Source organism: Ipomoea nil, unplaced genomic scaffold (genome assembly GCF_001879475.1).
Source record: "Ipomoea nil cultivar Tokyo-kokei standard unplaced genomic scaffold, Asagao_1.1 scaffold1339, whole genome shotgun sequence".
Classification (NCBI taxonomy): Eukaryota; Viridiplantae; Streptophyta; class Magnoliopsida; order Solanales; family Convolvulaceae; genus Ipomoea; species Ipomoea nil.
In genome coordinates this window covers 965,973-1,038,061 of record NW_017617767.1, presented here as the reverse complement: position 1 = coordinate 1,038,061, position 72,089 = coordinate 965,973, and the positions used below count along the sequence as shown (strand labels likewise).

Genomic DNA, 72,089 nt, shown 5'->3' with positions numbered 1-72,089 from the left:
AATGAATATGATTATCCGTTAACTTTTTCGTTAAATATTATTTTTTCCGTTAATTTCGGTTAGTTCACCGTTAACTTACTCATTGATCTGTTACTTTCGGTTAGTTCACCGTTAACTTACTCATTGATTTCAATAAGAAAGGTCTTAGGCTCGAACCCCATCCCAATCAAAATTGGAATAATTAGACTCTATTTTACTCTTATTAAATTAAATACTAATTTACTAGCCACAACAACAAAAAAATACATATGCATTTCTTTAATTTAGAATTATGTGTCTACAATGTCTTTATTCAGAAAAATATTATTCATTATCAATAAATTAAATAAAAGAAATAATTTATATTGTCTTTTTCTTATCCAATATAAAAATTCTTTACATTCAAATTCAACAATTGATTATATTCGCTACATTGTCCCTACAATGTCTTTATTAAAAAATATTATTAATGATCAATAAATTAATTAAGAGAAATAATTTTGTTAGTTATATTGTCTTTATATTTCTCCAATGTAAAAATTCGGTACATTCAAATTCATCAATTGATTATATTCATTACATTGTCTATTATCTTTTTTGTGCACTATTTTATAATTAAATATCGAAGTTATACTACAATGTAATAGAGTCAGTAGCATTCAAATTTTTTTTATCAAAGTTATAATACAAAATATTGATAAATGTTTATTTACCAAGTATTTTATTAATACCGTGACAAAATTTAAAAATATATATATATATAATTAATAAAGTCAATTATATTAACTACTTGAGAGATTTATTGACAAAGAGAGTATTCAAATCACAGAAAAAATTGAAGTAAGAACTACCTTGCAATGCCCTTGTTTGACAACGAGCAGTTAGCGGTTAGCGTTAGCGGATTTGACCAGCGAATTATATCAACGGTTGGTAAAAAGGTATTTGTAAAAATTAGCTGTTTAGATTAACATGTAAAATGACTTCAGGGTATACATAATAATAATAATAATAATAATAATAATAATAATAATAATAATAATAATAATAATAATAATCTAACTCTATAATAAAGCAAGAAGTTTTGGCAATTCGTTTTCCCGCCCAATTGATACTACGCCGTTTTGCTTTATTGATATTTAGCCATCGAAGAGGTTATTTGTTCTACGCGTGTTATGTGATTACGCATTGGTATTATGCACAGCCGTTTTCAAAAGGCAACTATTCGTATTAACTTAGCATACAATCCTTGGTTCCCAAGGAGTTCAATTAATGTAGAACTCTTGGAAGTGTAAACAAAATGATTAATATCAAAGCATAAGGAAGGCATCAGGCCTACAATTTTGGAGATGCATGCAGATAAATAACAAGAGAATATTATATATATTACACGGAATATGCAGAGTTGCAATCTGCAAATACACATTCAATGAGATGTGCGAATTCCAAAACATTGGTTGCTGGTTATCTTTTGGTAAATTTGAATTATCAACCTGTATAAATACCCGGCTTCTTCATGCCAAAAACCCTTCACGAATTCAGTTCACTTTACTACCTTTTCGAATTAGTCCTGGTCTTTCAAGATGCCTTCCATGTTCAAGGCTGTGAAAGAACATAAAGCCGGAACACCAGCTCAGGGCAATCAGGGTGAGAGCAGTACGGGTCTATGAAGTGCCTGAGAAAAGGGGAGAGGGGTAGGCCAGTAAGAGCATGGAAGTATTGTTCCATGATAAAGAGGCAGTGTTCTTTATTTGCAAAAAATCATATTCATGCTATTTACTAATCTAATGGTCTTTCAATGTGTATAAATGTTTTTTTTTTCTTTTTTTTTTTCTTTTTTGCCGGGAAGACTACATTCATGACATGCTATCTACTAATCTAATGGTCTTTGGCTGTGTATAATTTTTTATCTATTTTATTCGCAGGGAGACTACATTCATGCCAGTATTATTAAAAAGGACATTGGAAAGTATAGAGATATAATCAAAGAAGGGAAAATCTTTGAAATCAAGAACTTCATGGCTTCTACAAACTACTATGTCTACAAGATTACAGAACATGACTTCCTAATCAAATTCAACTATAGAACACAAGTGAAGGAGATACATTCTAATGGCTTTCCTTGCAAAATGTTTCGGCTAAAGAGTTTTTTGGCTTTGAAAGATCCTGCCGATGTGAATGACAAGGAATTGATTGGTACTATCTTTACTTTTTTAACTACTAATATCTTCCTTAGTCTATTTTTAGTACTGTTTTCTAATATTTTGTTAATTTGGCAGATGTGATTGGAAGGGTGATTGAGATTTACAATCCTGTGGACAAGATTATAGGGGGAAAGGCAACCAAACTCATCGACTTTCAAATTGAAGACAATGCGTAAGTTTTTTAAAATAAAATTTGATTATATTAGACACTAATGATGTGGTTTTTTTCTGTAATACTTTTATTCTTTTTTTTTCTGTTTGGAATCCAGTGACAATACACTGACGTGTACACTTTGGAATGAGCATGTATCTGCCCTTATGCCTTATTACAATAATGATTCGAAAGAACCACTAATTGTAGTCATCCAATGTTGTAGGGCTAAAGTTGTTAATGGTGAGTTTCTCTATAGTTTTCTGCATATAGAGTTAGATTATTCATTCCAGCTTTTTGCTTTTAGTATGGATTGATTAAACACATTATCCTCTATAAATATATACACAGTATCTATAAACAACACTATATTTATTTGTATACATTTTTTTTTAAGGTGAGGTCAGAATAACCAGTTCATATGATGCTATGAAGCTTTGGTTCAATGAGGATTTTGAGGAATTTCAAGAGTTTAAGTCAAAGTAAGTTCATCTTTTTTATTTGTCCTATTTGTTACATTCATCTGTATTATTGTATGGTCTATTGCCTTTCAACTTATGTTAGAAAAACAAAATCTCTATTCCCCCTACATGTTGTCTACTGTGATCTAGAAAACAAAACATAGCATTGTGTACACACTATGTCTTTTTTCAATTTTAGCAAACTGCTAATAAAGAAATAAGATAGCTATTTATTTTGGTCTACTGTATTCTAGATAGGTTATTTAAAAACATGTTTTTTGCTTTTAGTCAACTACCACAATGTCCATCCAGCTACTATTAATCTTTCTAATATTTATGAAGGTTGAAAGCTCAGAGTACTCCAATGAGAAGTCTTAGTACTGGCACCCTACATTCAAACTCTACAGGCATTAGTGAGTTTAAGAATGCTTCTGTTATTGTAACAAGCTGCCATGAACTTAAGAAGGTTAAAGAGGTAATCCACACACTCAACTACCTATTTTTACTTTTATTTTATTTTAGTTGGTTTATTGCTATATCTTCTTATAAAATGATGTGTATAATAGGATGGGGAATACTATGTGGCTGCTGAGATTTTGGGGTTAGATTTTGAGGATGGTTGGTACTACTTATCATGTCTGACACCTGGGTGTAACAAGAAATTAAAAGAACAGGAAGGATCACTGCTTTGCACTAAGTGTAACAAGCCTTGTATGATGGGTACAGTGAGATATAAAGTTGTTGTAATTGCTCTTGATAAATCTGGAGATGCTCCAATGTTGCTTTGGGATAGAGAGGTGGCAGAACTTGTGGGTATTCATGCTTCTATATTGTATGCAAAATACAAAGAGGTAAATTCTTCTAATTGGCTATATCTGAATTTTTTCTATACTTTTATTCTGTGTTTGTACTTAGGTTATTTATCACCTACCTAAACATGTTGATGTTGAAGTGCCACCTGAGTTGGATGCTATAGTTGGAATGAAGATGTTGTTTAAGATCAATTTTAAACTGGCTCTTAAGAGGGGTCCCAATTACCCATTCAATGTTGTCAGGGATGAACACTTGCTTAAAACCTATAGTGACAGGTTTGTGGAGCATCAAGACCAGGACTTAATATCTAGGATGCTTGAGGAGGAAACAAACAGTGATGCAATCTCTGAAGTAAGCCATTCATAGCCTTATTGCTCTAGAATGTGTTTTTTTTTTTTTATGATGGTGCCTAATTTGGTTTACTGATTTTGTTAATAATAGGAAGGCTCTATTGGAGTGGAAGGTAATAGTCCTGCCTCTATTCAAGCCTCACAAAAGGAAGGAGATGACAGTGCTGACAACTCTGGAGATATTAAAAGGTCACTTTTGGATGAGTTTTCATCATCCAAAAGTAGGAAGAAGTTGAAGGAAGCAGAAATTAAAAAGGAAAAAATGTAATTGTGAAGTTGGTTGAAACTTATTGTTGTGAACCTGCCCTATCCAGACTTAAAGACTGTTTTTATTTGTTCTAATTCTAATCCTGTTGATCCCTAAACATTAAAGTTTATTTTTGAGATATTTTCTAATTATGGTTTAATGTGTTGCTGAGATTGCCTAACTGTTTATTACCATATATTGGTGCCTCTCTACTGCTACTATTAGAACCTGTTTTGCAGATTTTCTAACTTCCATTTCAGGTGATTGGGAAGGATGATCAAGGTTCAAGGTTTTAAAATGGAGACACAAGAGACAAAACTTGGCAAGGAACTTAGAATTTGTAGATGTAGTTTTGTATAAGTTCCATTAGATATTAAACTTCTCCTATAAAACTGTTTAAAGTTACTAAGAACATTGAATGGCAAGAAATTTTTGCAACTTTCTAATACAAGTATAACCTCTTAGAACTAAATAACTTATGCCTAAAATATAAAGATAGGTTTACTCGCCTGTTTGCAAAATCTTCTTTTACTCTGTTTGCAACTCTCCAATCCACTTTTTGTCCATGCTGGTGTCCACCAAAAATTGCTAGCACATATGAAAAGGAATTAATACACATGGAATAAATGAAATCTTTGTAATATAAAATTAACTAATTATTAAGAGTTACTAAAATGTTTCTTTTCCTGTGATATACAATAAAAGTGTTCAAGTTTTGATAATGTGTGAAATTTTATTCAGAATCTAAGTACTAATCTTAGGTTAAGCTTCCAAAGAATCCATATTGAGAAACAAACTACTAATCATAGGGGTAGTGCCTGATTCTTAATCTACCAAACCTATTGGTTCCAATAAAGCACAGTAGCATATGTACACTCAATCTGTTAGAATATCCTTAAATTAGAAGAAATACTTTGATCCTACACCAAACTTTAATCTGCTGTGATATAGAATAAAGAAATGCACCTAAGTAAAAAAAAAATTATGAAAACAGTACAAACTTTTGAAATTTTGTAAATGTGGTACAATTTAAATCATAAAGTAGGTACTGCTCTTAGGTTAAGCTTCGGGAAATATTTATCTATCTAAATAGTTTAATTACTCTACCAAAGCCCTTAATTGTTCTATAGAATGACTTATATAGAACAATTAAATACACTAACTAATGCAAATTGGATTAAGTAAACGAAATTGCATCCAACAAAAGTTACTACTGTTACTTATAATAGTTTGAAAATCTTAATGGATACTTTAAGTTACTAGAAGACTGATACCTGAAACAAAGAATTCCAAAAACTATTGGATTAATTGTATATTCATCCAACAATCAAAGAAAGGGCCAATTTAAAGTATATGAACTGGGTCTAAAATTGAGGACAATTTGTTAAAAAAATTCTGTTTAATTAAAAGTGTCTATTGCCTTACAAAGTAAAATGAACAAACTTACAAACTATGCAAGTATATGCATACAAACTAATCTAAAGTCAGGAAAATAAATATAAAATCTTAACCTATTTGCATAGATCACCATGCTGCTTTTAGTTTCTTTGATTGATGTCTTATTTTCTGCTTGCTTCTCTTCAATGTATCCAGAGCTTGGGTTATTCCATCCTCAACAGAATAAGAAAAAAAAAAAAACAGGTTAGAAATTGTGTTCCCAATATTAAAGAACAACACCAAAAGGAAAAGGATACACTGGCAGAAAAAAGATTTTTAGAGAATTAGAAGCAAAGAATCAATGTGTTCAATATTCTAAAAACTTATATACAAAAATTGAGTAAAATGGAATTATTGGGTTGTGAAGTAAAAACTAATCATTCTTAGGGAAAGAAAAACATTCTTTAGATATTAAATATAATTGATGGCCAGCTATCATTACTATTAAGAGAAAACCCTTCAGTTCCACTTCGAATCTCAAAATCATTGAAAAAATATAAATTTGCTACAATGAACCCATCTACTGATAGCTGCCCCATCTAACTACAAAAACAGTTTTCCAGTTTGAGACCTCAGCCAGAGAGACAATTGACATTAGCAGTTGCAAGTACACACAATAATAAGTGTAATGAAGAAGATTACTACGTCAACAATTATAGGCATCAAAAGGAAACCAAGTGAGCAAAATAAAGGTAAGTTCGAAACTTATCTTTTTTCATACTTTAAATGAAGCTGCATTTTGTTATCCCTCTTGCTTTCCGATTCTGTTTATGCTCTCCATCTCCTCAAATAACTCCAGTATGTCCATAAAAAAAAAATTAAAAAGTAGATTAGAGGTTAGGGTTTGTGTGAATAATAATATATCTATAGCATTTAGCACATGAAATTTACACAGTTAACCGTAATTTCATTTTGGTGTTTTTAGAGCAACACTAAAAAGAACACGATTGAGAACCCTAATTGCTATGAATCATACAAATCTGAAATTAAGAGATTTTATCTATGAGAATCGATCTGCATGCTTAACTATTGTTACCAAACTAAAAAGATTACAGTATGAAAAATAGATCAATTTCAGATTGGACAACAGTCATGCATAAGAAACCCTAAATGAATTGACTGAAAATTGAAAGCATACTAACCTTAGTAGTTGAAAATTAGCTTCACTTCATTGCGATTTCCTCCATTAACTCTTATTGAAGCCTCCGATCTTTCCCAGAAATGAAAGATTGCTATTGTGTACTGAGAGATTGAGTGTACGGATCTAGACCCGATTAGAAATTCTGCGGAAACAATGTTCAATAACAAGAGTTGATTGCGAGATAACGATTGGTGTAGGATTGAGGTTTAGGCTGGACAGAGAGAGATCACATGACTGTTTTGAGCAGGGAAAAAACGAGATCTGTTCAGACATACGAAGGAGAAGGGTGAATCCCTTCTTCCTCATCTCACGCGAATAGGACCGAACTCAACATAATAAGTAATATATATATATATATATATATATATATATATATATATATATATATATATATATATATATATAAAGTCACATAATTTTATATTCTGAAATAAATAGAGATATTATTATAGAATAATACCTCTATTTATTTCAGAATATAAAATTATGTGACTTTATATATATATATATATATATATATATATATATATATATATATATATATATATATAAAATTTATATATAGTCTTCATGTTATTGAATTTTGAATATCGATTTCTAATTTCTACTTTACAATAGTTAAACTTCTTATGTTATGTGTAATTAATTTGATATATACTTTTTAATTCTAATGGTATTTATTTTGCACAATTTTTTGTGGACCATGGTATACCTAATAATTGGTCCAATAAAATGTAATCTTTATTTATAGCAATTAAAATTTCATGTCCTAGGCTAGCATAAGTAGTAGAATAATACCTCTATTTATTTCAGAATATAAAATTATGTGACTTTATATATATATATATATATATATATATATATATATATATATAATTTATATATAGTCTTCATGTTATTGAATTTTGAATATCGATTTCTAATTTCTACTTTACAATAGTTAAACTTCTTATGTTATGTGTAATTAATTTGATATATACTTTTTAATTCTAATGGTATTTATTTTGCACAATTTTTTGTGGACCATGGTATACCTAATAATTGGTCCAATAAAATGTAATCTTTATTTATAGCAATTAAAATTTCATGTCCTAGGCTAACATAAGTAGTAGTGTTAGATTTGATTAATTTATAATATTTTGACTGCTATAATTAATTTTTTTATTACACTATTCTTCATAGTTAACAAGTTGAAAAGCTACATGTCACAATAACATTGTTTCTTTTCTAATGTTAGCCAAATTTTTAGCAATTACAAATTAATGATGTACAATTGACAAATTAATTATGAAGTGTGTACTTACTTTTTACGATTGTTAATTATTTTAGTTAATTCTTATTTTAATGTTATATTTTATATCACAGAAAATTGTTTCGGCAACTCATCATCAACGAATAATGCTGCTCAAGGTAAAAAGCAACCTACGACAACTAATCAGCAACAAATTCCTTTTGGAGGATGTTTGACTCCAAATATCACACCTTTGAGTAACATCACTAACGGTAAATTCCCTAAGATGAATTTATATACATTCATTGTGAATTTAAATATCCTTATATTTTTAATTCTTAACAAATATTTGTCAAATTAAATGTTATAATTATAATGTAATTCATGGTCCATACAACTCTGCGTGGACCATGGTACCACAAATAATTTCTCTTCATATGATTTACTAATTAATATCAATTTATAATTGTTGCTTTACAATAGTTGTATTCCTTTTGTTATGTGTAATTATTTGATAAATGATATATGCTTTTTAATTCTAATGTTATTTAGTGTGCACAAAGTTTAGTGGACCATGGTCTACCTAATAATTTGTCCACTAAAATGTAATGCTTATAAAGTGAAAGGGCAATTTGATCTTCTAGGCTAGCATAAGTAATAATGTTTGTCATGTACTTAATTTATAATATTTTAACTTATGTAATTTATTTTAGTATTATAATGTTCTTCATAGTAAACAAGTTGAAAAGCTACATGTGATACCAACTACTTTTTTTTATAACATTAGCCAAATTTATAGCAATTACAAATTAGTGTTGTACAATTGACAACATAATTTTGTTATGTGTACTTAATTTTTACGATTGTACATTATTTGAATTCATTTTTAATTTAATTCAATATTTTATGTCACAGAAAATTATTTCGGCAACTCATCATCAAGGAATAATGCTGCTAGAGATAAAGAGTAACCTACGGCAACTAATCCTTCCCTAATTCCTTTTGGAGGATGTTTGACTCAAAATATCACACGTTTGAGTAACATCACTAACGGTAAATCCCCTAAGATGAATTTATATACATTCATTGTTAATTTAATTATCCTTATATTTTTAATTCTTAAAAAATGTTTGTCAAATTAAATGTTATAATTATAATGTAATTCATGGTCCATACAACTCTGCGTGGAATTGTAGAACAAATAATTTGTCTTCATATGATTTACTTTTTAATATCAATTTAAAATTTTTGCTTTAAAATAGTGGTATTTCTCATGTACTTAATTTATAATATTTTAACTTAAGTAATTTATTTTAGTATTATAATGTTCTTCATAGTAAACAAGTTGAAAAGCTACATGTGATACCAACTACTTTTTTTTTTTTTTTTTTTTTTTTTTTTTATAATATTAGCCAAATTTATAGCAATTACAAATTAATGTTGTACAATTGACAAAATAATTTTGTTATGTGTACTTAATTTTTACGATTGTACATTATTCGAATTAATTTTTAATTTAATTCAATATTTTATGTCACAGAAAATTATTTCGGCAACTCATCATCAAGGAATAATGCTGCTAGAGATAAAGAACAACCTACGACAACTAATCCTTCCCGAATTCCTTTTGGAGGATGTTTGACTCAAAATATCACACCTTTGAGTAACATCACTAACGGTAAATCCCCTAAGATGAATTTATATACATTCATTGTGAATTTAATTATCCTTATATTTTTAATTCTTAAAAAATGTTTGTCAAATTAAATGTTATAATTATAATGTAATTCATGGTCCATACAACTCTGCGTGAAATTGTAGAACAAATAATTTGTCTTCATATGATTTACTTTTTAATATCAATTTAAAATTTTTGCTTTAAAATAGTGGTATTTCTCATGTACTTAATTTATAATATTTTAACTTAAGTAATTTATTTTAGTATTATAATGTTCTTCATAGTAAACAAGTTGAAAAGCTACATGTGATACCAACTACTTTTTTTTTTTTTTTTTTTTTTTTTTTTTTTTTTTTTTAATATTAGCCAAATTTATAGCAATTACAAATTAATGTTGTACAATTGACAAAATAATTTTGTTATGTGTACTTAATTTTTACGATTGTACATTATTCGAATTAATTTTTAATTTAATTCAATATTTTATGTCACAGAAAATTATTTCGGCAACTCATCATCAAGGAATAATGCTGCTAGAGATAAAGAGCAACCTATGACAACTAATCCTTCCCGAATTCCTTTTGGAGGATGTTTGACTCAAAATATCACACCTTTGAGTAACATCACTAACGGTAAATCCCCTAAGATGAATTTATATACATTCATTGTGAATTTAATTATCCTTATATTTTTAATTCTTAAAAAATGTTTGTCAAATTAAATGTTATAATTATAATGTAATTCATGGTCCATACAACTCTGCGTGGAATTGTAGAACAAATAATTTGTCTTCATATGATTTACTTTTTAATATCAATTTAAAAATTTTGCTTTAAAATAGTTGTATTTCTTTTGTTATGTGTAATTATTTGATTAGTCTAATATTAATGATATATACTTTTTAATTCTAATGTTATTTAGTGTGCACAAAGTTTAGTGGACCATGGTCTACCTAATGATTTGTCCACTAAAATGTAATGCTTATAAAGTGAAATTACAATTTGATCTTCTAGGCTAGCATAAGTAATAATGTTACTTAGGTACTTAATTCATAATATTTTAACTTCTGTAATTTATTTTGTTATTATAATGTTCTTCATAGTTAACAAGTTGAAAAGCGACATGTGATACGAAATACTTTTTTTTTTGGTTCCCCTAAAATGTAGGTATTTACATTAATTGTCACTTAAAATATCGTTATACTTTAAATTCGTCTAATATTATGTATGTGTACAGTAGGTTCGTCCAAGACCCAAATATGCTCAACCAATTGCCAGCGATTTGTTTTTGGAGGTTTCCCAAAACCTATATCAACCATAACACAAGATAAATTTCCAATTCCTAAACCATTACATAAGTTTGCAGTGGAAGAAGACCATGTAACAAAAAGAGACTTGCTATCTGCCTTTGAAGATGAATCTAACCCTTTAATGATCGAAGCACCAAATCAGTACATACCAGGTAATAATAGTAGTCGATGCTTTTTTAAACAACTATAAGCAAAGTAAAATTGAAAACCTATAACTATTAAAATTGATTTATAAATGTATTTGTAATTTCAGATGTTGATATATCGATTGACAATGTAAGGCAAATCTCGGATATTGGGTCATCCTCTGGTCAACAACATGGTATGTATCTTTGGTTTATAACTTCAAAAAATATAAATCGGTATATAATTTACCATATATCGGTTTGCAGGTCAATACTGCGATTTTGGTGATGCAGCAAATCAATGCGTCCACTGTGGTGCTTTGTTTTTGTTTGAAGAAAGGAAGAAGAATTTGTCAACAAAAGCAGCGCCACTGCTTATGTTGTGCTACAACAATGGGAAGATCAAGTTGCCGGACCATAAGTTGCCACCAAAAGGTATATTTGATCTCTTTTTCGACAATGACGAATTATCAAAAGAATTTTTACACAACATCAGGACCTACAACAACATGTTCTGCTTCACATCCATGGGAGGAAAAATTGACAAGACCGTGAACAAGGGAGGTGCACCTCCGATTTTCCGATTAAGTGGACAAAACTATCACCTAATGGGCAGTCTACTTCCAGAAGAAGGCAAAGAACCTCATTTTGCTCAGTTATACATATACGACACGGCAAATGAAAAGAACAACAGTATAAAAGCTGTGAGGTAAACAAGTTTGCATAATTACACATCACATAATATTTTTTATCTAAATAAATATCAATGCAAAGTTTGTGTTGTTGTAGGGGTAGTGGTGAGCAAGATGACATTCATGTAGAAATAGTGAATGTCATTCAGAAAGACCTCGATGAAAATAATGTTTTGGTTAAGTCGTTTCGGATGGTTACGTCTAAGCTGGATATTAACCCATGTGCCGAAGTCCAAATAAAGTTGTTGGGAAAACGAACTAAAGATGCGAGGACATATAATCTGCCGCAAGTGTCTGAAGTAATAGCTTTAATTGTGGGAGATCTGGATACCAGTATTGGCGAGCGTGATATTATTGTTCAATCGAAGGGTGGCCACCTACAGCGGATAAGTGAATTAAATCCGTCATACTTACCACTACAATACCCTCTGTTGTTTCCATATGGAGAAGACGGTTATCGCGAAGACGAGTTTTTTCCCATTTTGGTCCCTTGACTATGGCTCATTCTCAATTTTGCATTCCGACTTATAATTGCACCCAATGTGGTCCCTTGACTTTTGAAAATTACCCCAAATTCGTCCTCCGTTACATTTTCCATCCTTTGGGCGTTAAATAGGAGGGCATTTTGGTCCTTTCATTGCCACCGCGCCTTCCCCAACTGTCGATTCCCTCCTAAAATTCACAGATTATGCCCCTTTTATGCAATTAGCAAAAACCTCAAACCCTAGAATCTAAAATTCACAAAATTGACGAAGGAGAAGGAGACTACAATGACTCGCCGAAGGTCTGGATGGGGCACCGGAGGTCTGGGAGTGCTACATTGCCAATATATGGTACGCAAACTTTTATTTATGGGTGCAGTATTGCGTTTTGAAATATTCCATGTGTTTTGCAAAGTTTACAGTAGTATTCCACCTTTACTTTGTACTTTCAGTAGTGGAAACACTTTCTTACTTTGTGTATATGTGGTTACATTGTCTGAGTGTGAATGTGAGGCGTATATATGGTTGATTAACGATGGGTTGTGGAGGGGACCATCAGACAAAATATATAGAAATGTGTGTTTGCCTTTTTTGTTGGGTAACTGTGTAAATGTTTGCATAATAGGGTGCTGGGGGGACCACTGGAGAGCAGTGTTTGGTCTCTGTTTGTAAAATATAGTGTGTGGGGACCATTGTGTTGATTTTTTGTTGTTGTATATTGAAGTGCAAGTCTTATCTATTGTATATGTGTTTTATAATCCATGTTTATAGTTTCTGTGTGTAAAAATAAAATTTGTTTTTGTAATCATTCAGATGACATTGATGAAAATAGATTTACACTTAAGCTCAAGCATGGTGGTAAAATATTAATGACTGAGCCAGTAACATATGTCGGAGGTCATGTAGATTATTTTGACTACATGGATGTTGATGAATGGGGGTTTATGGCTTTACAAGACAAAGTCATAGAGTTAGGCTACACAATGAGTGAATGTAAGGTATATACTGTTGTGGGTGAAGGTTTAATTGAGGTCATTTCAGATAGTGAAGCCTGGGATTTAATTGATTTTAGTGATAAGGAAAGGGAAGTAGAAGTGTGGATCAACATTGGAGGGTTAAATAATGAAGCTGAGACTGATGTTGAAGTGGGAGAAGATTCTGATTATGAAGCTGAAACTGAGGTTGAAGTGGGAGAAGATTCTGATTATGAAGCTCAGGGTGAGGTTGAAGTGGAAGAAGATCCTGACTATGAAGATGATGGTGAAGAAGAATTGCGTAGTCTAGGTGAGGATGATATTCATTTTGAAAAAGCAGTAGATCCCAATGTAGAATACCATGGGATAGGACCAACCACTACTCTGCCAAATGTGGAATCTGAAAATGATAAAATGAATGTCCAAGTGAACTATTCTGATGATGAGACACCTCATGGAAGTGATGAGGAAGTAGAGGATGACATTTGGCCAAAGTTTAGAAGTTGTGACATGGAGAACCCCACTTTCACTGTTGGAATGACATTTGCAGAAAAAAAAAGATTTTAAGGATGCCATAGTGAGTTATGCATTCAAAGAGGGGAAAGATATAAAGTTTGAAAAGAATGACAAGGTAAGATGTATTGTGAAGTGCAAGAAAATTGGTTGTCCATGGTCAATAACTCTGAGATGGATTAAGGATGTGAACTGCTGGAGGGTTACTTCATTCAATGACACTCATGATGGCTGCTCTTGGATGTGGGAGAATTCATGTGTAAGGTCCAGCAGACTAGCTAAGAGGTGGAAAAAAAACATAGGCAGTAATTCAACCTGGAGAGTCAGTGAGTTCAGGGAGAGAGTGGCTACTGATGACCACTTCCATATCACCTCTAAGGTTGCTTATAAGGCAATGACAATGGCTAGAGCTGTTATTAATGGTGAGCTTGAAGATTATTTCAAAAAGTTTTGGAGTTATTACTTGGAGATTGAAAGATCAAATCCAAGATCTCGTTCAATTGTGAAGATGAGTGAGACTGTAGAAGCAGGAGGAAAATCAAGATTTCTAAGATGGTATATATGTTGGGAGGCTTGTATGAAGGGTTTCCTACATTGCAGAAAGATTATAGGGGTTGATGGTTGCCATTTGAGATCAAAGTATGGTGGTTATTTGTTGATTGCAACTGCCATGGATCCCAATGATGGAATCTTCCCACTTGCCTATGCAATAGTTGATGGTGAAAACAAGGAATCATGGACTTGGTTCTTAGCACTACTTAAGTTTGATTTGGGAATTGATGAGGCATCTGAATATGAATACACCTTCATTTCAGACAAGCAGAAGGGGTTGCTGCCTGCTTTTAGCTCACAACTAAAAAATGTGGTGCATAGGTTCTGTGTAAGACATTTATATGCTAACATGAAGGTTGCTGGTTTTCATGGTAATGCACTGAAGAATGCACTATGGTCAGCAGCAAGAGCCACCACAGTAAACTCTTTTAAAGACTCAATGAGGAAGATCAAAGACCTTGATATTGATGCTTTTGCTTGGTTGGGAGACAAACATCCTTCTGAATGGTCCAGGTCACACTTTACTGGTTTTGCACTCTGTGATATGTTAGTAAACAATGTAAGTGAGTGCTTCAATGCAATGATAGTTAAGGCTAGGGAAATGCCATTGATAAGCTGCCTTGAGATGCTTAGGACTATACTGATGACAAGATTATTTAAAAATAAAGAAGTGGCATATGGGTGGACTTCAGTGATTTGTCCTAACATTGTTAAAAAGATTGCAGAAGAAGAGAAATATGCAGGAGGATATATACCATTACAGTGTGGGTTGAATCTATTTGAAGTGAAAAGACCACATACAGGTGAGCAACACACTGTAGATTTGGCCAGAAGAACATGCTCATGCAGAAAATGGGATTTGACTGGACTCCCTTGCAGACATGGCATTTGTGCAATCTGGATGAAGAGACACAATGTGTTAGACTATGTACATAACTGCTACAGTGTGGAAACATACTTGAAGGTGTATGAATTAGGCATTAATCCAATGGCTGGACCAAATGAGTGGCCTCATTCTCTTTTAGAAGCACCCTTGCCACCTGAATACAAATCAAAACCTGGGAGGCCAAAGAGACTGAGGTTGAGAGGAGCTGATGAAGCCAAGGACAAAAAGAAAATCACAAAGGATGGCGTCCATATGTCTAGAAGTCATGTGGTATTACATTGCACATTCTGTAAACAAAGAGGCCACAATAGTAGGAGATGCCCACTGAAACCTGTAAGTATTACATTACATTCTAGTTTTAGTTATAATTTTTTGCATGTATTACATTAACTTGTAAGTTGTTACTCTTGTAGAGAAACCCTCAGGCACAAAGAAACCCTCAGGCACAAAGAAACCCTCAGGCACAAGATTCAAGAGCAGAAGTATACCATTACATTCTAGTTTTAGTTACAATTTTTCCATGTATTACATTTACTTAATGTGTTTTATGTTTGTAGAGAAACCCTCAGCCACAAAGAAACCCTCAACCACAAAGAAACCAGCCACAAAGCAGCACAACAAATCAAGATGCAAGAGCAGATGAGGTTGATGTACCAGCAGCCATGTTTGATGTAAGTTTTAACTTAGTAACATACCTTTCATACAAAATGCTTGTTTTACCTAACATGATTACTTTCATACAGATTCTATTCAAGATGCAAGCTCAGAATTAGTTCAACATGATTACCAAGTAGAGATTGAGGTTGAAGCACATGAAGAGATGACATTACCTACTGTTCAAGAGGAAGTTACTGCTGTTCAAGAGGAAGTTACTGCTGTTCAAGATCAAGTTGTTACTGTTGTACAAGAGCAAGTTAGTACTGCACCTCCACCTGCCCCTCTCAGAAGGCAAAAGACCCTTGGTTTAACAAAGAAAAAACAAAAAGTTGCTCAGCCACAAGGGAGGAAGTATAAAACAAGGTCTTCGTCTTCTTTGACTACGAAATTCAAGAACACAGCCTCCGAACCAATCGAGATTGAATAAGGCCTTCAATTTATGTGAAAACTGATTGTAGTTGTTTTGGATTGTTCTAATTCTACTTGATTTGGATAATGCAAACTGATTGTGGGTAATACTCCCTTTAGCATTGTCTTTTGGTGATTGTGGGTAAACTGATTGTAAAGCTTCTGTTTTTTGAATAGTCTACCATCAATGAAGTTTATCATTTTGCTAAGTTCCAGTTCCAGTTCCAGTTCATTTGTTTACAGTTGCATATTGTTTACATTTTCCAGTTTCATTTCCAGTGCCTTTTCATTTGCTAAGTTCCAGTTCATTTCCTAAGTTCCTGTTCCAGTTCACTTGTTTACAGTTGCTTATTGATAAGTTCCAGTTCCAATTTCATTTGCATTCTAAAAACTAAACACAATTCCAGCAAAGTAAACTTCCATTCATAAACAAGTGCCACAACAAACAAAGTACACATCATGTTATAGGGAGTCTACAACTATTACTCCCAGTTTCAACAGCTTTGTGGTACAAGTAAACCATACTAAATGCTACAACAATTACTACAAACGATTTAATCCTAAATCTAAAGCCTCCTTTTTTGCCACAATTACAATTACAATTACTTCCACGACCAACAGAGGGCACTGCCATTGCTTTTAACCTCTCAATCTCCTCATCTTTTCTATTCATGCTTCTTAATAAGCCGGGAATAATCTTCTTCGCACGTGAACACATGGGAGGATCGAACCATTCCTTGAATCCACATCCGACACCATCCTATCAACAAATTCAAAAATTCTTACAACAAGTAATAATTGAGAAATTTGTAACAAAAAATTGAACCTGAAATGCTCCTTACACAAACCCAAAACCTCCGCCCGGGATTTTCGCTACTCCAAGAGGTTTGAATGCTCCATTCGCTGCCACAATTGCATATACGCGTAGGGATTGCATCGCCGTAGTGGTACCTCTGTCTTGGCGAAGATGATGACGATGAATAAGAAACCTTGGTGTTTTGCCTCCACTGTGTTGACATCGTACGCAAGAGAGGAAGAAGAAATCAAAGTAATCTAGGGTTCTTGGTGTTTTTTTTGCTCAGGCGTGAAGAAGAAACGAATATGTGAAGGGGATGGCAGTTGGGGAAGGCGCGGTGGCAATGAAAGGACCAAAATGCCTTCCTATTTAACGCCCAAAGGATGGAAAATGTAACGGAGGACGAATTTGGGGTAATTTTCAAAAGTCAAGGGACCACATTGGGTGCAATTATAAGTCGGAATGCAAAATTGAGAATGAGCCATAGTCAAGAGACCAAAATGGGAAAAAACTCTCGCGAAGACATTGCATTTGCGAACGTAGTAGGCAAGCGTTCTTCGAGTGGTAGGCAGAGGATTAGTCCCAGGGAGTTTTTTTGCTACCGCATACAGTCTAGAAAGTCAGTTCCGAGTACCATACTATTTGCACGGCGGTTGTTCCAACAGTTTGTGGTAGATGGATACAGAATGGTTGAGTCTGGAAGACTAATTTATATAAGGACACACCAAAAAAGCCTAAGGTGTGAGAGTTACAGTGGATTGACTGATGCTTTAACAAGGGGTGAACTAAACCCCGCAGCACAAGGTCGCAGAATAATACTACCGTCAAGTTTTACTGGTGGTGCTAGATACATGATACAAAACTACCAAGATGCAATGGCAATATGTAGATGGATTGGATACCCTGATTTATTTATAACCTTTACATGCAATCCAAAGTGGCCTGAGGTGCAACGCTTTTTAAAAGATCAACGGTTGAAGGCAGAAGACCGGCCGAACATAATTTACCGCTTATTCAAGACGAAGTTGGATGCCTTGATAGCTGATTGTCGAAAGAATAAAATATTTGGCCCTGTGGCAGGAGGTAATATTTGTTATTATATTTTAAATCAAGGGTCCGTTTGGAAAGCAGGAAAATGACTTCTGGAAAATGTTTTCTGGAAAATGAGTCATTTTCTGGAAAACATTTTCCTTTCCGGTGTTTGGTTGCATTCTGGAAAACTGTTTTTGTGTGTTTGGTTCATTTTCTGGAAAATGAGTAGAATTGTATAATTAAACATTTTAATTATTTTATTTAGAATATTACAACATGTATAATAATATAATAATAATTTTAAATATAATAAAAAAATAACTAATAATATATCAAAAATATTATGGTGGTGGTGGTGGTGGTGTAGTGGTAGTGGTGTTATTTGTTATATAATAATAATAATAATAATAATAATAATAATAACTGGTGGTGGTATGACGGTGGTGGTGGTGGTGGTGGCGGTGGTATGGTGGTGGTGGTGGTGGCGGCGACGGTGGCGGCGGTGGTTGCGGTGGTATGGTCGTGGTGGTGGCGGCGATGGTGGTGGTGGTGGTGGTAGTTGCGGTGGTATGACGGTGGTGGTGGCGGCGGCGGTGGTATGGTGGTGGTGGTGGCGGCGGTGATGGTTGCGGTGGTATGGTGGTGGCGGCGGCGGTGGTGGTAGTGGTGGTGGTGTGATGGTGGTGGTGGCGGCGGCGGTGGTTGCGGTGGTATGGTGGTGGCGGCGGTGGTGGTAGTGGTGGTGGTGTGATGGTGGTGGTATGGTGGTGGTGGTGGTGGTGGCGACGATGGTTGCGGTGGTGGTGGTGGTGGTGGTGGTAGTGGTTGCGGTGGTATGGTGTTGGTGGTGGTGTGATGGTGGTGGTGTGGTGGCGGTAGTTGCGGCGGTAATAGTGGTGGTGGCGGTGGTGGTGGTGGTGATGGTGGTGGTATGGTGTTGATAATGTTGGTGGTGGCGGTGGTGGTGGTGGTGATGGTGGTAGTGAGGTGGTGGTGGTATGGTGTTGATAATGTTGGTGGTAGTGTGATGTTGGTGTAAAAGTTGGAAAATGACTTCCCCCAAAAAAAAAAGGGGAAGTCATTTTCCTCCAAAACAAGCCTATTTTCCAAAGTCAACGGAAAATGATTTCCGTTGACTTGATTTTCCAGGCACATCCAAACAATGAAAACTTGGAAAATGATTTCCAGAACTCATTTTCCAGGTTTCCAAACACACCCCAAGTTTGTTACAATCTTATTTAATTACTTAAGCTTATGATGTTTATGTCTATGTTGTTGCAGTCATATATACAATTGAGTTCCAAAAGCGAGGTCTTTCGCATGCTCATATATTGCTTTTTTTGGAGAAAAGTAAAGAAGTTAGGCAAGTTGTTACTCTAGACAACATGATCTGCGCAGAGATCCCAGATGAAAAGAAAGATGCAGAGTATTACCAAGCGGTAGAGGAATTTATGATGCATGGTCCATGTGGAAAAGCGAGGACCAATTCTCCATGTATGGTAAATGCGCGATGCTCTAAGCATTTTCCTAAGATATTTGTTGAGAGTTCTACATTTGATGACGATGGTTACCCGGTATATAGAAGGAGAGACAATGGAATTATAGTTACAAAGAACGGGATCGCCTTGGACAATAGGTATGTCGTACCGCACAATAGATATTTGTTGCTTAAGTATAAGGCTCATATCAATGTCGAGTGGTGCAACCAGTCACACTCAATCAAGTACCTGTTCAAGTATGTTAACAAGGGTCATGATCGGGTTACAGCAGAATTTTACAAAACAAGCAATGATGACGAGAATGGGAAAGCAATAGATGAGATTAATATGTACTATGACTGTAGGTACATATCCCCATGTGAAGCGGTTTGGCGTCTGTTTGGTTTTGATATACAGCTTAGGGTGTCTTCAGTGGAAAGGTTAAGCTTTCACCTTCCTAATCAACAGAGTGTGATATTTGCAGATGATGATGCTGTTGATAACATTGTTAATAGACCTACTATAGCACAGAGCATGTTTCTGGAATGGTTTGAAGCAAATAAAACATACCCCGATGCAAGAGAACTTACCTATGTTGAGATGCCAACATGATTCGTTTGGAAGAAAGACCTTAGAAAATGACAGCCACGGAAAAAAGGGTTCTCAATCGGACGTATATTCTATGTCCCGCCAGCTACTGGAGAAATCTTCTATTTGAGGTGTTTGCTGAATAAAATCCGTGGCCCTAAAAGTTATGAAGATATTAGGACTGTAAATGGCGTCCAGTATGACTCATTCCGAGATGCGTGTTATGCAAGGGGTTTAGTCGATGATGATAACGAATATGTCGATGCAATAGATGAAACCAGTAATTGGGCGTCAGCAGATCAACTGAGGAGATTGTTTGTGACATTGCTAATGAGCAGTTGCATGGGTAAACCATAAATAGTTTGGAATGATGTGTGGCAACATTTATCAGATGATGCACAATTCAACGTCCGTAGACAACTGCAGAATAGAGGTAATCATATATTTTTAAATTATTTTATGAATACCGATAACACAATATTAAGTCAAATTGTTGTAGGTGTGTTATAACACCAAATTTTTATATATACTTATGCAGAATTTGTGTTGTCCGATTCGCACAAGATGAACTTTGCCTTAGTAGAGATTGAGAAGCTATTATCTACTCATGGTAAGAGTTTGAAGGACTATCCTGAAATGCCAATGGCAAACTTTGGGGCCTTAAACGTTATTGCAAATAGATTTATTCAAGAAGAATTAGCATACGATTGTGGCGAACAGGAGAAAGAGAATCAGGAATTGGTAAGGCAATTAACAGAAGAACAAAAGGTCATATACAATGAAGTGTTAACCGATATTGATCGCCAAGATGGGGGGTTATTCTTCGTTTATGGTTATGGAGGGACCGGTAAGACTTTCTTGTGGCGAGCACTTTCTTCCGCATTAAGGTCTAAGAGTGAAATAGTGTTAAATGTTGCGTCAAGCGGCATAGCTTCGCTTTTATTACGTGGTGGCAGGACTGCACATTCTCGGTTTGCTATACCGATAGCTGTTAATGAAGATTCCACATGCAACATCCGTCACGATAGTCAATTGGCAGAGCTACTTGTGCAAACCAAGTTGATAATATGGGATGAAGCCCCAATGATGCACAAATTCTATTTTGAAGCCCTAGACCGAACTATGCGGGATCTGTTGCGCTTCATAAATCCAAGGAGTTCTGAAATGACATTTGGTGGTAAAACAGTTGTTTTTTGTGGCGATTTCAGACAAATTTTACCAGTCATTCCAAAGGGTACAAGACAGGATATAGTTCGAGCGAGCATTAGCTCATCGTATCTCTGGAAATCATGTAAAGTTTTTAGGCTTACTAAGAATCTGCGCTTGAGAAGTGTTCAATCAGAAAACGAGGGTAAGGAGATCGAGCAATTTGCAAAATGGATAGCTAATATAGATGACGGAACAATTGGTAGTCCAGTTGATGGTGAGTACGAAATTACTGTTCCAGAACATTTGTTGTTGAAGTGCGAGGATGACCCTATTGCTACAATTGTTGATAGCACATTCCCTAATTTTAGACTGGGAATTGGTGATTTGTCATAGCTTAATGATAGTGCAATTTTAGCTCCAACATTGGACGTGGTAGATGCTGTTAACCAATACATGAATGATCATAATCTGACTGAGGGTAAGACATACCTGAGTAGTGATTCTGTTTGTAAGTCAGATTCAAATGTTGACATGTTAGCGGATTTGCACACTCCTGAATTCTTGAATGCCTTGAGATGTTCTGGAGTACCAAATCATGTTTTGACTTTGAAAGTTGGATCACCTGTTATGCTATTGCGAAATATTGATCACACACTAGGATTATGCAACGGTACAAGGTTGATTGTTACAAGGTTAGCTGACCACGTGCTGGAAGGACAGATCATCTGCGGTACAAAAGCAGGAACCAGAGTATTGATTCCTAGAATGTCACTTACACCGTCAGATCTAAGATTGCCTTTCAAATTTCAACGAAAGCAATTCCCTTTGATGCTATCCTATGCCATGACAATCAACAAAAGTCAAGGACAAACGCTTGCTAAAGTGGGGTTGTTGTTGAAAAAATCTGTCTTTAACCATGGACAATTGTATGTAGCTGTTTCAAGAGTTAGTAACCCTAAGAGTTTGAAAATTTTTATTTACGGGGCAAATGTACCATGTCTTAGTACGACTAAAAATGTTGTGTACAACGAAGTCTTCAATAATGAATAATAACATTCCACAATTTATTATTTAAAATTTTGTATTTTTTTTAAATACTATGTTTCTTATTCTTATTATATTATACGTAATATTATATGTTATATATAGGTAGTCATGCATCACATTGTTTGAACGATGAAGTCTCCAACAATGTCTAATAAAATTACTAAATTCATCCATGTGTAATAAAATTACAAGGAATTCATTTCAAATTTTTTCTAGTTCAAATATTCTATTTTCTATACTGTATATATATCATACTATATATATAGTCGCGCATCGCGCGGGTGCACCTACTAGTAATAATAATAATAATAATAATAATAATAATAATAATAATAATAATAATAATAATAATAATAATAATAATAATAATAATAATAATAATAATAATAATAATAATAAGTTTTTTTAAAAAAATTAAAAAAGATTAAAAATATAATTAAGCCAATTATATTAACATCTTGGGGTATTTATTGACAAAAAGAATATTCAAACCACACACCAAATTGAAGTGAGAAACGACTCGCAATATGCTTGTTTGGCAATCAGCAGTTAGCTCTTCAATATTAGTATATATTTAATATTTTATGCACTAATTTTTATTTGCTCTCCCTTATGTCCCGTATTTGGTTGCAACCACACCAATACAATTATTTTATTGACAATTATAATCAATCTTGAGTATAGTATCTTGCATTTGTAAACTTAGAATTACCTATTTAAATACGCAAATTTAACATGCAATTATCTATGCATGAAAAATTCCATTATAATCTTTCCTTGATATACTTTAAAGTACTTATTAAAAAAAAAAAACATTGGGCATTATCCCAATCGCGCAATGCGCGTAAAAAACTAGTTAGAATATGAATTTTAACCTAGAATTATACTACAAATAGAAAAACATAAAACAATATATTTTATTAGAAAGAGAGATTTTTTAGGAATTATGCGGAAAGTTAAAGTTCAGGATTTTGATTTTATATATAGTATAGTAAGAATAGGAATTATATCACACTATTTTATAATATTAGAATATTAATTTTAACCTAGAATTATACTGCAAATAGGAAAACATAAAACAATATATTTTATTAGAAAGAGATATTTTTTTAGGAATTGGGCGTGAAGTGAAAGTTCAGAATTTTGTTTTTATATATAGTATAGATTAGATTAGAATAGAATTGAATTACACTATTTTATAATATAAGAATAAGAATTTTAGACTAGAATTATACTACGAGTCAGAAAGTAGAAAACAATATATTTTTATCTGAAAGAGAGATGTTTTACGAATTGGGCGGAAAGTTAAAGTTCAGGATTTTGTTTTTATATATAGTATAGATTAGAATAGGAATTGTATTGCACTATTTTATAATATTATAATATTATAATATGAATTTTAACATGCTCTGTCGGGTCGGAGTGTGGGGGCCCTTAGGGTTGGGGATTCAGCCTTTTGGGGTAAGAATATGAATTTTAACCTACAATTATAGTACGAATAAGAAAGTAGAAAACAATGTATTTTTATTGGAAAGAGAGATTTTTTAGGAATTGGGCGGGAAGTTAAAGTTCAGGATTTTTTTAAATATATATAGAATAGAATATATAATAGATTAGAATAGAAATTATACTACGAATAGGAAAATAGAAAAAATATATTTTATTAGAAATAGATATTTGAAAACGAGATTTTTTAGGAATTTGGGCGGGAAGTTAAAGTTCAGGATTTTGTTTTTATATATAGAATAGAATATAGAATAGATTAGAATATAAATTATATTACACTATTTCATAATATTCGAATATGAATTTTAACCTAGAATTATACTACGAATAGGAAAATAGAAAACAATATATTTTATAAGAAATAGATATTTTTTACGAATTGCGCGGGAAGTTAAAGTTCAGGATTTTGTTTTTATATATAGTATAGATTAGAAAAGGAATTGTGTTACACTATTTTATAATATATATGAATTTTAACCTAGAATTATAGTACGAATAAGAAATTAGAAAACAATGTATTTTTATCGGAAAGAGAGATTTTTTAGGAATTGAGCGGGAAGTTAAAGTTCAAGATTTTGTTTTTATATATAGTATAGATATAGATTAGAATAGGAATTATATTACACTATTTTATAATATTAGAATATGAATTTTAACCTAGAATTATACTACTAATAGGAAAACAGAAAATAATATATTTTATTAGAAAGAGAGATTTTTTAGGAATTGGCCGGGAAGTTAAAGTTCAGGATTTTGTTTTTATATATAGTATAGATAGATATAGATTAGAATATGAATTATATTACACTATTTTATAATATTATAATATGAATTTTAACCTAGAATTATACGACTAATAGGAAAACAGAAAATAATATATTTTATTAGAAAGAAATATTATTTAGGAATTGGATGGGAAGTTAAAGTTCAGGATTTTGTTTTTATATATAGTATAGATATAGATTAGAATATGAATTATATTACACTATTTTATACTATTAGAATATAAATTTTAACCTAGAATTATACTACTAATAGGAAAACTGAAAATATTATATTTTATTAAAAAGAGAGATTTTTTTTAGGAATTGGCCGGGAAGTTCTAGATTTTGTTTTATATATAGTATAGATAGATAGATATAGATTAGAATATGAATTATATTACACTATTTTATAATATTAGTATATAAATTTTATAATAATAGTATAATACTACTAATAGGAAGACAGCAAATAATATATTTTATTAGAAAGAGAGAGATTTTTTTAGGAATTGGCTGGGAAGTTAAAATTCAAGATTTTGTTTTTATATATAGTATAGATAGATATAGATTAGAATATGAATTATATTACAGTATTTTATAATATTAGAATACGAATTTTAACCTAGAATTATACTACTAATAGCAAAACAGAAAATAATATATTTTTTTCGAATGAAATATTTTTTAGGAATTGGTCGGGAAGTTAAAGTTCTTGTTTTTTATATATAGTATAGATTGTATAGATAGATATAGATTAGAATATGAATTATATTACAGTATTTTATAATATTAGAATATGAATATTAATCTAGAATTATACTACTAATAGCAAAACAGAAAATAATATATTTTATTAGAAAGAAATATTTTTTAGGAATTGACCGGGAAGTTAAAAAGTTCTGGATTTTGTTTTTATATATAGTATAGATAGATTAGAATAGAATTGTATTACACTATTTTATAATATTAGATCAGGAATTTTAACCTATAATTATAGTACGAATAGGAAGGTAAAAAACAATATATTTTTATTTGGAAGAGAGATTTTTTAGGAATTGGGCGGCAAGTTAAAGTTTATGATTTTTTTTTTTATATATAGTATAAAGTATAGATAATACAAGAAAATATATGGTGGATGCATGTGCATGGTAACAATAATAAAAAAGATAACGGAAGTTATATCGGTAGAGGTAGTTCTATAGTACAATTCAAAAAACGCAATGTACCAAATGTTAGCACTAAAAATATGAATATAAATTAACGATATAACTTTGATTAAGAGTTATTATGTTTTTAGATATTTGAAAAATTCTTCTTATCCTCATAATTTGTATCCTTCTAAATTCCCTCAATGACATGTCTTCTAATTATTTGGTGTTATGAAATGATGTCCAGGCTAACTTTTAATAAAAAAAAAAGTAGAATAACTAATCAAATATTGTAATGTAAAAAAATTAATAAGAGAGAATTTTTTAGGGGTGAGTAGTTTACTCGATATAGTATTTCTGTGGATCCACGATTCCGTTTTGTTGTTGACTTGTTACCTATATATGTTTCCTCTTCTGCGGTTCTACTCTCCGCTTCACACCTCCACGCTCACGCGCGCATGTCACCGGATCGCCATGGCAACCGCAGGTGCTCGACCTCCGGCGTCGACATCACCGTCGTCTCCGCCAAGGACCTGAAGAACGTGAACTGGCGTCACGGCGATCTCAAGCCCTGCGTCATCATCTGGATTGATCGCGACCGCCGTATAGCAACTAAATCTGATGATTCCGGCTCGACCAAACCCGTCTGGAACGAGAGTTTCGTTCTCCCTCTCACGCAATCGCCACAGGAATCGCTGCTCACCGTTGAGATCTCCCACTCTGTTCCCTCCGAAACCTCCAAGCCGTTAGTAGGCACGCTCCGGCTCCCGCTCAAGGACCTGGTTGACTCGGGCGATTCAACTAAGGTGAGAACGTTCCAGCTCCGCCGCCCCTCCGGTCGTCCTCAGGGTAAGATACGACTCAAAATCGCCGTCTGGAAAATCCAGGAATACCAAATTCCTCCTCCGTCTAGCTACTATTACTCATCCGCCCCTCCGCTGCCGGCTACACGTGACTACAGGCCACACAATCCATCTCCTTGCAGCTCACACTCGCCTCCATTACCTGCAACCGCCTCACCACCGCCTCCTCCGCGGCCGTGGCAATCCACCGCGCCAGGACCGAGTGCACCGGAGGATTATGCACAGTTAGATCACAAACGCAGCAGAAAGATGGGAGCGGGAGCTGGATTGGCTGCCGGAGCGACAGCTTTGAATGTAACAATTCGTAAGGAGTACTCTTTTGGATCACTGGTTAAGGAATTCTATAATTTATAATATAAACTGCATAAATATATGTTTATGTTTAAGAAGGTGCCTCAATGATTAATCGGGTTTAGTTTTGTTGTCAACCAATCTGCGAAGCGGGTTGTCCACACTCTTGTTAGGGAGGTCATTTTCACCCCTAAATTGCGGGGAGTGGTTTGATACCCCTTCTCATTATCTTGTTGCTATTCTTTATTCTGATTTAATGAATTAAGTCTTTAATTTCCTTCCAAAAAACATATATGTTTATGTTTTTGTTTGAGTGTATGAATGCAATGGTGTATTTGGGGAATTAATTAATAGCAGATTGTGTAAGCTATTTTGACTTTTGACCAATTACTAATATTTTACAATTTATAGAAGGGAAAATTGTAAAAAATGTCCCTCTATAATATGTCAATTATTAATGTCACCCCTGAATTATAAGTGGTGTAAATGTTGCCCCTCAATTATCAAAACGGTGCACATATAGTCACTCCCGGACCTGTGGTTTCTCGTTAGTGTACACCGTTAAATCAGAGTACCCTTTGTTTTGTTTTTTCCTTTTTATTTCTCGACCTCAACAAACAACAGTTTGGCGGCGAGCAACCCACACAGCCCACAGCCGCCACATCCATAGATCAACGCTGCTCCGCCGGAAGTTCACCACAACTGTCGTCGTCCCAGCTCCACGTTGCCTCAATGGAGCGTTAACCGGGGAATACTGTCCACGTTGAATAAGAGGGATGAAGGCTCTGTCGCACTGCCTCGACTTGTTCACGCCAGAAGAAGACGTACCGACGGACTATTGTTTGTTGAGGCCGAGAAAGAAAAAGGAAAAAAATAAAGGGAAAATATAAAAAGAATAAAGGAAAAAACAACTAAATTACATATTTACCCAACTTAACGTTGTACACTAACGGGGAACCACATGTCCATTATGGGAGGAGTTATATGTGTACCGTTTGGATAACATTTACACCACTCATATATGCCACTCATTATTGGCATATTATTGAGGGGTAATTTTTTCAATTTTCCCAAAAATATGTTTACTAAATTAACTACTCCGTAATTATTATTAGTTTGATTAGGAGTAAACTGACTTGAATGTACCGTGTTTTTTTGAATGTACCGTGTTATTTTAAGTTTTAAATGTAAATGGTTATGAACTCTTAATCTTCATAAATGATTCTAAGATTTGGGTCATCACCAATTATACTTTTCTAAAGATAAAAACATCAATGTATCATTTTTATTTATTTAATTATTATTATTAAATTACTTTAAATTTTAAATATTTAAAATACTAAATGATTTTATTATAAAATAATAATAATAATAATAATAATAATAATAATAATAATAATAATTTTTATTATCAAATGCCTAATAGCAATCAGAAGAATTTAAAATTTTTCTCCATTTTTTATGAGCTCCATCACTATTTCACTCTAACTCAACAATTCTTCAGTAACAGTTATGTCATTTAGTATAATACTTAATGATTGTACATGTGTATATATTCAGATATTGAAATAACAGAATGACAGGTCTCTTGGCTTATTGTGTTCTTCATCTCTTCTCTATCTTCTTTATCTAAATTCCCATTGGTCAATAAGTTTGAGCTAATAGGCTTATTACAACACGTTATCAGACTTTGCTCTACATCAATTGATAAATCCCGTGGCAAAGACGAGTGTGAACCCTTTTTTTTCGCCACCCTGATCTAACGACAGCTCAAATCCGAAGGTTTTTGATGCGGATGATTCAAGATCTGGTGCCGCGAGGTCGCCGAAGAGGTCCGATCGGATCGTGAGAACCCTCGGACGATTGTCGGTATCCGATCGGACCACCAAACATCAATCTTACCTCAACCCGAGCACTATCCATACCAATCAAAACATGACCAGACGGCAGATTGACCGGCAAAGCCGCCATTGACGAAACCTGGGACGATCGCGAGACTTCACCATAGTCGTCCGATCACCCATCTGTTGAGGGCGATCACCATGGGAAGGCCGGACGAAGGCCTCGGATGACCTTGGTAGAGGTTCGCCGGCCAGTACACATCTGATCGCCTCCTGGGAGAATCGGATGGCGTCGATTGAATCGAGATACCGAGGACAACGTGCTCGGAAGATGTAATATTTAGAGTAGCATTTGCGGCTGCATTTCTGCTCTTACCATTGCCTTACGAGAAGATAGGCGGAAACCCAGTTCCCACCGTCATCTTCAAGAGAACGCCGGAGTATTGACGATGTCCCTGTTGTTGCCTTCGTCGCAGGCAACATAATCTCCTAGCGTTTTATACAGAGTGATATGATGGCAGAGGCTATTAGAAAGGAGTTTGGCATATCTCTCTCTTTCTTGTTTTTTTTCCTCCAGATTAATTAAATGGATTATAGATCCTACTGATTGAGGTAGTCTAATCTGATGGTTCAACATAATCTCCTAGCGTTTTATACAGAGTGATATGATGGCAGAGGCTATTAGAAAGGAGTTTGGCATATCTCTCTCTTTCTTGTTTTTTTTCCTCCAGATTAATTAAATGGATTATAGATCCTACTGATTGAGGTAGTCTAATCTGATGGTTCCATTTTAGTTTTTCAAATCGCAGGCAACTATTGGATGAGTCTTCGGGTTCTTCCAGGGAATCACTGTTTTCAATCTGAGTTCTTGATCTCGATCAATAGACTCCTAGCGAGAATTATCAATTACAAAAATAAAGAACCAATATAAGAATGAAGGGATTTCGGAACATAGCTCATACTGGAACTCATCAAAGAGCTGAAAATGTTTATGAACAAATTATTGAAGGAGATAGTCCGTGGCTTGGCGGGGTAGTGTGTATTTTGTAATCCAATCGAGAGCCTTAATAAAGCAGTGGATATCAAACCTTAGACCGAATGGAACTATACGAGTGGATAGCAGCAAACGTGTACTAATTATCTTCGGTGAACGGTATTCTTCTATTAAATCCAGATTATTTATCTATGTTTGGTGCTATAAGGCTATATGAGCATATTTGATACATGATTATGTTGTGCATTGGTTATATTTTTTTGAATGCTCACTTGTTTTTTTTCTGGATTTTCTAGAAATGTTTTATTGGCCTTTGAGAATGTATGGTAGTGATATATAGTGGCTTGGCAGTAGGTGGTGTTGATATTAATTATGGCCAAATATCCAGAATGCTCCTAATCCTACAGTGAACACATGCTTATCCATATATGATGTGCATATTCATACACTTGTGAAGGTAGATATTCTGTTTAATTGCCTGCAAGTTAGTTTGGGACTCTTTTGAGAGCTCATTGAAAGTATGAATTTGCAATTAAGTGTAATTGTGGATTATTTTTCGAGGCTAGCTTTTATACCTCTATGAATATATTGAGGTATAGGCCATAAATGTCTTATTATATGATCGTCCTTGAAGGATCGTCTTGATCAACAAGTGATTATAGCCGAAATTCTAAACATAGCATTGCCCTGAAGGCAACAAGTCATAGCACAAATTAGAAATAACAGCACTAGGGCGGTTTCCCCAATGAAAAATTGGTTTTGTATTGTTTTAAAAGTTAATTGATGGTGCTAATTTGCTATGGAAATTATTTCACATCAGTCTTGGGGCATTAGAATAAATCTTAAATCTGAGTATTTAAACAAAATGATAGTGTCTAAGTTTTAATATAGTTTTACCCAGAAGGTAAATCAAGAGAACTAATTTTATCTGTCACCCGCTATCTTGCCCCAAGCCCTTGATTATAAAAATTTGATCGAAAAGGATTTATAGACGCTAAGTCAATCCCGGAAGGATATTTTGGTGTACGCGGGTCTCATTGTCATCTATGATGGTCATATTGTACTCCAGTAGTAGTACATGACAAAATTATGCTAAGTGTTTGGTCATCGGGCTATTTTTTAATAAGGTCTGGTAGACCCTGGATGTGGATTGATCTTTAAAGTGACTAATGACTTATGAATGAAGTTGCAACTTCTATTTCTAATGCTATGCTACTCTCCGAAAGTCAAAATTGACTCACATCATGTTGGTTTGCCTGAAGCAAACAAGTTGTGATTTTTTTTTACACATAGTAATCACTGCCTGAAAATTCTGACCGGCACAATTTGAAAATTAAATTCGTGAAAAATACTTCTTGAACTCCTTTTGGAATGAAATTTTTCCTGGAGAACCTAAACTTGTGTCATTTGATATCTATAAAAAGTTTTTGTTGAAAATATGCTCCAGTTATCCCAGAAAAGTTTGTAAAGTTTTGGCAGTGTGCTGTCAATTATTTTTTTGCCTGGAGCAATGTTGGGAAAAATTTCAGGAAAAATACTTTTAGACCTTGGATTGACATGAAAATTTTTGTGTACGTTCTATACTTGATGAACTACATATCTGCAAAATTTTGTGTCAAAATGTGTTACCGTTTTTCCAAGAAAATTCTGCAATCCAGGTCAAAATTCTGGAAATTTTCTGCCGTTTTTAGCTTGTATATCTTGCTATTTTGTGATGTTTTCATGCTTGTATGAAACTATGAGATAAAGTGAGAGCTTGCTTGCATGCTTCTCTTTAATTGACAACTTTTACCATATAATCTCTTGGATTAGGCTCATATAAGAGCCTTTGTTATTTCTTGTTGGCAATTAATTATTTGCTATAGGCCATAGCTATTGAGATTCATCACCCAACTTATAAGTGTGGCAATAGCATGAATTCTCAATATGGTTAGGTTGCACCTGTCGTTGTTAAACCTTAGCTTGCATGTGATAATAGTTAAAGGCTATGACATGTTTACAGTGCTAGTTTCTGCTATAGAAACTTTTTGACATGAGATTTGGGCATATGATATTTAAATTTATAGCCCTCATTGTTTTGCATATTTATTTGCCCAGAAGGTAGATTAAGGATTTTAATTCTCTAATGGCCCGTTTGGTTCACGGAATAGGCTGGGAATGACATAGCATTCCCGGTAATAGGCCTATTCCGTTGTTTGGTAACCATTTCTATTACCAGGAATAATATTCCTGGTAATAGCCTATTACCTCAAATAAGGTAATAGCTATTACTAGGGCCCCCCTGGTATTAGCCTATTACTGAACGCTCAGGAATAGATTTTAGAATCTATTTCCTTTTTTACCCCTTCTTTAACCTAATTTTTTTTTATCATATATATATATATATCCTATTTCACCACCGCCGCCGCCGCCACCACCATCACCGCCGCCGCCACCACCACCGTCCCGCCGCCACCACCACTATCACCGCCGCCGCCACCACTACCACCACCATCACCGCCGCCACCACCACCACCATCACCGCCGCTGCCGCCACCACCACCACCACCATCTCCGCCGCCGCCACCACCACCACTATCGCCACAACCGTCACCGCCCCCACCACCACCGCCGCCCCCACCACTGCCACCGCCGCCACCACCAATACCACCACCGCCACCGCCACCACCTCCATCACCACCACCACCATCGCCGCCGCCGCCGCCACCACCACCACCACCGCAACCAGAATCACCACCCAGCAGCACCACCGCCACCACCACCACCACCACCGCCACAACCGTCGCTGCCCCCACCACCACTGCCACAACCGTCACCGTTAACACCACCACCGTCGCCCCCACCACTGCCACCGCCACCACCACCACTACCACCCCAGCACCACCACCACCACCACCGTCACCATCGCCACCATCACATATTTTTATAAGGGTATTTATGTCTTTTAAAACATATTTCATTTCTATTCCTTAAATCAACCAAACACTGTAATATAATTCCTAAAGTCTATTCCTTCCGCGAACCAAACAATAGAATACAATTCCTATTCTATTCCTTGCCTATTCCATTCCTTATGGAATAGCATTCCTATTATCTCAAAATTCATTCCGTGAACCAAACGTGCTGTAAGTGAATCTTGACAATAAATTCTTGACCAAAAATGGTCAACCTATCCCATCAATCCCCGAAGGATTGCTTGACGTTACTATGAGTCAAGTTCTTTTTACCCAAGTCTAACTCAATGCATATCACAAATCAATCCCTCAAGGATTGCTATACCCTTTTTTTTTCACCTAGTACGTGGTTTCAGAAGTAACATTTCCCTATCTGCGTTATTTTTTTTTGCGCAGTCTATTTTATATCACCACCATAACGTACCTCTATAAGGGCTATCAAAGAAACCTCTGTCTATTGATTAAATACCGAAAGCCCATGATAGGGGATCAATACATATAATTGGGTACGTTGACTGCATTCCTAATGAAGATTGTTTCTCGGCATTAGGGGGAGATAATATACTACTCCGTAGTTTTTTGGAATGCCAAGAAATTTCATAAGAATAAAAACATCTTTATTATTTAAATCCATGTACTAGTTAGACTGAACTAGAAGTTCAAAAGATAATCTATTTGCGATTTTAGCAAATAATCTGCCAAATACATATATTGATCATGGTAGGGAATATCCCGACCGGCATAAACTTTACACCCGACCAAGATGCCTTCGTCGTTTTCTCTTTGTCTTTGCAGATCAGGAGTTGCCCGAGCGGTTGTGTCGACCACCGAGCGGTAGCCCTTTGGCGAGAGAGCTGACAAAGAACACGTGCCGGCTCTCTACGACGACAGATAGGGCACCCGGGAGGATGACACGTGGTGGCTACGTGGAGAACATGCCGAACAACCGGATTCTTGTCTCCGGCACAGCGGCTATAAATACCTACAGTAGCTACAATGTGAGGGACTTTTGGACGATCGATAGATTGTTGTTAGAGAATCCCGTCCGCAGTCAGTCGGTACTCAGAGCAACCAAGTAGATTGTACTTAGGGCCTTTATCGTGATCAATAAAGACATTTATTCGCTTTGATTGGTCTCGCGTTTATTTCATATTGCTTACGTATAATTAGCAGTATCATTTTGGCGCCGTCTGTGGGGACCCGTGCAAGAAAGCAACGTTTTGACGAGCACCCGGTCTCTTTGCAACAATGTATCCGTGGGCATATAACAACTTCGCCGACGACCAGGCGGATGCAGCAAGCTCATCCGACCACCACGCAACCCAACAGCAAGGTCAGACGGTGGACCTGAACCTCAATCTCTCACCACCGCATCCATCCAACACATACCCGGCCGCCCAACAGCCGGTGAACTACATACAACCGGGATTTCAGACACCCGGTCAGCAATATCCGCAACCAATGATGTATCCCGGCCAGTATCCATACCCGGTCCCACCTCAACCATACGGGTATTGGCCAGGCCAGCCGATGTATTACACACCACCGGTTGGCTACCCACCGTTCACGCCTGCGTACACGGCTCCAGCCGCCGCCCCTCCAGTTTACCCGGCCGCTCAAGTAGAGCCGCAGCATCAGCCCACTTCCCGGGCTCGACGCTCGGCTCGTTCGCGGTTGGGGTCGGGGGGTGCTGTTGCGATGGAGGCACCACGACAGGCCCAGCAAGCAGAGGAGGTTCCCGCCCGAGCGGAGGACCCTGAGGAAGTTACCCGAGCGGTAGCTTTTGACCGTCTTCGACCGGAAATGCGGCAAAGATTGGGGCCCCAAGACCCAAATCGCCAGCCGGAAGACGTGCACATGCAGGACGCCAGCCAGGAGGCTTCATCCGAGCATAGCGGGTCGAGATCACACTGACGGCGACGCGCTCGGGACACAGCCCAAGCCGTTCAAGCCGCCGAGCTCAACGAGACCCGAGGATTGCTCTATAACCTTCAGGCAGAGGTTGCGCAACTCAGAAACGCGTACCCTGCAACACCCCCGGTCGACCAATCGACCCTGCACCAGACGCCTTTCACAGCGGCGGTGATGGCCCAGCCTTACCCGCTTGATTTAAAGGTCTCTGGAGAGAAGAGTTATGATGGTCGGGCAGACCCCGAAGCCCATGTTAACGATTTTTACAGCAATATGATGCTGAAGGGCGTGTCAGATGCCGTAATGTGTAGGGCTTTTTACTCTACGCTCACCGGTCGGGCGGCAGAATGGTTCCGAACCTTGCAACCGGGCTCGATCGATAAATTTGACACCCTGGCGATCAAGTTCGTGAGGAAGTTTATCACCTCCAAAGTGGTGAGGAAGCCCTATATGTATCTGGAGAAGGCCAAGCAGCTTGAAGGGGAAAGCTTGACCGACTTCCTCATCAAATGGAAGGCGGCGGTCGGGGAGGTCGAGCCCATGGACGATGCGACCGCCACCCACATGCTTCACATCTCTCTCCGGGCGGGATATTTATATCAAGACTTCATCCTACACCCCCCGGCCACTTATGAGGAGGCCCTCCGAAGGGTCACAGATTATGCCAATGCTGGCGAGGCGAACGCCGTAAAACGCTCGCAGGAGGTCGGCTCTTCGTCCCGTAAACCGGCCGGCCGGGCGGAACATCGGTCGGGTGATGACCATCCCCGATCCCGCACCAGGCCTGGTGAGTTTACGGCCTTGAACCGATCCGCAGCGGAGGCCATGCAGTATGCCCAGTCCTGCAATCTCATCAAACTCCCCCATCCCGATCGAGATGGCCCCGACAAGAGTAAGCATTGTGCTTACCACCGATGGGGAAGTTGGACAAGTGTGTGGGGAAGAGAGAGGACAACAAGAGGAATACCGATCGGAGAGATCACCGGCGTTCCCACCACCGCTCCGATCGATCTGATCGTGATGCACGCTCCGATCGGTCAGGTCAGGACCGAAGAGACGATCGAAGGGACGATCGTCATGATGACCGACGGGACCCTGACCCTCCGTCTAGCAGCCGACCATCAGGAAAGCCCACCATCCACGTCATTTTCGGTGGACTGGAAGACGCTTCCCGACCGCGGAGTAATTGCCCGGTCGCTATAGTGGATTCCCGGGAGACCGGGAAGAGGCAGAAGATGGAGCCCATAACCTTCACCCTCGAAGACCAACCTAGCAGCGGCGACCACGGCATGGAGGCGCTCGTGGTCACGATTGACGTTAAGGGGACGGACGTCCAGAGGGTTATGGTCGATACTGGCAGCAGTGTGAACGTCCTATACTTGAACGTCTTTGAGAAACTTGGCCTTGACAGGAAGGAGCTGACTCCGGTCGGTGTACCACTGTCAGGTTTTACCGGGGCTCTGGTTTACCCCGAGGGAAAGATAACGCTCCCGGTCGAGATCGGCGCACCTCCAAAGTCGATCAAAACGGAGCTGGAATTTGTTGTGGTCAACCTCCATTGCGTCCACAACATTATCTTGGGCCGACCCGCCATTATGAAGATCGGTGGGATAATTTCTATGCCCCACCTGTGCATGAAATTCCCCACTCCCAACGGGGTCGGTGTAGTCCGCGGCGACGTCCAATCCGCCCGGAAATGTTACACCCGAGCGGTCAATAGACGCGACTCCGGTCCGTCTTCCCGGGTGAACACCATAGCCAAGAGGAGGCTAAGGATCGGAAGGAACAACCTGAGCCTTCCGAAGAGATAGAAGAAGTTCCCCTATCCGAGGACCGACCGGATAGGAAGATTAAGATTGGCCGGGCCCTTACTCCCGAGCTTCGAGCGGAAATCTTGGCCATACTTCAGGAGTATGCTGATATCTTCGCCTGGGGGCCCGAAGACATGCCCGGGATCGACCGATCGGTAATTTGCCACAAGTTAGCCGTCGATCCCACAGCAAAGCCGGTCGTGCAAAAGACCAGGCACCTTTCTTCCGATCGCCGCGAGTTTGTCAGAGAAGAAGTTAAGAAGATGGCGACGATCGAGCACATCCGACCGGTGATCTATCCCGAGTGGGTGGCCAATATTGTTCTCGTTCCTAAGCCCCCAGCTTGGAGGATGTGCATCGATTTTACCGACCTCAACAAGGCCTGTCCGCTCGACCCGTATCCATTACCGAGTATCCACCAGATGGTCGACGAGACGGCCGGGGCCGAATTAATGAGCTTCATGGATGCATTCAAGGGATATCATCAAATCATGATGCACCATGAAGATGAAAGCAAGACAGCCTTCGTGACCCCGGACGGGCTGTATTGCTACCGAGTGATGCCGTTCGGCCTCCGAAACGCGGGAGCGACCTACCAGAGGATGGTCAATATGCTCTTTGCCGATTTGCTGGGCCGAACGATGGAAGCTTACATTGATGATATGCTGGTCAAGAGTCGGGACCGATCCGACCACACTCGGGACCTCCGGGAGTGCTTCCAGATCATGAGGAAGCACCAGTTGCGGCTGAACCCGACCAAGTGCACATTTGCGGTTCAGACCGGCAAATTCCTCGGCTATATGATGACCAAGAGAGGAATTGAGCCCAACCCGGCCAAAGTGAAAGCGATTCAGGACATGCAACCACCCTCCACCGTTGGGGAAGTCCAGCAATTGACCGGTCGGTTGGCAGCCCTCAGTCGGTTCCTCTCCAAGCTAGCCGAGCGCGCTTTACCTTTCTTCAAGGTATTGCGAAAGGTTAATGGATTCGTCTGGGACGAGGAGTGCCGAGCGGCTTTTGATGAGCTGAAGGAGTATCTCATGTCACCAATCGTGCTCTCAAAGCCCGAGTTCGGAGAAGAGCTAGACGTGTACCTCGCCGTCTCCGATCGTGCAGTAAGCGCAGTGTTGTGCCGAACCGATCTGGAAGGGGTCCAGCGACCGGTGTACTATGTAAGCCACGCGCTACATGGTTCCGAGCTCCGGTACTCCCGGCTAGAGAAGGTCGTCTACGCCTTATACATTGCCGCGAAGAAGTTGGCTCCCTATTTCCATGGTCGAGCGATTCGCGTGTTGACCGATCAGCCGATCGGGCCAGTCCTCCGAACTGCTTCATCAACCGGTCGCCTAGTCAAGTGGGCGTTAATGCTGACCCAGTACGCGATTGAGTACCGACCGAGACCTGCTATCAAAGGTCAAGCCCTTGCTGATTTCTTGGTCGAGTGCACCGCCCGGGACACCCGACCCCCCGAGGTCGCGGATCCTGAGGCTGAATGGTGGTCGTTGGCTACTGACGGGTCGGGTAGCAAGAAAGGAGCAGGAGGAGGAGTGGTGATCACGAGCCCGGAAGGATTCAAAGTTTATTTTGCCCTCATGTATCAGTTCCACTCTACTAATAATGAAGCCGAATATGAAGCATTTGTTAATGGCTTGCAGTGCGCTCGGGACTTGGGGGCTGAATACATCCGAGCTCAAACAGATTCTGCGCTCGTGGTCGGGCAGGTTCTCGGAGATTATGAGGTCAATGGAGAACGTTTACAACTATACCGAGACCTGGCCATGGAGAAGCTTGCTCAGTTCCGGGGGTACACCGTCCGGCATATACCCCGATTGGATAACGCCGATGCAGATATCTTGTCTAAATTGGCCCAAGACGCCCCGGAACACATGTCGAAGATAGCTCGAATTCTGGTGATCCCGAGACATAGCATCCATCGCCTACCGGTCAATCCAATCCAGCCGGTAGAAGACAATTGGATCACTGATCTGAAGGAGTTCCTCGAGCACGGTCGACTCCCAGACGACCCCCAGCGTGCTCGGAAGGCCAAGCTTAGAGCACCAAGGTTCCAAGTCTTGGACGGTCGTCTCTACAGGCGATCGTACGGAGGTCCTCTAATGCGTTGCTTGACCGCATTCGAGGCAGATTTAGTCATGAAGGAACTGCACTCGGGAATTTGCTCTTCACACCAAGGAGGCCGATCGTTAGCCCGTCGTATCATGCTGATCGGGTACTATTGGCCGTCCCTCCAGCTAGACTGTGAAAAGTTAGCTCGGAATGTGAGACGTGCCAACTGTTTGCCCGGATGCCTGGACGACCGGAACCCTTTTATCAGCCGGTCACGACTGCAATTCCCTTTGCTAGGTGAGGGGTAGACATCTTGGGCCCCTTCCCTCAGCTCTTCGGTCGGAGAAAATTCGTGATTGTCGCCATCATTACTTCTCCAAGTGGATAGAAGCCGAGCCTTTAGCCACGATCACCTCTCAGCAATGTGCTCGGTTCCTTTGGCGCAATGTGATTTCCCGTTTTGGCGTTCCCGTGCATCTCATCAGCGACAACGGCCGCCAATTCGTAAGCCAATATTTCCAGAACTTCTTGGCCACGATCGGAACGACTCACGTCCGGTCGTCGGTGGCTTACCCGTAGGGAAACGGACAAGTGGAGAACGCTAACCGGACGATTTTGGAAGGTCTAAAAAAGAAGTTACACTCGGCTGGTCGTAGTTGGGCCGATGAGTTGCCATATGTCTTGTGGACTTATCGGACGACCCCGAGGGAAGCTACTTTGGAAACCCCTTTCGCCCTGGTTTATGGAGCAGAAGCCCGACTCCCGATCGAGGCTTGGATCCCGACCGATCGAGAGAGAACGTACAATGCGGAGGAAAATGAACATGCGATGGTCGTGGATCTCGATGGGGTCGAGGAAAAAAGAGAGCTAGCCGCTCGGCGTATGGCCGAGTACCAGAAGCGGGTCAAGAGTTCGAAAGATGTTCGGGTCAACCCTCGTTACTTTCAGGTGGGAGATTATGTCCTACGACGAAGGGAGGCCAGTCAACCTTTGGAGGGCGGAAAGCTAGCTCAGAACTGGGAAGGGCCGTACATCATCAGCGCTATCATACGGCCGGGTACGTACCGACTGGAGACAACAACTGGTCGGGTAATTGAGGGGACTTGGAATTCCGAGCACCTCGTTATGTTTAGGCATTAGCCTATTTTTTGTAATCTTTGGACGAAGGGGGGGCTTGACCTGCGAGTTAGTCCCGGTCGTCATTTGTAATTGAATTTTATGATTGTAAATATTTATTTAACCGCCTGTGAGCGGGAATGTTTAATGTATATACGATCGGTGATTGCTCGACCGCTTGCATGCGGCGGCCCGGTCGGTTATTTTCATTACCTCCTGTGCACGCAAATCAGTTCACTCTCAAGTTACATCGACCGGGCGAAACTATTGACCGGTCAAATGCGCTCCACATCGGCGGACATTCGAGTCGCGCCACTGATCGGGGAATCCAGGAGCTCTCAGCACAATTCCCCGATCCGTCCAACTTCTTTCCACTATTGCACCCACTCGTGCCTCGAGCGCACAATAGTGTGGGGGCTGGGATGAAAGAAGTACCTATAGGCCCGTCGCTCGGATATATCCCGACCGTGGAGGCTTACCTGTTTTCAAAATTTCGTCAAAAGCCGGGAGATCGGGTAAACCCGATTGGATCGGCCGGTTTTACGGCGGAACCTCAAATGCACGACCAGGCCATAAGGCCTTAAGGTCGGGCATCGAGCGGGTCGAATATTGCGAGACCGGGCCAGAGGACCGTGAGGTCAAGCGTTTACGATCAATGTGTGCATGATTGAAAACAAAAGCGTGAAACAAAAACGAGTGACACAAGTTTGACAAAAGGCAAAATTTATTAATCGCAAAGAAGGTGGCCGGTACAATATCGGGACCAGGCTCCCGATCAGCTCCCCTTTACAAAAAAGAAAGAAAAGAAAAGAAGTTCTCTTCTACTTCTTCGCCTCCCGAGCAACAGCAGCTTCCTTCCCGCTCGGCGTGGCCGCAGAGGATCCACCGGGCTCGGTTGCCTTCTCTTTCGGAGTGAAGGGAGAGGGACCGGGGTCGGCCAGGTCTGGGGGTAGTGCCGACAGGACCAGCTGGAGGTCGTCTCCTTCGAGAGCTTGCTCCATCCGGGTACGAGCCCGCTCGAGCATTTTTCGCTGCCCAGCTTTGAAGGCCCATCGTCCGAATGAGAGGATTAGATCCTCTCCGATCTTTGTTCCCCGGGCTGCTGTAAGAAATGCCGAGCGCGACTCGCTGTCCTTAAAGACAGACTGCACCAACTCGTTCGGATTGTCGAGTCGGGCTTTCAGCTCCTTGGCCTCCCCGACCGCCCGTTGGGCGACCTTCTCCGCCAGGACCCGGTCCTCCTCGCTCTTCTTTAGGCCCTTCTGGGCCTTCTCCAGCTCGGCCTGGATGTCCTTGACTTCCTGCAGGCGGCGAGCGGCCGTCTTCTTATGATGGTCGGCTTCTTCGGCCAGCATGGCCGTACCTTGTAAGAGCTGGACCGCTCGGGAAATCTGCAATGCAAAAGATGTTCAAGATCAGCCCGGTTGAAGACACTTGCACAAAAGGAGACGATTAATTAGAGAAGGCTTACCTCGGCCAGGTCATAGCCGATCCTCTCGGCTACTTGGGTCGGGGTCATCTTCCCCAAGTCTTCTCTGGCTGGCCCGGCGTTGCCGATGCAGGCCAGTATGGACGGTTCGTCCTTGTTCCGCCCGGTCGAAGGGCTCGGGCTGCGCTGTTCTCGGCAACGCTTCATACCGCCCACCTCAGTCACGCCCTGCTCGGGCACCTTCTCTTTGCCCCGGGCGACTTCCACCCGGGTGACCAGGACGTCCGTCGGCTCGACGACGAAGCCCTCCGCCGTCGTGACGGTCGAGGTAGTTAGAGGTCGGGCCATCGGGATTTCCTTCTGCCCGGCCGGCTTCGCCCTCGGCTTCTTCTTACCGCCCAGGGAGATCTTGGCGGGTGGGGGAAGAGGGGCGTCGTCATCTCCAAATTCTGCCATAGCTGTAAACAAAAAAGAAAGTTAGTCGGCTCGGAGTATTAAGGATCGGGGAAGAAGTTAGCTTTAAGCTTTTACCCTTCCTCTTGCCCCGCGCGGGCATCCGCGCGACCGTTACACCCGCCGGTTCGGGTTTATACTTCTCGATCTGGTCATAGACCGGATCGGGTAGCCGGGCCGCTTCGTAGCACTCGGGCGATTTGAAGATGTGGTATTCGTAGATCTCGCCCGAGATCTTGGTCACAGCATCGATGAGGGTCGGGGTCTCGACTGGCATGATTTGCTTTCGGAACCGTTGACTCCAAACCCTCTCGACCGGGAGGATCCACGGATCGTACTTTACGGAAAAGATCCGGTTCTTCCACCCCCGGTTGTTCCCAGGCAGCCCCTCAATCGATCATTTATCTGCTCGGGACTGCGTCATCAGGAAACCACCCCCGTACGCGGCCGCTAACACCTTCACTTAGTAGACGAAGTTGAAGAGCTCCATGGTGCAGGCCACGTTGTGCCGACGGCAGATCTGGGGAAAGCATGCAATTATTCTATGTGCGTTCGGACATATCTGATCGGGCATAACTCGGTAGTACCCCAAGAAGGCGGTAAGAAGGCTGGAGAAGGGGAAAGTGATCGGCGCCATTAACGAATCGTAATGCATCCCGAGCCACTTCCCCTGGTGCCGCTCGATAATGTTCCCGAGCTGCCTGCTGGTGTCGAACTCGACCCGACCAGCGAGAGTTGCCGCAATTTTGCTTGCTTCCCCTTTTGTCAGCAAGCTCCTGTGGCTTTCAACACTTTCGCTGTTGAGGAACTCGTACCCGTCCCCGCGTGACATTGCTGGCCCGGCCGGGTCTTCCTCGACCTCCTCTGTGTCGTATGCCCGGTGTCCTCCCTCGGGCTCGACCTGAGGGTAATCCCCTATTACCCTCGTAGGCGTTCCCTGGACATTTTCGGCCGGGGAGTTCGGTCCGCTCGTGGATGTTTCCTCGTTCCCCGACCCGCTAGAGCTCGACCCCGACGTCTCCGATGAGCTTAAGGATCCTTCACGCTCGGGGGCTCGCTCGGGTACTTGCTGCGGTCGTTGCTCGACCTCTGGGGAGTAGGACATGATGTCCACCTCCTCGCTGCTCTGTTCGATCGTGTCATCATAGCCTGCGACCGAGGCGTTCTGGCTATCCGAATCCGACATGTTTCTACCTAAAGGTCGGTCGGGAGTTAGTATGGGGTCCGTAAGTTAGATCGGAGTTAGTTCTACCCTACCCCTACGTAAAGCTAAGAATAAAGCAAGAGATGGGCAGTAGAGAGTTTACCGATTGAGGATACTTCGAGGAAGGCTTGAAGCTTGGTTTGCTCGTTTGATCTGCTAGATAGCTCGCTCGGGACTCTTTGAGGGTACTGATTGGATCAAAAGGTTGAGGAAAGTTCAAATGAAGGCCCCAATGGCCTATTTATAGGAGAGCATTTGGGCGGGAAACCAATCCACTTGCGTGACACGACCAGCGCTGATTCCGAGGCGACCGTTGCAGTCGCAGAGGCCGGCAGTGGCCGACACGTGGCGAGGGAGGGAATGACAGCTGGCCGGTCGGTTAGATGGCCGACGGTTGGGCTTCTTCATCCCGTCCCGTTTTTTCCCGGACGGTCAAAAAGGCCCGGGCTGGGGGGCTTTTGGTAGGGAATATCCCGACCGGCATAAGCTTTACACCCGACCAAGATGCCTTCGTCCTTTTCTCTTTGTCTTTGCAGATAACAGGTCGGGCTTCGTGCGAAGAACCCGGTCGGGGTCAGACCGGGAGTTGCCCGAGCAGTTGTGTCGACCACCGAGCGGTAGCCCTTTGGCGAGAGAGCTGACAAAGAACACGTGGCGGCTCTCTACGATGACAGACAGGGCACCCGGGAGGATGACACGTGGTGGCTACGTGGAGAACATGCCGAACGACCGGATTCTTGTCTCCGGCACAGCGGCTATAAATACCTACAGTAGCTACAGTGTGAGGGACTTTTGGACGATCGATAGGTTGTTGTTAGAGAATCCTGACCGCAGTCAGTCGGTACTCAGAGCAACCAAGTAGATTGTACTTAGGGCCTTTACCGTGATCAATAAAGACATTTATTCGCTTTGATTGGTCTCGCGTTTATTTCATATTGCTTACGTATAATTAGCAGTATCAGATCATAATGATCATAAAAGAAGTGACTAGGTCCTATATCTTTGGACCAAACATATCTATCGATACTCCTTGACACTAGAAGTGTAGGAGATCTATCGGTGAAAGAGATATGGATCATAATACTAGATCTAGTAAAGAAATATTGTCGCTCTTGAAATAGCTTGAATAATTATGTCCTGCAGACGTTCGTCCAGATGACGAAAAACCCTAGTAAAATTTATAGGTGCACCAAATAAACGTAATACTAGGGATGCGGAACGACCAGATCAAAATATCTTTGGGAAATGTCTAGAATCTGATTATTTTAGAAATTGCCATTACTTTTACAAATATGGGAGTTTTACAAAAAGGTTATGGTTGTCGACAACACAATTGCCATTACAAATTGCTCGTTATATAATCTGGATCCAGAGTTAGGCACCAGAAGTGCCATGACTATTTAATATATAAAGGAGCAATTAAGGCATAGCTCGACTCGCTAAAATGAATAAATTCTCTTTATAATAATACACCATTTGAGCGTTAACCCTGAAGGTTACAAATGGGTGTGTGCATGAAAGAGAAATAAGAATAATGAGGTGATAAAGCGAGTTTGTAGCCTATGGGTTCACGCAGAGACCCTTAATTGATTTTAATCAAATATACTCTCCCAAGGTAAATGGCATTAAGTTCCGCTACATAATACAATTGGCAGAATACTAAATTTAGATATGCAGTTAAATTTATCTTGAGAAATCCTAGATGGATTCATAATTCTCGAAATGAGGATTTATTTAAGTATTATTATGTGTCATTATTTACTCTTTAAAGGGTTGCGAATGGAGTTAATATCCTCATTGAAGGAATAATATGTACCATTGTGTGCTCGATAAAGGGTTGATAATGAACTTATTTATTATTTATTATCTCAGTCAAAATTGATGGTGTAAACATCAATGAAAGATATAAAGAGCTTGATGATGTCAGTTCATGTTTAAAGACTAAGACTTTTGAAATAAAAGGCTTTTGAAAGCAATAAGTATTATCTCGACTTGAAGATCGAGTTTTTCTTTGAAGATTTTTTTTTATATACACCAGTCAGCCTACATCTAAAAATGCCTTTTCATATGTCTATATGCATATAAGTGTCATGTTTTTATCAAACTAAAGGTTGCCTAATAATCTCTTGAAGCAGATAAGGAACCTTTTTGGACTCGAAGTCCCTTACTTCGTTATCGTTGGAGCACCATTATAGAACCAGAAGTTCCATAATCGCAACATATTTGCGATGAAATTGCTAGCAAAATCTAGTGCTCCCCCTACAAATGAAGTACTTGAATAATGATTAACATATCCTCCGGTATCTTCGAGATACAAAGACATGACATTTATGTAAAAAACCATGATACGGTTTTAATAAGCTACTTGGGTACTGGTTGTTTTGTTTGATCCCCGCAATGCCAAGTCCAAACTGGTTATACAATGAATTTCCTTAAATGTTCAAAATGAGGACAATGACACTTGTGTTGCACAAATGTTATATGAGCTCTAGAAGAGCCATAAGATTATTGTACACTACTCTAGTGACAATCCAAAAGATTTGTCCAATCCATCTCTTCAAATTTTGAAATATATTTAGAACTTGAAGATTGTTATCTTCAGGGGGAGATGGGAAGTACGAATCAATTCGGAAGATTGGACGTAAAATCCTGAAGATTAAGTCCATAAAAGACTAACAGTTGCGCACTATTTGCAACACAACGGGAAGTACATTTACTTGAATCAATCCGGAAGATTGAACGTAAAATCCCGAAGATTAAGTCATAAAAGACTAATAGTTGCGCACTATTTGCAACACATATATACATAAATATCATGTACTCTTTTCCTCACTAGTTTTCTCCCATTGGGTTTTCTAGTGTGGTTTTTAATGAGGCATGAGTATGATATAGTAATGACAATGGGGAAAAGTTGCAAAATAATTACTTAAATGGACAAACCCCAAAATCCTGAAGATTATGCAGTTTGCGCCCTGAAGGCTTATGGTTGTACTCTTTTTCCCTTAACTAAGTTTTTCCCACAGGGTTTTCTTAAGTTAAGGTTTTTAATGAGGCAACCAATACAATATATGTTCTTACATATATCATGTACTCTTTTCTTCAACTAGGTTTTTTCCCACGTGGTTTTCCTAGTGAAGTTTTTAATGAGGCATGTATATATTTTCTATTGTACTCCTTTTTTGTCTAGATTTTTCCCACAGGGTTTTCCTAGCAAGTTTGTTATTGAAGCAAGATTGTGGACAAATAATGTCCAAGGGAGAGTGTTATAAATATCTCATTCATTATGGACATTATTGTTGATTTGTAACATATGTAACAGTTATGTCATTTAGTATAATACTTAATGATTGTACATGTGTATATATTCAGATATTGAAATAACAGAATGACAGGTCTCTTGGCTTATTGTGTTCTTCATCTCTTCTCTATCTTCTTTATCTAAATTCTCATTGGTCAATATGTTTGAGCTAATAGGCTTATTACAACACTTCCTAACTTTTTTTTTTCCTTTTCAAATTTTTTATAGACTGACCAATTTACAAAAATAAAATTATAATTATTTTCTTTATTTATTATCATTCTTAAAATTAAAATTATAATTATTAGTATTTATATTTAAATTAAACATGTTAAAATTAAATTTAATTGATAATTATAAAATTTCAATTAAAAATATGCTATTAAAAGTATATACTACATTAAACAATTTATATTTCATAAGTTTTAAAAAATTAACAACCTGACGAAATTAAATTTAAAAACTATTTTAACAAAAAAAAAAAAATTAAAAAGAAGGTTGGTCGTTGCATAGTAACTGCTTGCTACGCAACGGCCATTAAAAATAAAACAAAATTAATTCAGAGCAGTCACCCGCTAATGTCCACTCTAAAGCACTCGCTAAAGTCGTTGGGCGCCAGCTTGCACTTCAGTGTCTTACCCTAAGGTTTTACATATGAAAAATCTTCCCAAAAAATTGCTCTAAACCCACAATCCTTATTGTTATTATTATTATTTTTTTGAAAACTACTGACTCTATTACATTATAGTATCTATTCATTTATACTTTCTCAACCTGTTGAAGTACAAAGAGTCAACACTGAACACTGCTTCCACTGAGGCTCAATCTCATGACCTCCTATATGGGAGAGTCACTACTACATGCCAACTGAGTCCACAACCCTTTAGATAGCAAATCCCTACCCACAATATTTCCTTTGCAACAAATCTAAGGCGTAGAAAATGGTGAGACTCATAGGAGAAGAAAAACGGACAGTAAATTTAGAACTAGTCAACTATAACAGGGCGTTTGGTTGGGAGTAAGGAATTAGGGTGGAAAGGAATTGCAATTCGGTGGGAAAAGAATAAGGTGGGAATAAAGTAGGAATTCAAATTACATTGTTTGGTAGGGATGAATATAATTATTGGGTATGGAATGAAAGAAGTGATATAAAGACTAAAATGTCCTTGTGTAATAATAATAGTAGTAATAATTAAGGGTACTTTTGTCATTTCATCACTTTTTCCTTTTCTCACAACCACCGAATTGCAATTCATAGGGGGTGCCCATGAATTGTAATTCAGCAAAAGGAGGGAATTGCAATTCTGTGGAATTGCAATTCCCTCCAACCAAACAGCGTAATTGTGCCTTCCACTAAATTACAATTCAACTACAGCCAAATTACGTCCAACCAAACAGGCCATGAGAGTAGAAGATGAAGAATCGGTGATTAGAGATGTCAATAAGGATGAATATGAAATATTAGATATGTTTTCCTCTCCTCTTGGCTTCTCTGAAATCAAAAGCAATGGGGATGAATCCTTTGCTGAGTTAACTCGTTTCTTGACTCGAGTTTATAGCCTTTTTCATTATTGTTGTTGTTGTTGTTATTATTATTATTTTAATAAATTTTAATTTTTAAATTAAAAAATTAGGTTGTGTGTTTGAGTTATGAATATCTTTACTGGGTTAACTCCTTTAAAAAAAAAAAAATTATTTCAGATTGGCAGTAGTCTGTCCTAACTTTTGGGGATGAAGATGAAACCTTTATTTGTCAAATATAGGAAAACTTTAGGGGCAACTCTTTCTTCGTGAAGGAGAAGATATTGATAATTTTGACTTTTAGAATAATGTAACCATGATTACATGTTAAATACGTAATTTATGAACCTTTAGCTTTAGTTTTTTTTTGTTTTTTTGTTTTTTTTTTTTTGAAGTATTACTAATTCTGCTATTTTTAGCTTTAAGTTTAGTTAACTACATTTCTACTATACTAATAAGAGCCCAAAAGAGTTAGGCCTATAATGGGTAAAAAAAATGGCGGTCACAGATTTTAATCAAATGAATGGCTCAGATTGATTAAAAGATTGATAAGATTTAAATTTTACACTAAAATTACCTAAAATACCCACACACCGTTACTAATTCCGTTAAAATTTTAAGAATTGCCGTTACTATATATATATATACTAATAAGAGCCCAATAGAGTTAGACCTATAATGGGTAAAAAAAATGGCGGTCACAGATTTTAATCAAATGAATGACTCAGATTGATTAAAAGATTGATAAGATTTAAATTTTACACTAAAATTTCCTAAAATACCCACACACCATTACTAATTCCGTTAAAATTTTAAGAATTGCCGTTAGTTCACCGTTAACTTACTCATTGATTTCAATAAAAAAAAAAAAAGATCTTAGGTTCGAACCTCATCCCAATCAAAGTTGGCATAATTAGTACTCTATTTTACTCTTATTAAATTATATAAATAATAATTTAGTAGCTACAACAAAAAATTATAGATATGCATTTATTTAATTTAGAATTATGTGTCCACAATGCCTTTATTCAAAAAAAAATTATTCATTATGAATAAATTAAATAAGAGAAATAATTGTATTAGTTATATTGTCTTTATTTTTCTACAATATAAAAATTCTTTATATTCAAATTTATTAATTGATTATATTCGCTACATTGTCCTTACAATGTCTTAATTCAGTGAAAAAAAAAATTATTCATTATCAATAAATTAATTAAGAGAAATATTTTCATTAGTTATATTGTCTTTATTTTTCTCAAATGTAAAAATTTTTACATTCAAATTCATCAATTGATTATATTCACTACATTGTCTATTATCTTTTTTGTGCACTATTTCTACTATATATATATATATATATATATATATATATATATATATATATATATATATATATATATATATATACTAATAAGAGCCCAAGAGAGTTAGGCCTATAATGGGTAAAAAAAATGGCGGTCACAGATTTTAATCAAATGAATGGCTCAGATTGATTAAAAGATTGATAAGATTTAAATTTTACACTAAAATTTCCTAAAATACCCACACACCGTTACTAATTCCGTTAAAATTTTAAGAATTGCCGTTAGTTCACCGTTAACTTACTCATTGATTTCAATAAAAAAAAAAAAATGTCTTAGGTTCGAACCTCATTCCAACCAAAGTTGGCATAATTAGTACTCTATTTTACTCTTATTAAATTATATAAATAATAATTTAGTAGCTACAACAAAAAATTATAGATATGCATTTATTTAATTTAGAATTATGTGTCCACAATGCTTTTATTCAAAAAAAAAATTATTCATTATGAATAAATTAAATAAGAGAAATAATTGTATTAGTTATATTTTCTTTATTTTTCTACAATATAAAAATTCTTTATATTCAAATTTATTAATTGATTATATTCGCTACATTGTCCTTACAATGTCTTAATTCAGTGAAAAAAAAAAAATTATTCATTATCAATAAATTAATTAAGAGAAATATTTTCATTAGTTATATTGTCTTTATTTTTCTCAAATGTAAAAATTTTTACATTCAAATTCATCAATTGATTATATTCACTACATTGTCTATTATCTTTTTTGTGCACTATTTTTCTAATTAAATATCAAAGTTATAATACAAAATAATGCTATATATTTATTTACCAAGTATTTTATTAATACCATGAAAAAATTAAAAAAATATATAATTAATAAAGCCAACCATATTAACTACTTGAGAGATTTTGTGACAAAGAGAGTATTCAAATCACACAACAAATTGAAGTGAGAACTACCTTGCAATGTCCTTGTTTGACAATCAGCAATTAGCGGATTATATTAGCGGATTTGACCAACGAATTTATTTAATTATTAACATTGGGTAGAAAAAATGACCACCAAATTATTAAATCAAATGAGTGGTTCAAATTGTTCAGGTTTTAATTTTTTTAAAAGTTTTTCTAATTTATCCTTAATTATATGATTATCCATTTAACTTTTCCGTTAAATACCGTTAATTCACCGTTAGTCTAATTCTAATATTAACGTCTAATATAGAATTATAATTACACCATTAATCTAATTCTAATATTAAAGTCTTAATAGAACTTAACCACAAATCCTAATGTCGAAATCTCCTCAAACAATATTAGTATATATTTAATATTTTATGCCCTAATTTTTATTTGTTCTCCCTTATGTCCCGTATTTGGTTTCAACTATACCTATACAATTATTTTATTGACAATTATAATCAATCTTGACTATATTATCTTGCATTTGTAAACTTAGAATTACCTATTTAACCCGCACGGGCTTAGCTCAATGGTTTAGTGGGCAGTATTTGGGAGAAGAGACCAAGGTTTGAACCTCGGCGGCGGCAGTGCGGGAATTATGTCCAAAGTGGGCAGATTCCTTGTTCGCACCGGCATTTGGTCCTGTCTGCTGAACCATTGAGTCACCGTGATTTACAGCTTCCCACAATGCTCTGTCGGGTCGGAGTGTGGGGGGCCCTTGGGGTTGGGGACTCAACCTTTGGGAGAAGAATTACCTATTTAAATACACAAATTCAACCTTCAATTATCTATGCATGAACAATTTCAATATAATCTTGCCTTAATATACTTTAAAGTACTTATTTAAAAAAAAAAAAAAATTGGGCATTATCCCAATCGCGCAATGCGCGTAAAAAACTAGTCACATATTATAAAGATAAAATCATGTTAAAATTGTTTTACATGATATATTTAAAGTTAACATATTATGTACCTACAAGTGTAAATTTATGTACATAGAATTAACAAATTCTGTACATACTGCAAAGACGATTGTTGACCAAACAAAACAAATAAAAAAGGAAAGGAAAAAAAGTTGTGCTAATTTAAATAAAACCACGTCATTTGAACTAGGGTCCGTAATATATTTTTGCAATTGTTATACCTTACACCACGGCGCGCGTAACATTGTGTACCGCGCACCTCCCAAAACGACGTATTATGTATATTTGTTCATACAATTATGTATATTTGTTCATATAATTATGTATATTTTTTATTATGTACATTTTTTATACAATTATGTACACTTTTTTTATACAATTATGTACATCCGAATCAATAAATTTTTGTGTATTATGTTAAGAGTTGATGTGTATTATGTTAAAAGTTTATGTTTATTATGTATTATGTTAGATTATGTGTATTATCTTTTAAAAAACAGTATGTATATTTTGTTATACAATTATGTACATTCATGCAGGGACGGAGCCAGAAAACTTGAGTTGGGGGGCCGATGTACTAAAGAAAATTTACAATGTTAGTCGACATTATAATTAATCGCACCATATTATTATATATACCATACATTATTGTATATGATTATTATTGATAATGATTTCTAATTATACTGTGTAATAAAGTATGAAATACATAATTATATGAGTACGATCGACACATGTGTCAATCATTACTTTAGAAATTTTTCACATAACACAAAATATAATAACAACAATAACAACAATATCTATTTAAATATTTTTTTTTTTGAATATAGGTTGCCACTTAACATCAAATAAAAAGTTTTGTCAATTATTTTGTCACCAAATTTTTTCATAATTAACTTATATTAGTAATTGTCTTAAAAAAATAAAAAATAAAAAATATAATTAAGCCAATCATATTAACTACTTGGGGGATTTATTGACAAAAAGAGTATTCAAATCACACAACATATTGAAGTGGGAAACTATCTCGCAATATCCTTGTTTGGCAATCAGCAGTTAGCTCTTCAATATTAGTATATATTTAATATTTTATGCCCTAATTTTCATTTGTTCTCCCTTATGTCCCGTATTTGGTTTCAATCATGCCTATACAATTATTTTATTGACAATTATAATCAATCTTGACTATATTATCTTACATTTGTAAACTTAGAATTGCCTACTAGAATATGCAAATTTAACATTCAATTATCTATGCATGAACAATTCCAATATAATCTTGCCTTGATATATTTTAAAGTACTTATTAAAAAAAAAAAAAAACATTGGACATTATCTCAATCGCGCAATGCACGTAAAAAACTAGTTACTACAATAAATATGCAATACATTAATCACTTATTTGTAAATACTTTCTGAAATTTTTTTTATTAGTCTGCTACTACTATCCTTATACTATGAACAAGGGTTCGCAGTGCACTGTGGATCCTGGTGCATGTGTATGTGTTTTATATTGTGAGTTTTTGTATCTTGTGTTATGTAATTCTGTACTTTAAGAGTATAATTTTTGTATCTGAAACAAATTAGTAATTGTGTCTTATATTATGAATTTATGTGTCTTGTGTTGTGAGATTCTATGTTTATGAATACAAATTATGTACCTAAATCAGAATTGAAAAATAAGTAAATATATAACCTGTGTATGTGTCTTGTATTATGAAATTATGTATCTTACGAAAATGAATTTTATATCTCGTCATTTCAGTTCATGGTCCATAATGATATGTGGATCTTGATCCATGATATAAATTGCCAGCTACTAATAGAGTAATAATTTTGTTACTCTGCCTGCATGAGCAACTCAACTGGTTATAGGGGTGAAGTTTGGAAAGAATGACCAGACTAGTGAGGGAGGCTCATTGTGCGCAGTAAGGAAATGTCTAACCTCTGTGGTTTAGTTGATTTACATCCTCCCAGATGTTGGCAAATTATTATGTGGACCATGATTCACAAAGTGTTATGTGGACCATAACAAAAAGTACTGATGGCTACCCGATATTTGGGCCTAGTTGAACCGCCTAGCCCCGATTGGCCCACCTAAACTCAGTCAAAATATCCTACTTTAAGCATAACTCTTATACTTATCACATTAACAACTTTCACATAACTTTTAAACTTTAAACTTTAAACTTTCTCTTTTCGACTTTCAACTTTCAACTTTCACTTTTCAAGGATGATAACAAGACTGGGCAAAGCAACTTCTTATCAAACAAACTTGAATTCACCAAATAGGTGTATACTTGATTTGAAGGAAATTGACTCCACAAAAGAAGAAAGTAAGAGGTTTCTAAACTTGAAACTCAAGAGTACTACGGGTTACAACCCAAGTTCTGCTTATCAAAACCAAGATTTTCCAAGATTCAACAAAGTCTTATAAAACGAAAGCTGTGGATCGAATTCCAAGAGAAGAACACAACCACGAATAATCTCAATGAAATAATTTAATACTAACTGATCCCAAATGAAGATACAATAAGGATTTAATCTCAAAACTATAGATCAACACTAGTGGATTCCAAATGAAGGTATAAAAGAGAGATGATCTAGAATCAATAGCTCAATGGCTCAATAACAAGGAAAGGATGTCACACTGGACGATCTCATACTATGGCAACTTGATCCGAGTGTACAAAAAGAACACATGGCCAATAAAATAGCTCTTCAAGAACAACACTTTCAAGAATACTCAATAGATACAAGCTCATAGGAATTACTCAACAAATATGGATTCCAACGGCATAACAACAACGAATAGATCTTGGCTCAACGTCTCAATAGATTCCAACAATATGAATTTCAAGGGATATAAGCTCAATTCAAGTACAATGAGATCCCAAGAATAACGCTTTCAACAAGATCTTACTAGTTTCAAGATTCAATTATACTAGCATTGTAAGTCAATGGAAGCTCACAAGAATACTTAGAAGGAATTTATAAGCATTCTAGATACAGATTCAACAATAAATCGTGGAATGTCAAGAATAGGCATTAGCAATGATTCCAGGCTCAACTCAAATGAAACAACTTCTCATACTCAACTCTAGACATTAGATAGCTTCGATAGATATTAGAAGCAAACTGAAAGTAGTCGGAATGACTCAGGGATCAATATCAAGCTACGAGAAAATTTCCAGAAACATAAGCTCAAACTCGTTGATAAAATTTCAAGAATTATCATGTCATTAACAACAAAGGATTTGGAATGGAAGTTTGGCACAATGAGCACAACAAGATACTCAGGAATTTACTACTTTTAACTTCTCTATTCTTTAAGCAAGGCTTACAACAAGTAAGGCATATAAACAAGCAAAGGCATCTCTTCTCATCTACTTTAACAACTTAACAAGAACAACTTCTCTTCTAAGCTTTAACTTCCAAAATCTTGGTTTTTCTCTTTCAACTTCTCTCTTTACTTCTCTACTTTACTCAAAACAGATAACAAGGCATAACAAGCACATTGATAAATCACATAAGCAAGGCACAAGTATAAACTCTTATACTTTTACTTTAGCACTTTTACAAGGCTTCCACTTTCAAACTTTAACTTTCAACTATCTCAACTTTTAACTATCACTTTAACTTTTCACTGAAAACTTCTCTGCTTCACTTTCAAAAGATAGAAACAAGCACTTTAAGCGCATTGATAAAGCACAAACATATGAGCAAACACAAAGGAACTCACGATCTCTCCACTCTCCTAACTGATACTTAGAGTTTCTCTTAACTCTGATTCTCATACTTGGTCACTGGACTTAGAGTCCTTCTCATCTCAGTTTTCATAACTTAGGGCTCTTTCCCTAATCTTATCCTTCTTAGGATTTCGCTTAGAGTTCTCATCTTAACTTGTCTTTCTTAAGACTTCAACTTAAAGGTCTTTCCTTAACCTGTCCTTCCTAGGACTTTCACTTAGAGTTTCTATACTCAATCTTAAGGGTCAAATTTCCTAAGTTTTCCCGCGGTTCGTACCGCTCTGATACCAATTTGTAACACCCCACTTTTCTAACTCTTAATATCATCTCTAAACAGTCATTATCCTAAACTAAGCAGCGGAAAACTGGAGATAAATAGTGGGAGTGTCACCGCCAGAACTACCACTCTTGGTGATCGCACAGGCTAAAGGGGTAAAACTACAAAATACGAATAAGTCTGGGTACTAAAAATAAATACTGAAAAAGTAAGGGGGAAATACGTCACCCCAAAACAGTCTACAACAATCCTCCAACATGAAGTCATAATTCTAAATCCATAACATCATCATAAATAAAACTAGAGTTTTGACATCTCAAACTAAGAGACTAATCTAACTCGACCTCTTCTCACTGCTGGGCCCACCTGAAAGGGGTTTTGCAAGCAACAAATAGACAAATATGAAAACACCCGTTAGCACAAAGCTAAGTATAACCACACTCAACCCTGTAAAGCATTCTAGCATATACTTTGAAAAGATTTGATGTCTTTATAGCATTAAGTTAATCTCAAATCATCTCTTAGATTATCATATATACTTTCTAAATGCTTGCACCCTATAATATCAGCTGGCATGCTTATATATGAATAAGACTGATCACGTATATTCATATACATATAGACTTCTCAAATAGCTTATCAAGCAATTCATGCTTACAGATAGGATCATGTTTAAAGATCATATAACAGGTGTTCACATGCTATCACACTCTTATCACATAACTTATTAAGTAGAACTTCTACTACATCACAATAATCATGCTCAAAGAATATCTCAAGTTAAACTTCTCATTAAACAATCTTTTACGATGTTCTATTCGCATACAATCATGTATAACATTATGAACATGCTTCTCATGCAATCTAGTGCCACAATATAATCATACTCTTATGCAATCTAGTGCAACCATATAATCATATTTTTAGGTAATCTTGTGAAATAATATAATCATACTCTTATGCAATCTAGTGCAACAATACACTCATACTCTTATGCAATCTTGTGCAACAATATAATCATACTCTTACGCAATCTAGTGCGAAAATGCACTCATACTCTTATGCAATCTCGTGCAACAATATAATCATACTTTTATGCAATCTAGTGCAACAATGCACTCATACTCTTATGCAATCTCGTGCAACAATATACTCATACTCATATGCAATCTAGTGCAACAATATACTCATATTCATATGCAATCTAGTGCAATAATATAATCATACTCATAGGCAATCTAGTGCAAAAATATACTCATGCTCTTATGCAATCTCGTGCAACAATATAATCATATACTCTTATGCAATCTACTGCAATAATACACTCATACTCTTTTGCAATCTAGTGCAACAATATACTCATATTCATATGCAATCTAGTGCAATAATACACTCATACTCTTATGAAATCTAGTGCAACAATATACTCATATTCATATGCAATCTAGTGTAATAATACACTCATACTCTTATGTAATCTAGTGCAACACTTTACTCATGTTCATATGCAATCTAGTGCAATAATATAATCATACACTCATATATAAAATAGAGTACTTTCTGTGGAGGTTTCTTTGTTACTTTCTCGAGCCTCTCTGGACTCTCTTTCTTTCTATGGAGTCTATATTGACTCTCATGCTCGAGTCTCTATTGACTCTCATTCTTGAGTCTCTATTGACTCTCTTTCTTAAGTCTCTGTTGACTCTCTTTCTTTTTCTTATACTCGTAGACGGCTTAGGGTTTCACAGAAGTGTGACTTACCCCATTGGGAACGGCATAATTCCGACCCAATATCTCCTACCATCTACGGAACCAATCTCGTGGTTCAAACTCTTTGGAATCAGGTATCGAACTATTAGTGTGCACACCCCCTGACCAGGATTCCAAGCCCGGCAGGAAGTTTCCAACCTCGTAACGTGGGAATACGCCGCGTTACATATACTGAGACCGCAATGTCCATAAATATCCCCCGAGAGGAACATAGTCCAAACGGTATCCTCCAAAACCTCACCGATATAGATAATACATAAATATATCTCTCATGCATCAATCTCATCCATGCAACAATTTTATTACTTCTCAATGCATCAAAGAATGATATACCACATGCTTATGGTTTTTGAAAGTATTCTTGGACTCACGTTGGCCCTTTATGCATTTTTGAAATATGACTCATGTGAAATGTCAAAATGCTCTGTAACATGCTTCTAACTCATGTATAAACTAACATGAAGTATTCAAGGATATATCATCATGCTCGGTTTGCAAAATAGCAATTTCTATACATTTCATTCAACAAGTATGCTCCTATTCTCATTGATCAAGTAACACAATTTAATCATGCTTTCATAATAAATCATATTCTCAAAGGATCATGCTTCTTTACTCAATAAAAACATTATTTGATCACATAATCAACAATTTCTCAAACACAGAGAATTTAGCAAAATATGCATTGTGTAACATTTCTTCACAAAATCCTTATTAACATACATGTTTTTAATCCAAATTCCACGAAACCAAAGCCAAAACGTGCGTTGAGACGATCCCGAAGAGCCGAGCCATAAGGGCCCGTAACACTCGATCCGAAACGACATGTAGCTGAACCACAAGGGCCCGACCACTACACGAGCAAACACCAACGGAGCACTCAACACAAAACTTTAGCATTTCTACACATTTTTATCTTTATAACAATGAATTCACAGAGTCAAAAAGAGATTGGGAAATCATGGGGTTATACACTTTGTAGATCAAGAGTTCTTGGTAAACTCTTTTCTAGGGATACATAATATTTCCCAAAATATACAATGTTACTAACTAAGTACTTTTAGGAAAATAAAAGAATAAGTTCCAAATATCTTTGTGATCAAATATATATATATATATATATATATATATATATATATATATATATATATATCATACATAGTTATATATGTATATATTCTCAAATTCAAGTATAACATTCCCCAAAAACATATATAATTCTTGAAATAGAGCTTTCTTGGCAAATCATAGCTTTTGGTAGATCAAAATCCTTTTCAACATATTTATGATTTTCTTAGGAAAATACTTTTGTATATAAATACTCTTTCAAGTCCAAATAATAGAATAAATACTCCAAGATAATTATTTAAACGTTGAAGTAGCTCAAGTGGAAGGAATTTTAATTAATAATCAAGAGGTTAGGGATTCAAATCCCTCTTTAAACAATTTTCTAGAGTATAACGTGGCATGAAATCAATCCCAGTGTGCTGGCTACTCTTAGTAACGGCTCTCTCGTAGAGATCCGTTACTAAGCCATGTAGCCGGCGGGCCTGCGGATCCACTACTAGGTCCATTCAGTAACAACGTGCTGTATGTTCCAGAGCTGAGGAAGCTCTCTGTTGAACAAGCATGGCTTTCGCATGGTGTTCCAGTCAGACAAGGTTGTTTTGTCTAAGTTAGGAATGTTTGTAGGCAAAGGTTATGTAACTGATGGGCTTTTTAAGCTCAATGTAATGCCTATTATCATGAATAAGAGCAAAGTTACTTCCGTTTACTTGCTTGAGTCTTCCAATTTGTGGCATGGTAGACTAGGTCACGTTAATTATAATTCTATACGTAGATTAATTAACATGGACCATATTCCTAATTTTCAAATTAACACAAATAACAAGTGTGAAATTTGTGTTGAGGCAAAATTAACGAAAGTACCTTTCAAATCGGTTGAAAGGGAAACTGAACCACTAGAATTAATCCATAGTGATTTGTGCGATTTTAGATCGATACAAACGAGAGGTGGTAATAAATATTTTATCACGTTTATCAACGATAGCACACGTTATTGCTATGTGTATTTGCTTAAAAGCAAAGACGAATCCTTGGAAAAATTCATTCTTTATAAGAATGAAGTTGAAAACCAACTTAATTGTAAGATTAAGAAAGTTAAAAGCGATCGAGGTGGTGAGTACGAAGCACCTATTGGTGACTTCTGTGCGAGTGTAGGTATAATACACGAGCGTACTGCACCTTACTCACCTCAATCGAACGGTGTTGCCGAACGAAAGAATCGTACATTGAAAGATATGATGAATGCGATGCTTATAAGTTCGGGCCTACCTCAAGACGCGTGGGGCGAGGCTATTTTGACAAGTAATTACCTTTTAAATAAGGTACCCCACAAGAAGCTTGATAAGACTCCTTATGAGCTGTGGAACGGTAGGAAACCTTCCTACCAGTACCTGAAAGTGTGGGGGTGTCTTGCCAAAGTTTTGGTGCCAACACCTAAGAAAGTAAAGATAGGTCCTAAGACGGTGGACTGTATCTTTATTGGTTATGCACATAATAGTAGTGCTTATCGGTTCTTAGTACACGAGTCCCATAATCCGGACGTACACGAGAACACGATAATAGAATCAAGGAATACATCTTTCTTTGAAAATGTATTTCCTTGTAGGTCCAACGAGGGACCGAGTTCGTCAAAACGAACGTTTGACGAAGCTATGGATAATGATAGTGGGGAATCCGAGAGAGAACCCGAGCTCGAGCCGAGACGCAGTAAGCGGGCGAGAGTTGGAAAACCATTTGGTCCTGATTTTCTAACTTACTTGTTGGAGTACGATTCGAGTACTCTAACTTGTTTATTAGAAAATGAACCCGATTTTCTATCTTGTTTGATAGAAAACGAGCCTCGAACGTACGAAGAAGCCGTGACTTCTACAGAAGGACCAATGTGGAAAGAGGCTATTAAAAGTGAAGTGGATTCTATTTTACAGAATCACACTTGGGAACTTGTTGATCTTCCTCCGGGTAGTAAACCCTTAGGATCCAAGTGGGTCTTTAAAAGGAAGATGAAACCCGATGGTTCCATCGAGAAGTATAAGGCTAGGCTTGTAATCAAGGGTTACAGGCAACGCGAGGGCCTTGATTACTTCGACACGTATTCTCCCGTGACGAGAATAAATTCCATTAGGATGATACTTGCTATAGCCGCGCTACGGAATTTGGAAGTTCATCAAATGGATGTTAAAACCGCTTTCCTAAATGGCGAGTTAGATGAGGAAATCTATATGGAACAACCCGAAGGGTTCGTGGTTCCGGGCCAAGAAAGGAAAGTGTGTAAGTTGGTTAAATCGCTATATGGTTTAAAACAAGCGCCTAAGCAATGGCACGAGAAGTTTGACCATGCGATGTTAACTAATGGGTTTAAAATAAACGAAAGTGACAAATGTGTCTACGTTAAGGAAAAGATAGACGGTTATGTCATTCTTTGTTTATACGTAGATGACATGCTCATCGTTGGTAGTAACGATCGGATGATCAAGTCTACCAAAAACATGTTAAATGCGAGATTTGACATGAAGGATATGGGTTTGGCTGATTTAATCCTCGGGATTAGAATCATTAGAAGACCTGATGGTCTGGTGTTAAGCCAATCACATTATATTGATAAAATCCTTGAAAAATTTAACAAGGATAACCATCAAGGGATTAAGACGCCATTAGATCGAAGCGTTCATCTAACCAAGAACCACGGGGAGTGTATTTCTCAAGTAGAATATGCTCGGGTTATTGGTAGTTTGATGTATCTAATGAGCTGCACTAGGCCGGATATTGCCTTTGCGGTTAGTAAACTCAGTAGATATACGAGTAACCCCGGTGCCATGCACTGGACGGCAATAGTGAAGGTTCTGAAATACTTAGGGTATACTCGAGACCTTGGACTGCACTATGGGAGATATCCTGCTGTACTTGAAGGGTATAGCGACGCTAGCTGGATATCCGATATTAAGGACTCCAAGTCCACAAGTGGCTACGTGTTTACACTAGCCGGTGCAGCCGTTGCATGGAAATCCTCTAAACAGACCGTGATAGCTAGATCCACGATGGAATCTGAGCTGATAGCCTTAGACAAATGTTGTGAAGAGGCTGAATGGCTACGCCATTTTTTAGAGGATATTCCTAATTGGGAAAGACCTGTACCTCCAATGTGTGTGCATTGCGATAGTCAAGCTGCAATTGGACGAGTACAGAACCATATGTATAATGGTAAGTCTAGACATGTGCGTCGTAGATATAATACCATTAGACAACTTCTCACAACTGGCGTTGTCTCGATTGACTACGTAAAGTCAGAAGACAATATAGCGGATCCGCTAACCAAAGGGTTATGTAGAGTAGCTGTGGAGAAGTTGAGACGAGGAATGGGTCTAAAGCCCTTGGTATAAGTTCTATAGTGGACACCCAACCTAGCTGGCACCTAGGTTCAATGGGACAACTAAATTATGGAACGGAGCGTGTCACTGTGGGGGTCTCGGATTCCCTACCACTCCTCGTTAGAAACAGTGGCTCCCGCACAAGGTTAGCATGTTAAATGCTTTAGTGATTCGAATGTCGGTTGACATATGTGAGTATGCGGGATACTCGGGAAAGAATCACCTATGTGAGAGAGAAGTGAGGGTCTCTTCAAAGGAGAATTGACGGGCACAATTCTTCACAAACTCTTGCAGAACCAGGAATGGTGACCCACGACCAAAATGGGCACAATCATGAGAACAAAGCATGGTTGGGAGGTTCCTGTGTGAGATATGTCATCGTCTACACAAACGGCAGTCGGTTCAAAGACATCACGTTCTACCGTACAGTTAGTAGAGTAAATGTATCTTCACGAGGGAAGGTTCAAAGGGTGTGACCCTACCTATCCTATGCAGGGATCGACCGTTGAACACAGTTGTTTCCATTTTAAAACTACCCCGAAAATCAATTTTCATTCATGTGGGGGATTGTTGGAAAAATTAGCTTAAAATGGCATAAAATGGCATATTAAGTGGCTATTTCGTGGTACAATTATCAGTGGGGTCCACTTCCGATTTGGGTCGGGTCAAAGTGGATTCGGGTTCTTCGTAATGAGACGAAGAGATTGATATATTGTACGCTCAAAACGGATAATGGGTGAATGAGATATTGATTCTCAAAGTAGACCCATTTAAGTTGGGAAATGAAGGGAAAATGTAGGACTTTGTCCCACATTGGTTTGGAAACAAGATTTGCCCCCCTTATATACATGAGCTCTTTTCAAGCTTGTAGAATTGTATAGCATAGAGGCTCTCTCGCGCGGGGGGGGGGGGGGGTGCAAATTAAAATCCAACTAGAGGACATCAAAAAGGCTTGAAATCAAGCCCGAGCTCGCGTGCGCCGGCACCTGCGGGCACGAATGTCGTCCGGAAATGGGCTGGCCTTGCGGGCTATTTTCCATCTGATATAGTCACTTGGTTCGGCCAGAACCGAACCGAACCGAGAGCACCCACTCTCGTGCGGGCACGAATGTCGTCCGGAAATGGGCTGGCCTTGCGGGCTATTTTCCATCTGATATAGTCACTTGGTTCGGCCAGAACCGAACCGAACCGAGAGCACCCACTCTCGTGTGTAGCACGAGAGGTTGTGGTGCACCGAGAGCACAACTCTCGTGCATCTGTGACCACGAGAGTAGTGCACTCTCGGGTTGCACCACGGTGCACACGAGAGATGTAGTCTCGTGTTGACTGGTCCATGTGCTCTCGTGTGAACCTGAAACCCGAAAGTGCAGAAGATTAAACTCATCTGTTACGGAATTAATACTTTTTTAATTCCAATTTTTAAATTCTGAGTTTAATCCTACTTAGTGGTGACCGTTACAGGTGTTACACAATTGGTTTTAACACCAATTTAATGGCCATGTTGAATGCTATCACTCCAACATCCCTATATAAAGAGAGGTAGAAGCAGTAGCATTTTACACAGTACAAAAACGAAAGGAATTCCAGTAGCTTTCAGCTTCCCAAAACTCTGCGTCTACTCTCTTCTTTACCAACTAGTGTTCTCTACTTTGCTTTGTTTGCCGGGTTCCTTGTTTAGGTGCTTAAACAAGGAATCGTAGCACGTTTTATCCTGGGAAACCTAGGCTACAACGCTCCTAGCACTTGTGGGAGGTAGCAAATAAGGTTTTAAGGAAAAGAACCGTGTGTTCAAACTCGTGCTAAACCTATACCCAAACACTCAACCTTTTCCTTCCCAATTTTCTGTTTTCCCATATAATATTAATCTTTCCGTAGGATTATTATTATTTTGGGATTTTCCACCTAATTACCCAACATAATGGGTAGAAAAAATGGCGGTCAAATTTTTTAATCAAATGAATGGCTCAGATTGATCAGATTTTAATTTTTCATTGAGATTTCCTAATTTATCCTTAATGAATATGATTATCCGTTAACTTTTCCGTTAAATATTATCTTTTCCGTTAATTTCTGTTAGTTCACCGTTAACTTGCTCAATGATTTCAATAAGAAAGGTCTTGGGTTCGAACCCCATTCGAATCAAAGTTGGCATAATTAATACTCTATTTTACTCTTATTAAATTAAAATAATAATTCAGTAGCTACAACAAAAAATAATACATATGCATTTCTTTAATTTAGAATTATGTGTCTACAATGCCTTTTTTTTTAAAAAAAAATATTCATTATCAATAAATTAAATAAGAGAAATAATTTCATTACTTATATTGTCTTTATTTTTCTCCAATATAAAAATTCTTTACATTCAAAATTCAAATTCATTAATTGGTTATATTCGCTACATTGTCCCTACAATGTCTTTATTAAAAAAATTTATTCATTATCAATTAATTAATTAAGAGAAATAATTTCATTAGTATATTGTCTTTATTTTTCTCCAATGTAAAAATTGTTTACATTCAAATTCATCAATTGATTATATTCACTACATTGTCTATTATCTTTTTTGTGCACTGTTTTTTAATTAAATATCAATGTTATAATACAAAATAATGCTATATATTTATTTACCAAGTATTTTATTAATACCATGAAAAAATTTAAAAAATTTAAATTAATAAAGCCAACCATATTAACTTGAGGGATTTGTTGACAAAGAGAGTATTTAAATCACACAACAAATTAAAGTGAGAAACTATCTCGCAATGTCCTTGTTTGACAATCAGCAGTTAGCGGATTTGACCAGCGAATTATATCAACCGTTGGTAAACAGATATTTGAAAAAATTAGTTGTTTAAATTAACATTTAAAATGACCTATGGGTATAATAATAATAATAATAATAATAATAATAATAATAATAATAATAATAATAATAATAATAATAATAATAATAATTATTATTATTATTATTATTATTATTATTATTATTATTATTATTATTATTATTATTATTATTATTATTATTATTATTATTATTATTATTGTTGTTGTTGTTGTTTTAATAATATTTTTTAAAAAAATATAGATGTTTTTTGGGAAAATTATTCTAAAAATCGCTAAGTGAGAAATATTGTAAATTGCAATGTTTGTATATTCAGTGATTTGGAACAAATTATTGCTTCAAACTGTTGAATTACCAAAACACTTTTTTAGCATTTTGATCTTTGGGTTACATCATATTTTACCAATCGTCCAATATCTTTGGGTTACATTATAATTAAAATTTTTAAATTTTTGCTACATCTAAATTTCTTAAATTAGGAACTTCTTTATCTATAATAATTTATTCAACAATAATGGTTGAACTAAATGAACACTGAGCAAAACACCTAAAGGACCGGTACCGTTGAGTCATTCATTGATCTTGTATATATGCGGGCATTCATTAAATATATCAGAACCCTTTGCAACAAAAATACTTGGTTACTATTTAAAAAAGTTTAGTAATAATTATAATGAATTTCCTATATTACATTGTATTCATATACTATGAATTACATATTTAAATAAACAATTTAGACATTAAATGTTTTCCAAAAAAAAAAATAGACATTAAATTACTTATGTTGAACTTCTCATATATAATCTTACATTGATATACTTTCAAATATTTATTTAATTATAAACATTGGGTAGAAAAAATGACTATCAAATTATTAAATCAAATGAATAGTTCAGATTGTTCATATTTTTATTTTTCCTTGAGATTTCCTAATTTATCCTTAATTATATGATTATTCGATCCGTTAACTTTTCCATTAAGTACTGTTAATTCACCGTAGTCTAATTCTAATATTAAAGTCTAATATAGAATTATAACTACAACATTAATTTAATTCTAATATTAAAGTCTTAATAGAACTCTAACTACAAATCCGGCAAATTGTGTTGTGAGCACGTGCCCACCTTGCAAGGTGGGCATGGTTCCATATCCATAATTTCTATACAGCAGATTCATAATTTCTATACTGTAGATTCATAAAATTTATACTTTAGATTCCAATTGTTGAACTCTCTGTTTTCACAAATCAAAGAACTATATGTTCATAATTGATAATTATACAGTTTAGAAATTAGAAATTTACAGTATAAAAATTATGAATCTACAGTACAGATATTATGAATCTGCAGTATAGAAATTATGAATTACTGTATAAAAATTATGAATCTACGGTATAGAAATTATGGATCTACAATATAGAAATTATGAATCTACAGTATATAAATTATGGATATGGAATCGTGCCCACCTTGCAAGGTAGGCACGTGCTCACAGCATAACGCTCCTACTGTCGGAATCTCCACAAACAATATTAGTATATATTTAATATTTTATGCTTTAATTTTTATTTGCTCTCCCTTATATTCTGTATTTGGTTTCAACCATACCCATACAATTATTTTATTGACAATTATAATCAATCTTGACTATATCATCTTGCATTTGTAAACTTAGAATTACCAATTTAAATAAGCAAATTCAACATTCAATTATCTATGCATAAACAATTCCAATATAAACTTGCCTTGATATACTTTAAAATACTTATTTAAGAAAAACATTGGGCATTATCTCAATCGCGCAATGCGCGTAAAAAACTAGTATATATATATATATATATATATATATATATATATATATATATAAATGAGGTTTTGGAGGACCCGTTGGGACTATGTCCTTTTGGAGTAAAAGAGAAAGTAACTGACATTGCGATCCAACAGATTTATCATGTATCACGGTGTATTTCCACGTTACGAGGTTGGAGACTGCCCGCTAGGCTTGGAATCCTGGTTAGGGGTGTGCACATTAAAAGTACGATACCTGATTCCACAGAGAAAGTAAGCAAGAAAGAAAGATAAAGAACCAAGAGAGTGGTTCTGTGGGCGAGTTGAGTATGTGGCCGGATAGATTGCCGAGCTGGTTAGGTCCATTCACGATTCGTGAAGACCTACCTCCTCACGAGTTAGAGGTTTCGTAGTCACGGATGTGGCGAATGCACGAGATTGCACCGTACGCTAGGGTTTCACTGCGGCGGAGTACCTGCCTCGCACAAGAAGAGAAACGAGAAGTATGAGAAAGTTTGAGCAAGAAAGAAATTGAGTCAAGAGACTCAAGAGAAAGAAAGCGAGTCATTGTGACTCTAAGAAACCTCCACAAAAAAGTATTCTATTTACAAATGAGTGTATAAGTATGCTTATAGTATTGCACGAGATTGCATAATGAGAATGTTTGCACGTGATTGCATTCGAGAATAGTATTGCACGAGATTGCATTTGAGTATAGTATTGCACTAGATTGCATAATGATAATGATTAACCGAGAATGTATATTGAGCATGATTGCTTAGTTGCATTTTGATGTCTTTTATATTTAGTTTGCAAGATGAGAACTTGATAGCATGAAGATGATTTCGTATTGATTGATAGTATGCAATTGCTTGTTAGCATGAGTTCGTTATGATGAGTTTTTTTATGAGAAATATGTGTTGGAATATTCATGTTGATGAGGTTTTTGTATTTGAAGCATGCCTGTTGATATTATAGGTTGCGAGCATATAGAAAGTCTGTGATGTATCTAAAGTTGTCTAAGTGTTGAGATTGTTTGATTGAGTTGGTGAACAAATGTTTTCCCAAAGTGTATACTGTAGTACTTTACAGGGTTGAGTGTGGTTATACTTAGCTTTGTGTTAATGAGTGTTTTTCTATTTGTCTACTTGTTGTTGTGCAAAACCCCTTTCAGGTGGGCCCAGCATTTGAGAGATGATCGAGTTAGACTAGCTTAGTAGATCTAGTAGTTTAAACTCTTATTATTATTATGATGTTTATTTTGATGGATTGTAGACTTATGATGTTCAAGTTTGATGTTAGACATCGGGGTGTTTTTTTTCCCCCCCAAATGACTTTAAGTTAAGTAATTCGAATGTTAGTTTGCTTTAATGTTTTAGTCTCATCCTAAGCTTGTGCAATCATCGTGGAAAGGTGGTTGTGGCGGTGACATTCCCACTAGTTTGTTATTTAAGTTTGTTTGTCCGCTGCTTAGTTTATCTTGATTTTGGTTTTAGAACTGTAATTAAGTTTAAGAAAAGTGAGGTGTTACACGGCATGCCTGCGGTCATGTTCTCTGTAGTCCGAGTGCTACGCAACCGACTCCCAAGCTCTCTCTGAGTGCTCTCCTTGCGGCTTCCTTCTGCTTTAGAAGATTCTGCTTGTAACGTCAATTGCCAAACCCGGTTGAGAAAATTGCTTATTCCATGTGTAAAGTATGTTTTGAAAAATAGAAAAGCCATGCTGCCCAAAATATTCACGTGCTTTAACCATTGATGGTCGCGTATGCTCAATTCACGTATTCTATTTCACACTTTATTAATTTTCCTTGCTTCGAAGCTCCATGTATTCATCCATGTACATCCGTTGCACGTATATGTACAGACTTCCACAATTTTCCCTTTTCTCCAATTGCTTCCGTGTGCGAAATTGGCGCGTGCATGATAATTTCCCATATATGAAGGCGTATAGAAAAAGGACAATTTAGAGCTGCCTACCAGCTGCGAGTCAGAGAGGGCACCTTCTGTAATTCTTCCAGGATTACCGTGCAAGCCCCATATTTTCCATATTTAAACACCTAAATCTTCCTCTGTAACCCCAAGTTGCTGGTTCACTCTGCTCATCAAACTTTCTTTGTTGATGAAACCTCCTACTTTCCTCTTTTGTGAAGTCGAAATTCCTTCAAATCAAGTGTGCACCTATTTGGTGAATCCAAGTTTGTTAGTTAAGTGGTTGTTTTGTTTAGCCTTGTTGTTATCCTTGAAAAGTGAAAGTTAAAAGTTGAAAATTGAGAGTTATGTGAAAGTTGTTAATGTGATAAGTATAGGAGTTATGTTTGTATCCTGTTGGTGTGCTTTTGTTGTGTGTAAAGTGTTAGAATGAGACAAGCGTTAGTGATTAAGTGTAGTTCCTGTAGCATCGTAATGACGCCAAGAAGCAACGTTTGGATCCGAAGCATTCATGGAGTGGATCTTCCCTTCGTCGAAGGCACATCAGATCCAAGGAAGCACGCAAAGCCAAAGTAAGAGAAAAGCTAGCGAAGACTACGTGACGCAAGTAGAGAAGAAGTCAAGACTTAGCCATTATGATCAAGTCAAGAGCTTTCAAAGGAACCATGGCACGGTGGATAGCAATGATATCCCAAGTCAAGACCCAAGTGTAACAAGGAAGAACAAGACTGAAGGGAGACACTATCATTGCAAGAAGTGCGGGAAGGATCACCCATGAACCAACTGTAGTGGGAACCCGATAAGGTGCTTCAAATGTGGAAAGGTTGGACATCCAGCCTATGAGTGCTACGCAAATCAGAAAGGGAACGCCTTAGGTCAAGGACCTGATGAGAATTAAGAATCGAATTAAGTAAGAAAAGAGCAAGTTAGGGTACATTATTGTATAATGTACATCATTTTTGTACTGAATGTACATTATTTTACAGTATACAAAATATGGTTCACACAATAATGATTGCCAGATATCGGGCCCTAGTTTTGTTACTCTGACTTTGGCCCAATTGATGTTGTCTATCACTTAACCCAGCCCAATAACAATATGGGCTTACTTAATAACGAAGCAAATCCCATTTTCACCGCGCTCTCACGTTTCCACGTCTTGTACTGTTGTACAATTGATATTATCATGTGGGGTCCACGATTTAGACTTTACCTAATCCATTTTGTTGATGCGTATATACATAATACATGTGTCCTCTTCTACCATCCGCTTCACACCTCCACGCTCGCGTCACTAGACCGTCATGGCCACCGCAGGCGCTCGACCTCCGGCGAAATCCTACGATGTAGACGTCACCGTCGTCTCCGCCAAGCACCTGAAGAACGTCAACTGGCGTCACGGCGATCTCAAGCCTTACGTCATCCTCTGGATTGACCCCGACCGCCGTCTCGCCACTAAATCGGACGATTCCGGCTCGACCAAACCCGTCTGGAACGAGCGTTTCGTCGTCCCTCTCACGCTGCCGCCGCAGGAATCGCTGCTCGCCGTCGAGATCTTCCACTCCGTCCCCTCCGAAACCCCCAAGCCGCTGGTAGGTACGCTTCGGATTCCGCTCAAGGACCTGGTCGTCGACTCGGGCGATTCAACTCAACTGAAAGCTTTCCAGCTCCGCCGCCCCTCCGGTCGTCCTCAGGGTAAGATCCGACTCAAAATCGCCGTCCGGAAGATCCAGGAATACCAAATTCCTCCTCCGGCTAGCTACTATTACTCATCCGCACCTCCGCCGCCGGCTACACGCGACTACGGAGCATACAATCCCGCTCCATACAGCTCACACGCGCCTCCACTACCTCTAACTACCTCACCGCCGCCGCCTCTCCCTCCGCACACTTATCCCTACGGCGGATACGGTGATCCGTACTCCAACTGCTACCCCTGTTACTACTCCCAACCACCGCCGCCGCCTCCACGGCCCTGGCAATCCACCGCGCCAGGACCGAGCGCCCCAGTGGATTATGCACAGTATGATCACAAACGCAGCGGGAAGATGGGAGCGGGAGCTGGATTGGCTGCCGGAGCTGTGGCCGGAGCCCTAGGAGGACTAGCATTGGACGGAGGTATAAAATATGAAGAGGAAAAGATTGCAGAGAGCACAGAGAGTGAAATTGCTGCAAGGGATGATTACGGTAAATACCAGCATTCAAAGTAATTAATTCCTTACTCGATTATCATCAATGTTGTGTGCCCAGAAATCTGCATGATTGTATATTAGTATCCCTCAAGAAAAATGTAACTATGAATAATCCATTGCAATGGAATCTAGCTTGCTCCTGTCTTGAGTACGTTAAAGAATCTTCAATTTCATTGTGCACATTTTAGAGTGAACAGAGTATTGTTTGCAGTGAGTTAACAGAAGTTTGGTGACTAAGTTTGAGTGAATTCTTTTTTAGTTGAAGAATGAAAATTTAATTAAAGGCTCCAATAAAAAGGTTTAAATTTATCCCAATAGAATAAAATCTTTATCTCATTAATCCTCGCTAAGAGTATGGATATAAATTATTGAGTTCTTCATATCTATGTCGTGATTTTGAGTAAAAATAATCCACAATTTCTAAGTGCTCTCCAAACCCCAACTCGATACAGTATTTAGGATGATGTAAATGGCTCAGTAGACATGTCAAATGTTGGTGCGCATAAAAGATTTGTCTATTTTGAATGTAATTCTCACATTGTCATTGTCGAGGTTCAAACTATAGTCTCTCGTTTTATATATTACCTACTAAATCATTGAGCTAAGCCGCTTGTGTGTTCAATGTTGGAGTAAAATTCTTACTAGGTTTGGTTTGGGGGATAGATGGCGACTCAATAGAGTATTTAGGATGATGTAAATGGCTTAGTAGACATGTTGGAGTAAAATTCTTACTAGGTTTGGTTTGGGGGATAGATGGCGACTCAATAGAGTATTTAGGATGATGTAAATGACTTAGTAGACATGTCAAATGTCGGTGTGCATAAAAGATTTATCTATTTTGAACATAATCCCCCAATGTTTAAATTATAGTCTCTAGTTTCAAATACTATCTACTGAATCATTGAACTAAGCCTGTATGTTCAATGTTGGAGTAAAATTCTCACTAGGTTTGGTTTGGGGGATAAATGGAAGTTTGGGAGGATTTATTTTCTAAAGTTTGCATGTGTACACACTACACATATATACATGATCTTTTCATAGAGAATGACTTTGCAAGGTCTCTTCTCTCAAATATATTACTTATTGAACCAGCTAAGCTCGTGACACTTTGCAAAGTGAGCAAATTAGTGTGTAGACGGGGTAGTGGACAAAGGACAATCATTCTCTCATTCCTCGTGGCATGGACGTATGTGAGGATCGGCTTTATGCCCTATGCTTGGTAGAGAAAAATCATAATTCATCTCACACATAATTATTTCAAAACTTGAAAAATTCTTGTGTTTAGTATGAGGGAATTAAAACTTCATAGAATAGCAACTTCTTCATTTTGTGTAATTGGAAATCCCAACTCCCTCCCAAGAAAGTCGATTTTTTATTTCATGGGAAGAAAAATTGGTGCTTGGACAAAAACACCCCTCCATTTCTAACCCTAATTAACTTTGTATAGTAATAATAGAAATATTATTATAGTATTAGGGATTTAGGGTAATGGTAATAATAATCATATATTATTAATTGTAATTACTCTTATAAACAAATCATCATGTTAGACATTATTATCCAATTATAATAGTTGTAATAATTATTACTCCGTACTATTTATGTGTATTCATTATTCATTATTACCTTTGTATTGTATATAGAAATACTGGTGTAATTGGAATTGTGGATGAATGAACAAGAATCTCTAACTTTAGCATCGCCCAACCCTTGGAATGTCTAACTTTAGAGGCTACCAGGAGGTTGTCTGTGATGAGTCCTCCTGGGGGAAGGCACTTTGAGAGGTAGAGATAATATTCTCCAATAGAGGCTGCATTTCAATTTAGCCATAATCTTATAGATATTCCGTTCGTCTCAATTGATGTGTATGGTTCGGTTAATGAGGTTTGATTGAAGTTATTTTTAATTTAATTTTTCATAATATTAAGTTTAGTATTATATATCAAATTTATATATTTAGAAACTACACTAAAAGTACTATTAAACACAAAAAAAAAAAAAAACAAATTTAAAAACAAGTAAAAAATAATAAAGAAAATAAACAAAGAAGAAAGAGTTGGTTTGACCAATGAATAGTAAGTAGGACAGATAAAATGGAATAGATTGAGTACACTACATAAGGCAATGGGTCTCAAGTCACCAACATATTTCGGGGTTAGTTTCTTTGGGATCAGAACAATATTAACATCATTAAGGTCAGCTGGAAACGACCCTTCACTTAAGCACTTCAAGATAAAATTTGTTACATCCACCCATACCAAATCCCAAAAATATTGATAAAAATCAGGGTTCATACCGTCAAGACCTGGAGATTTGTCAGGAATAATGGAGAATATTGCTTCCATGACCT

General features: G+C 37.2%; 2 protein-coding genes across 2 annotated transcripts; both read left to right on the top strand.

Moving 5' to 3' along the window:
- Positions 1–17,583: 17,583 nt before the first annotated feature.
- LOC109185692 lies at positions 17,584–21,723 on the top strand. The gene is made up of 4 exons (XM_019335647.1): positions 17,584–18,166; positions 19,397–20,141; positions 20,346–20,527; positions 20,720–21,723. The coding sequence occupies exons 1-4, from the start codon at positions 17,584–17,586 to the stop codon at positions 21,721–21,723; spliced, it is 2,514 nt and encodes an 837-aa protein (XP_019191192.1).
- A 4,403-nt stretch (positions 21,724–26,126) lies between these two features.
- Positions 26,127–70,028, top strand: LOC109185709. The gene is made up of 2 exons (XM_019335660.1): positions 26,127–26,939; positions 69,616–70,028. The coding sequence occupies exons 1-2, from the start codon at positions 26,254–26,256 to the stop codon at positions 69,755–69,757; spliced, it is 828 nt and encodes a 275-aa protein (XP_019191205.1). The 5' UTR covers positions 26,127–26,253; the 3' UTR covers positions 69,758–70,028.
- Positions 70,029–72,089: the final 2,061 nt, after the last annotated feature.

Coding starts and splice junctions, on each gene's coding strand:
- LOC109185692 (XM_019335647.1), top strand. CDS start 17,584: ATGGGAAAAAACTCTCGCGAAGACATTGCATTTGCGAACGTAGTAGGC. Junction 20,142..20,345: donor CAGAGCATGTTTCTGGAATG/GTTTGAAGCAAA, acceptor TGGCCCTAAAAG/TTATGAAGATATTAGGACTG. Junction 20,528..20,719: donor GCTAATGAGCAGTTGCATGG/GTAAACCATAAA, acceptor ATACTTATGCAG/AATTTGTGTTGTCCGATTCG.
- LOC109185709 (XM_019335660.1), top strand. CDS start 26,254: ATGTCACCGGATCGCCATGGCAACCGCAGGTGCTCGACCTCCGGCGTC. Junction 26,940..69,615: donor GCTGGATTGGCTGCCGGAGC/GACAGCTTTGAA, acceptor GGGAGCTGGATT/GGCTGCCGGAGCTGTGGCCG.